This window comes from Saccoglossus kowalevskii, chromosome 3, assembly GCF_978046115.1.
Source record: "Saccoglossus kowalevskii chromosome 3, keSacKowa6.1, whole genome shotgun sequence".
Classification (NCBI taxonomy): domain Eukaryota; kingdom Metazoa; phylum Hemichordata; class Enteropneusta; family Harrimaniidae; genus Saccoglossus; species Saccoglossus kowalevskii.
Genome location: NC_140643.1, coordinates 46,896,683 through 46,965,040, shown reverse-complemented (window position 1 = coordinate 46,965,040; position 68,358 = coordinate 46,896,683). Strand labels below are relative to the sequence as shown.

General features: G+C 36.2%; 2 protein-coding genes across 5 annotated transcripts in view; one reads left to right on the top strand and one right to left on the bottom strand.

The window, feature by feature from the left end:
* Nucleotides 1–23,214: 23,214 nt before the first annotated feature.
* LOC146748026 (uncharacterized) lies at nt 23,215–28,497 on the bottom strand. The gene has a single exon (XM_085497536.1). It carries the CDS (start codon nt 28,495–28,497, stop codon nt 23,215–23,217), a length of 5,283 nt encoding a protein of 1,760 aa, XP_085353662.1.
* A 27,128-nt stretch (nt 28,498–55,625) lies between these two features.
* Nucleotides 55,626–68,358, top strand: part of LOC102804719 (ER degradation-enhancing alpha-mannosidase-like protein 1) — a 388,700-nt gene continuing 375,967 nt past the window's right edge. For all 4 annotated transcript variants that reach the window (XM_085497277.1, XM_085497278.1, XM_085497275.1 and 1 more), the window contains exons 1-2: nt 55,626–55,930; nt 60,572–60,644. In XM_085497277.1, the coding sequence (XP_085353403.1) occupies nt 55,635–55,930; nt 60,572–60,644 (369 nt within the window). In that variant the 5' untranslated portion in view covers nt 55,626–55,634. The remainder of the gene's footprint in view (nt 55,931–60,571; nt 60,645–68,358) is intronic.

Below are 68,358 nucleotides of genomic sequence, written 5' to 3'. Positions count from 1 at the left end.
GTCTGATGATATTGATCAGTATACTAATGTGGAGTATGTGTCTCTAGTTGACAATGTACAGTTAGAAAGTGGCATTGCTCGATCCACCAGTGTTTCTAGGCACAACAGTGTTCAGTATGGTGGTAACAAAAATCAAGACCAAATTAGTAAATCAATTTCAGTTCATAAAGTTGATAGTAACCGCTGTTTTCATACAAGTATATCCGTTAAACCACTGAGAAAATGTTCAGTCAATTCAGATTTCTTTTCTGTGAAACCATTAAGATATAATCATCATTAAACAGTTAACTCACTTTGTATAGATTGAAAAGAGTGATGTATCTGGCAGTTGTTGGAAAGCTCAAGACTTTTTTTTTTCAAAGTTGTAGCATTACCATAATGTAATAGTATTTTTTTGGGGTGGGGAGGGACTTGGTTTGAGCGAAATTAAATCAAGTTTTCACTACCAATTTATGTACTGCCAGTCATCATTTGTACACCATATTTACAGGTCATGCTAGGTATCAATGGTGCCATATTTATTTTTATTTGATATTACGGTCCTACTATTACTACTACTACTAATAATAATAATAACTTTATTGCATCCTTAGAAATACAATGTTTCTATCAGTTAATAGCAATAAAGATTAGTTGTGATAACTACTACTACAAAAAGAAAGTTAGTTGTTAAAAAAAGTTAAAGCAAGTGTTACATATCAAATGGCATTTTTATTTCTTGATTGAAATGCATTATGAATATAGTTGCCAATCTTTTTTATTATTACATCATCTTTTGAAGTCATCAAGAAATTAAATTTCTGGAGATCATCCTGGGTTTCTTGTGGAAATATAATGTCTTGTATGATTTGTTGGCGTATTACTTTATATTGTGGACATTTCATAACAAAGTGCAGTTCATCTTCTATTTCATTCTGTGAACATTGTTTGCAAATTCTATTTTCAATAGGTATTTTTGGTGGCATATGTCTCCCTTTTTCTATTGCTAAATTGTGATTACTAGTTAGAAATTTTGTCATTGAAATTCTTTGTTTCAAATTTAGCACATCCAAGTATTTTTCAAATTTATAAGAGTCTTTGAATTTTTCATAAGTTCCCAGCTTTGTTTTTTCAGTTATATTTTTTCTCCGGAAATTTATGTATTTTTGTTTGACAACTTTGCCAATTTGCTGTATATGTTTTGTTAACCAATCATTCTGTTGTTCTCGTGAAAAGTTCATGTTGTTCATCATTTTTTGTATTGAAGAGTACCATTGTAAATTGGATTTCTTTTGTTCAAGGTATGCTTGTTTTGCGACATTATTGTCTGGTAATTTACTGATACAAGTCCAGTATTTTATTAAATTGATCCGAATGTCTACTAAGAGTGGGAATTCTCCTACTTCAGCTCTGCATGCAATGTTTGTCACAAATTTGTTCAGTCCTAGTAGTTGTTTGTAAAAATTCAATTTGTGTTTGTCCCATTTTGTTATTGTTTTGTCCCATTTGTTGTAATCTTGAATTTCATGACCCCAGATTTCAGACCCGTACAATAATATTGGTTGAATACACCTTTTAAAAAGATGGATGAAAGTTCTACAATTTGTTTCTGGTGGTAGGAACTGTTTCAATGCATACATTGCTCTGGCTGCTTTATCTGCTAAATTTTGTTTGGCTTCAATGTAGCAGCCATTTGACTTTATATTTATACCCAGGTAGTTGTACATATCTATACAGGTAATATTTTGTTCATTATAATAGAATTTTTTTGTCTTTTTCAGTGTTTCTCGTCTGAAAATAACAACTTTTGTTTTTGTCAGATTTACCTGAAGTTTCCATTTATGACAATAAACTTCTAAACTATTTAGTGCATTTTGTAGACCGTTTTTTTGTTTCAGACATTAACACTAAATCATCTGCATAGAGTAGGGAACTAATTTTACAGTTATTCAATGTAACTGGATCTAATGATTCATCTTCTAGTGAATTATTTAAGTCATTAATAAACAAATTAAAAAGCATTGGGCTAATGACACAACCCTGCCTAACACCCTTGGTCGTTTCAAATATGGGTGTAATTTTATTTTTGAAACGAATGCATGATTTTGTATTTAGATACATATTTTTGACTCCCGTGTGCGAAGCACAAAAAGGGAGTCTTTGCAGTTAGTGTGTCTGTATGTATGTGTGTATTTGGATTGCTATATGTTGCGAGGACAAAAATACAGATATATAGCTACTTCCGAGGACATACACACCTTCCGAGGACCTTTTTCATAGTCCTCGGAAAACATAATTTATATTAATAGTTAATTCGATTATTAATACGTTTTGCGTAGCTTAGGTTTAGTATCGGGGGAAGGTATGGTTCAGGTTATATTAATATTAATATAATTGTACCATACCTTACCCCGATACTAAACCTAAGCTTCGAGTTCATATCGCAACTATATTAAAAGTTAATTCAACTATATTAAAAGTTAATCCAATGAAGTCCTCGGAACATATAGCAATACAAGTGTGTGTGTGTGTGTGCGTGTGCGTGTGCGTGTGCGTGTGCGTGTGCGTGTGCGTGCGTGCGCGTGCGTGCGTGTGCGCGTGCGCGTGTGTGTGTGTGTGTTCCACTGATATCTCAAGAACCATACATCAGTTTTTGATGAAACTTTGTGCATAGATGCTCTGGGCCAATGCGCAGATTTGATTAGGTTTTGGTAAAAATCCATGCATATTAATTACCTAATTTGCATGATAATTAGCTGATTTTTAGCTGTTTCATGACTGTTCCACTGATATCTAAAGAACCACTCATTAGATTTTGATGAAACTTGGCACACAGGTGCTCCAAACTAATGTGCAGATTTGATTAGTTTTGGGTAAAAATCTGTGCAATATTAATTACCTAATTTGCATAATGATTAATCAATTTTCGGCTTTTCCACTGATATCTCAAGTACTAATCATCACATTTCAATAAAACTTGGTACATAGATGTCATAGAACACTGCACAAACCTGAAAGTTTTTAGGGTAATATCAGTAGGTATTAATTACTTAATTAGCATAATTAATTAATTTTCAGCTTTTGATATATCAAGTAGTAATTATCACATTTCAATGAAATTTGGTACATAGATGTCATAGGACACTGCACAGACCTGATAGTTTTTAGGGTAATACGAGTACATATTAATTACCTAATTTGCATAATTAATTTATTTTCAGCTTCTGATATTTCAAGTAGTAATCATATTTCAATGAGACTTGCTACATAGATTTTCTAGGATTATGCAGAGACCTAATTAGTTTTAATTGGATATTAATTACCTAATTTGCACAATGTTCCACTGATATATAAAGAAGCACAAATTGGATTTTAATGAAACTTTTAAAGAGAACTATGCAGAAACTCAATTAGTTTTTGGTAAATATTTATGCTTATTAATCACCTAATTAACATAATTAATTAACACTGATATCTCAATTACTGATCATCACATTTGAATAAAATTTGGTACATAAATGCTCTAGGACAATAGACAGGCCTGATTAATTTTGGGTTAAAATTTGTTCATATTAATTCTCTAATTAGCATAATAATTCGTAATTTTTTTGTTCTGTTCTGTTCATATTAGTTACCTGATGTACATAATTAGTTTTCAGCTTTTCTATCAATACCGATATCTTATGTACAGGTAATTTTTAATTAATTTTTAATGTGTCTTCAATACTCTCAGCACACGGGAGTTCTTTCTAAGCTTTCTTTGATTAATGATGTTATAGATTTTACCATTTATACCATTATTAAGTAATTTATAGAAAAGCCCTTGTCTCCAGATTTTATCGAATGCTTTTCGAAAGTCTATGAAACACGAGTACAATTTTCCCTTTGATTTCAAGTATTTTCAATAGTTTTCAATACAAATATCTGATCTGTAGTACGATATCCCTTACGGAATCCTGCCTGGTTATTGTTTATAATGTTATTATCTTCGGTATATTGACTAATTCTAGTGTTAATTATACTACAAAAGATTTTACCTACACAACTAGAAACAGCTATTCCTCTATAATTTTCTGGGTCAGTTTTGTCTCCTTTTTTGAAGATATGAGAGATAATACTGATGTTCCAAAGATCTGGATAAATACCTGGGTCCAGGATTATATTAAATAATTTACGTAGTGGCTGAATTAGGAAGTCTGAACTGTATTTAAGTAATTCTGGGCAATAACCATCATATCCTGATGATTTTTTACTCTTTAGTTTTTTAATGGCTAGACTAATTTCTTTTTCAGATATCTCATTATTTAAATTATAATTGTAAAAATGTTCTTTTACTTCCATAGCTGAGATGTTAGAGATGATCTGTTTTTGAAAAAGAGTATTATTATTATCAGTAGCATTATTATTTAATTCTTCATAGAATTCTTGCCATTTTCCTGGTGAAATTGGATTAGATTGATCATTTCTTGAGCCTTTTAGTTCATTGATTATTTTCCAATATTGTTGGGGATTATTTTCTTTTTGACGCGCGGACACGCGTGGGAGTGTCCGGGCACGCGCGGAAGCGAACAGAGGGGAATGCCTAACGCGCGGGGCAGCGGCAGCAATCCTTGTACTGTATAATATTCGTTTATGCTCAAAATTTGAAACAGAGTGGCGAATTCGAGCAGCTATCCACATTTTTTTATGATCGACGCCCGGGCATTCCGGCGAGTCAAGTCCGCCATGTTGTTTACTAATTTTGGTTGGCGTTTAAAGGGGCACCTTCCAGTTAAGATTAATTTCACAACAAATTTACTTTCTGGATTAAAATAACAATGGATAACAAAAGATAGATTAACATTGTAAACAACATAAACAATAGTGTCCCATGATTCTTTGGTGCAATCCATGGGATTGAGCGGTTCCCCTTTAACAATAGGACAATACCATTCGATCCATGGGGGTGACAAGCTACGAATGTGCCGACATTGTCCAAGGACAAGGACTGAACAAGTTTGTGCAAGTGTGGCGAGACTCCCGTAGTATTGTTTAGTAAGATTCATTTAAAAATTACCATGTAAGACGTCTGTTACGCAGAAATTATTCACCTCATGTAAAAATAAAACATCGTTTTCTCATTGTTAAGTGTCCCCGTAAACACAGCACTGTAAGCAGGTGACAATGCTACGTACTCGTGCAATGAAATCGGTATCCTCAGAATATCGTAACGTCTTTGTGTTTCCTGTTACAGTGCAAGTTTGTATACTGTGAATATCGTGAACGGTACAGAATTGGGTAAATCTCGTGTACGGTACAGAGGGGATATTTTCGTAGGCTGTGATATAATGTTTTTATTCTTTGTAATGTACATGTAATTCAAACAAATAAAAAACGTATATTCGTAGCCATGGACAAGATTTAAAATGTGATTAACCGTTTTATTCATCCATGATTTGTACAAAGATCGTATATTTTGTAAGTGTATAAAGCATTTTCCACATTAAGCTTCCAATATAGATTCTTAAACACAAAATATCAAATATATCTTTAAGTGTAAAACTCGAATTTTTTACTGTAAATGGTAACTTCCTGTAAAAACGTAAGATGCCTTTTTTATTTCCTGCATTCTGCACCAGTTACCCACCCCCTGTCCCCGCTCTTACAACATGCGGTAAATTTTTTATTGTACACGCAGTTTACGGTAAACCTAGTTTATACCTCTTGTCGAAAGCACAGAGTTTGGTCAATCTCGTGCTCAATATAGCGTACGGTATATTACGTTTCGTCCACATATTTCAAAGTGTTTTAAATAAACATGACATGACATACCAAATATGATGAACTTGTGTAATTCAGAAAAAATGTTGTCATTTGTTCTGGCTTGGAGCCTGATGGTAAGGGGAAAACATTTACATAACCAGGGCGAGTTGCGTCTAGAGACGAAGCATTTGTTGTTTCTGTTTGGAGCTGTATCATGATTTATATTTCAGTCAGTTTGACAGTGGTTGCCATGACATATACTGATAAAGGTTAATGACAAGACCAGATGGCGAGCTGGTCGAAATCAACCAAAAACATCTTATGACTCTGCAGTTTTTAAGATACAAGACAGTAGCTGTAATTCTAAACCAATGTTGTTTGCGAGTTTAAAAAAGGTAGTATCTTGGTGGAATGTTAGTGCGAGATTATTACCCCATCAATATTAGTTAGTGTTGACAATGTATAGAAATGTTTTCTCTAGACAGCTTGACGAGTAATTAATTGATTATGATGTGTAAAACTTTCATGTGATTGGTTGTTTGTTGGAAGGCAAGGCCTTGGAGTCTCTTATACTGATTGTAATTGGTTAAGGGGTGACAAGAAATAAAGATGGATTTAATGCTGTCTCGGGTGAAAACCAGGGACTTGGCAGAGAATCGTTTTGGGAACATGAACGAAGCTTGTGTGTGTCTTTTGTTAGCCTAGCGTGGAAACGACCGAATCCCGGTTACCTAAGTGAAAGGTTTTTAACCATCAAATATACCTATCACAGCTGTAGCAGGTAACAAAAGATCTTGAATAAATTAATGGCGTGATAAACGCCACCTTGTATTTCTATATTATGGAACCTCTTGTAGTTTGTTTGTGTGGTGTATAGTTAGACACCGTCCCTGAGTTAGAGTAGATTATTTACAAGCTGATCCCAGACCAATTTGTAACGGCCGGGCTCGTAACACGGATCACATGATCCCCAAGCATGGACATACGCTACATTGTGTGTGAGTCCGGTATTACGAACAATTTATTAACTCATAACAACCTACTGAAGGAGGTTAAAGGTTACAACAACAACAAAAATTACAGATAAAAATTAATCAAATTACAATGGCTAATAGTTTAAAGACAACCAGAAACAGACTAAATTGAAGTTAGTAACGGAAATATATAATAAAGTAAAATGAAACACCAACAAAAAACAATAAACTGAATATAAAAACCCAAACCCAATGAATAGGTTTAAAAAAAAAGTCAATGACTAAGTAGGTGCTGCTGTCTAATAGCAAAGCTGTATTTCAGATATTGTGCCAGTGGAATTGTTAAGTTATTATTTGACATTATTTTTATGAATTTATTTTCAGGTGTGAGATTAGTAAAGCCAGGAATAATCTTTTCAGCTTCATTGTATAAAATGACCCTCTCTTTACTAGTATACTGGGCATATTATGAGGAAGTGATGTTCATCTTCAATATCATTTTTATTACACAATTTGCAGATTCTGTCGCTACTTTTGATGCTGTTGTGTCTTCCTTTTTCAATTTCTAAACTGTGATTGCTCAGTCTGAATTTAGTTAGGGTACTACTATAAAATCGCGATGTGACTTAGACATATTACGAAACTACCCAAAAACGAGCCAAACGACCCCAAAACGAGCCAAACGACCCCAAAACGACCCAAACGACCCAAACGACCAATAAACAAGCCAAAACGACTGTCCAATTACCGCGATATTATTGCGCCAGCCATTTTAAGGAGCACATCGACCGATGGGGGCGCTGTTATCATCTGGATTGCCGCTGTCCCGAAAACCAAACATAAATATTACATAAATATCTGAATAAACAATGATTAATAATAAACACATACATAATATTGATGAACAATAATAGTAAATAATGATAAATAAGCAAATAAATAAATATTTACTAGAAATAAATATTATTATAAAAAATAACCCATAATTTATAAATAATAAATAATAAATAAATAAATAACAACAACAAACATGCAAAGTTTGACAACTATATTGCTAGTCAATAAATTTATTCATTTGTTCGTTTATCTTTAAGATACCACAGTAAGACTAATTGTTGGTCTTAATTTTAATAAGGTATTTTTACTGATTTACATGTTAAACAAATCATCTGTCCTTGTCAGCCTAAATGCGTGTAATATGAATTTCGCATCATGCCCACTCTAAAACCAAGAACCTGTCTCATGATTTTCATTTTAAGTATTGATTCGGATGACATTTTGTGCAGACAGCATGGGACAAATGCAAGTTCTGATAATATTGTTGTGCCACTAAATCATACTAATTGTCAAATTTGCATAATAATTTACCATTTTCCCCGCAAATAATTTTATATTTTGAGAACCACTTATTTGATTTGAACTTATACAAACATTTGAGAGAAATTTTCTCTCCCCTTACTATTACAAATACCCATAAAAAATAACAGTCATTTCACTTTTAAACTCTCGTGACTCGTTTGTACCTCTGAGTTCATCAAAGTATGTATCCGACGGTTTCAAATTAAGAGACAATATTATTTCCAATGTTGATTAAGATGGCATGAATGATCACACCTTTTGTGAACTTTTTGTTGTATATAAGGTCAACGCTTACAGATAATCGGACAATTTTCGGCAAATGTTTTATGTCGTTATATGCACGACTGAAAGGTGCTATACTGGTCGGATTTCGTCCGACAGTTGTGAATATTGTACGTGTAGAACCCTTGTTTCCCTGATTACAGAATTCCGTAATTAAGCGATTATGTAAGCGACACGAACCATTTGCTGCTTAAAATGTTGTTATTTTCGGCAAACTATATTTTGTAAATATTTTGCATTTAAAATCCATATTCTCTGATTAGAGATTAATTGTCTCTATGTGTATCATTCCGTTTCGTTTCGTTTCTTTTCTTCAATTACAACGAGCAATGTTACCCTACCATTATGTCATTCTTGTTGACGTTCCTTTATGCGTTTTGTCTTGTTCGGTCCTCGGCGACAATACAAGTAAGTAAGCATATGGCCGGACATGGGATTATGAACACAGCGTATATTCATTTGATATAGGGTTTACCGCGATTACGAAATCGTATTAGTAGCACTAGCGGAGTTAGGGAGAGTCACGCAAGGCGCATTCCCACCTTCAGCCCGCAAAAAAAAAAATGACAAATGAATTGACAAACCCAGTCCACCTTCGGCCACGTCAATAGGAGCGCCCTCCCTTCTCACCGAATTTCTGGATCCGCCAGTGAGTAGAAATAACGGAATCACAGAACGTCGAGGAATACCGGGTTGATAATTTCAGATAATTCCAGAAGCATATTAATTACTTACTTTGCATAATAATTTTGCAGGCTTTTCCGTGCATAACTTCTAAACCCAGAGATGGATTTTTTTCAGTTGATTTTTTGTTCTTATTTATAATATTATTTGCCATTCATAATACCAAATTGTTATCTAGATCTGTCGTGCCCATTATCATAGTGAATATACTACCAGTACCCTCACACGGAAGGGTGGTTGATTGACTTTGGGGTTGAATGACCATATGGCTTCACTAAATCTAAATATATATTCCTTGACATTATGCGAATTCTGGGATACTCTGATACCAGAGATAAGAAAGAAATACATTATCAGTAGAACAATAATCAATAGATGATTTTGTTCAGTTTATTATGTCATACGATATAATTTCATTCTCAGAAACTTGGTCAGAGTACGATGAGCAATTCTCTGACAATTTCCCAAGTTTTATTGTTTTTAATTATTGTCGCCCTAAAATTAAATCACGTGGACGTTTTGCTGGTGGAGTATTTGGTAAATTATGTAAAACATATTAAAAATGACTTGCCAGATTGTTTATTTGTTCTCAAAAAGGAATTATTCAATATTGGAAAAGGTATTTTATATTGTAATGCGTATATTCCACCACAAAATGCTACGATATATGACAGAATTGACGCTTATAATGGGATTGAATTATTAGAAAACAGTTTGTTAGATATTGTTTCCAATTTGGAGGATGTGGAATTAATTTCAAGCGGGGACTTCAATGCCTGCCTGTACCGTATTTTAATACTCCCCGCTTTGCAAAAGATAATATTGTAAACAACTTTGGGCGATGACTTTTGTCCCTGTGCTGTTTATTTAATGTACATATTCTAAATGGGAGGGTGGGGAATGATGCTCGTATTGGTGAGTTTACATGTATTACCACAAATGGAACCAGTACTGTCGATTATGTAATATTATCCTCTAATTTATTTCCCAAAGTTGCCAACTTTTCAATTATGCCCCCAAAACACAGGCACCTTGGTTTGACGCGGATTGTAGAGGATGTAAAAAACAGGTGTACAAAGCATTGAGAAAATTCCGCAATACAAACGACATCACTGACTTGCAAGACTATCGAGCAAAACGTAACAGTTATAAGATTAAATGCCGTACAAAGAAATCTGAATATATAAATTGTCTAAGATCAGATATTGAATGTATCACTTTCAAGTCATTTTGGTCTTCTCTAAAACGCATTAATTATTCCACTGGTCGGGTTAGATTGACCTTGTCAATTTCATCCGACCAGTGGGCTGAATACTTCAGTACTTTCTTCCCCTGTTCAAATGTAGAAGATTTCCCTTTAGCAAATGATATAGAAAACATGATCGATGTAGCATATGTTTTTCTGCTCGACACAAATATGGAAATAGACTGGGACCTTTTAAATGGGGTTAATACGGAGGAAGAGATTCGCCAAAGCATAAATTCCTTAAAAAACGGAAAAACAGCAGGACCGGACGGTCTTATTGGGGAGTATTTCAAGGCATCAATAAATATTCTAACCCCTTACCTAAACATTATTTTTAATAATATCTTTGACTCTGATAATTTTCCACATGATTGGGCTAGGGCAATTGTTGTACCCATTCACACGAAAGGAGATTCAGACGACCCAGGAAACTACAGGCCGATTTCGTTACTCAATGTTTTGGGAATTTTTTTTACATTCATCTTAAATAAACGGCTCTATTTCTGGGCGGAGGCCTTTCGAAAGGTAGACGAGGCACATGCGGAATTTAAACGGGGTTATTCCACTTTTTACAATGTGTTTGTTCTTCAGTCTATTGTCCAGAAACAAAAAAAAACGGGATAAATTCTACTGTGCTTTTGTAGACTTTTCGAAGGCCTTCGACAGAGTAGAGAGACAAAGACTATAGGTATACCTTATTAAAAGGGGGAATAAGTGGTAAAATGTTCAACATTTTGACAAGTATGTATTATAATGTTTTACAGATTATTTTGAGTGCCCAATCGGTGTTCGCCAAGGCTGTATATTGAGCCCCTTTTTATTCTCCTTTTTTATCAACGAGTTGGTAACTGAACTGGAAACAACGGAACAACATGGGACTCAACTTTCCCCGCATGATACGGAATTATTTTGCTTATTATTCGCGGATGATGTAACAATGTTCTCTGATTCAATAGTAGGGTTGCAACGTTTATTTAATAAACTGAATTTATATTGCGAAAAGTGGAAAATAGTAGTAAACATGGAAAAGACAAAGGTTATAGCTTTTAAAAAATCATGATGGCGGTCATCTAACGAGAAGTGGTACTATGGGGACCACCCGTAGAAGTGGTGTCATACTACAAATATCTAGGTATTGTATTTTCCTGCAGGTTGCAGTGGTCTTCGGCAACTAACGTTTTGGCCCAACAAGCAAAAAAAAAAACAATTTATTGCCATCTCAAAAAATACAAGACAAATAGATCCCCTGCCCTATAAAACTTTTTTCAAAATTTTCGATTTAATGGTCTTGCCAATATTATTAACATACGCGGCAGAGATATGGGGTTTTAGGAAATATGACACTTTAGAGCGAGTCCAGTATTATGCATGCAGACGATTTCTAGGCATTTCAAACAGAGCTCCGAATAATAGTGTTTTGGGTGAATGTGGGAGATATCCCATTTACTTTTATACAGCAAAGCGGTGTGTGAAATACTGGGCGAAATTGGTCAATATGCCACCTTCCAGGTATCCACGCAAATGTTACAATATGTTGTATAACATAGAAGAGTCTGGGTTCAGCTCAAAGAAAACATGGGTAGCTGAAGTGAAAAACTTGTTATTTCTTTGTAACTTAGATGAAACGTGGCATGCCCAGGAGGTTAAAAATATCAATATATTTATGGATGTTTTTTGCGAACGATTCAAATATTTCTTGCATTGTGAATGGGTTGGGGACATATGTACAATGAATAAATTAGAAACTTACAGAGAATTCAAAACTACAATTACACCCGAGCATTATATATTTTCAGTTAATATCTTTAAACATAGAAGCTATTTATCAAGATTCCGTTGCTCAGCCCATTGTTTGCTTATTAAAGCTAGCCGAGAATAAACGGAAAGAGATTAAAGGGTTTGTACTCTCTGTGACTTGAACCAAATTGAAAATGAATATCATTTTCTTTTAGTCTGTACATTTTTTGCAAATTTCAGAGACAAGTACTTACCGTATTTCTTTTATAATCCACCTAATTTTACTAAGTTCATTGACTTAATGAAATCAGAAGATACAAATATTTTGATGCGGCTTGATGCGAACAGCGCCCTCATCGGCCGATGTGCTCATTAAAATGGCTGTCGCAATAACATCGCGGTAATTGGACAGTTTGACGATTTGTTGTTGTCATTTTGGCTCGTTTTTTGGATCGTTTGGCTCGTTTGGTTCGTTTTTGGATCGTTTGGTTCGTTTTTGGATCGTTTGGGTCGTTTCGTAATATGTCTAAGCCCGCCGTGGGCGTGTGACGGCTATGACCTCTATTCGCACACATGCTTCCGGTGCGCTAGTACACGGTTACTAAAAAACCGTAACCGTGGCTAGTATAACCTGCCGTTAACAATGAAACTGAAACTGAATGACGTTCCCACTTTTTACCAAACGCTTCAGCGTGGTATTAAGAGTTTGTTTTCAGGGGTGGGTGATACCAAGGTGGGAAATGGATGCACATATGGGATTAATTCCTTGAATTGCAATATAGAGGGTTCAGGCTGAAATACAATATATAGTGTTTTCATGTTTCGTCTGATATTTCTGTGGTATTCCGCTGCTGTAAGTAATGCACGATTTGTTCCGAAATTCAGTATTTTGTGTGTATTCCAGGGTTATTCGTTTTTTGCTGAAAACACCCCTATTTTTTAGTGGCAGAGTCGAATAGTCTCACTCCCACTGGGAAATCTGCATTGTTGCTTGAATGTGAGTTAATTAAACACATTTTCCAGACCGGCGAAAGAGTATGCAACAGCCAATTTTAACAGCCTGTCACATGATTTTAGTCTGAATGTCAACATGAAAGAGGCTAGTCCATTTTACGCAGGAGTAATTGGGAGTAGAATATGTGAGGGATAGTATCAACAGAGATGTGTATAGTGAAAAGTAATATCTATCCTTCATTTGCATCTCTGAGCATTTCTGTTTTAGTATATTGGTTTGAAAATGTTGAACTTGCATGATTTGCAATGTGTTTTTTTAATTGGACTCCCCTATTGATCGAATCCCGGGTTTGAACGAGAACGGCACACCACGTGATTCGTTTGAATACAATGCTGATGGCAAACATGCCGTGTTACTGCAGTACTGCACTGACGGGATGACTTACTGGTACTGCATGCTACAACTTCGCTTGTGATGTTGCTTGTTAGCCATGGATTACATGAATCTTGATTACCAGTCAAATGTTGCTCATTTGACGTTGGTAATCTTTATTTGGAACTGAGTAACTTCCTGGTACTTCGTACTATGATAAAAATCAGTCAACATACATCAAGTTCTCTCAATCGTAGTATTCCATGTGATGTACACCTAATATGCCAAAAATGTTGCTGAACGATTTGAACTGAATAAAAATAGCAGACGAAAATTTGTTTACAAAATAAAAATACTTCGGTTGCCAATGAAAACCGGTAAAAAACAAGCAATATGTTTTCGGCTGTTATCATGGAAGGACATGAACGTGAAGCTAACGTCTGTTTATAACTAAAACCGGGCACCTTATACGAGGTTCGCAAAATAACATGGCAGTCATTAGAAGTCACTTTATTTTATTGTTAGGACGTATTCAGCCGTTAAATGTATTATTTCCAACCGTTTTGCGATAGTATTTTCTAGATTGGAGGCAGCATTTACATTTTATTCAAAGTTCAAAGCTGCGTTGGGATTCCGTTGACAGTGGTAACAATGTCGGCGCCGGTGATCTCTTACCAGTGCGCAACGTAGCCACGATAAAAGGCATGATCATTTGGGCACTGCTATTACAAGACTTTGGCTGTTGCCATGGTAGCGGTGGGTCAGGATTGTTTTTCCAATTAGTGATGGTACGACCTGCCTGTCAAGTATGAACCGTGACAAAATCAGCCAAGCCCAAAAAAATCACAGAAGAGTTAAAAAGCCATTCCTGCTGAACAGTTACTCTAACTTCGGGGTCAACTTTCTCATTAATGAAAACAGATATCAAAAATTCAAATAGTAACTTTTTGCCCACACTCAAGCCGAATACAATGAGCTATGTCTGAGGTGTTGTATCACAAGGAGTTGGACAAACTTATGTATTTTAATAAATTATTGAATAATAAAATGTTATATAACTTTTCTTTTACCCCCCTCCCCTTCCTGGTATCTATTTCAAGTATTTTTGTCAGGTTCAAATCGTTCACCAGCGTTTTTGGCATGTTAGATGTACATCACATAGAATACTAGGATTGGGAGAACTTAATGTTTGTTGACCACCTGGAATCTGAGTTTTATAAATCTTGAAGGGCTCTCGGAAGATCCACCCGCTGCCTGGACCCGCAGTGAAATCTCCGATTAATATGGAGCCGCAACCATCAACATCGATATACCATGAGGTTTCTGTTGGCGACGTTGCGGCGTTACTCAGTTCCAAATAAAGATTACCAACGCCAAATTAGCAAAATTTAACCGGTAACCAAGACTCAGTCCATCCACGACAAGCAAGCAACATCACAAACGAGGTTGTAGTGTGCAGCTCACGAGTCAGCGACGACCGATTTCAACGAAAGTCATTCCGTCAGTGGAGTGTTGCAGTTGCACGGCATGTTTGCCAATGCACAGATCTGTGGAGGAACTTTTAACTTCAACATCAACCGTGTATCGTAGTCGCCCAGTTTAAGTTCTGGTTCTGTCGTGGTCCCAACTAAAGGGCGACAGTCGTCGTGTCGCGTTCTGTTCGATATGGGACTCATAGCGACGTATACAACGCGTGTAAAATACATTGTTTATTTACATGAAATTCGAACACGCGCTGCGCTACGACCACCGCGCTTAAACATCCACGAGTTATTTATTCGGACAATGACTTAAATTAGACGTCTGATTATTTTATTTTCACACGTACAGCGACACGCGTTCTACACTGACAAGCGTTGCTAGGTCGCAGCACTGTCTTGGAGCATATTAATGGGCAATTGGGTTCCCCGATCTAAATTTCTATCCCGGTTTGTTGCACGTTCTTTTTTTAATATGAAATAATCAAATATGGGACATGTGTATAATAACAGAACCCCACACCCTCCCCGTGGCTTCGCTCGTGAAAGTACGGCAGCAGGATACACCGCATCACTCGTGAAAATAACTTCCATACGCAATGAAAGCCACGGGGAGGGTATATTTTTTTTTTTTTTTTTATTATTATACAATTAACAGAGGGTATCTGTCATAATACTTCATTATCACTGAAAACATTTTTCCCCTGAAATAAATTCCAGTGAATATGCCATTTCCCTCATACTCTATTGAGACACAGCGCAGTGAAAATTGGATTCACATGTAATGCTTGAAAACATGTCAGAAAAAATAAATTAAGTGAAATTCTACGTGACTTCATAATAGTTGGAAATGAACACATTACACCCGACCCTACCACTCTATATACAATGTAAACTACACCCCAAAACATCCTTTCACACACAGTTACTACCGTGTTTCACCAGTGTATTCTATTTGACGTCAGGAGAAATTGAAATAAACAAATTAATTATAATTTCAGCCTCTAGTTGACCACTGATTAAATAAACTACCTCGTCTTTATGTCAACTTGCAGTTATTCGTTGCCTACACCAGTGACTTCAAAATATATGTTTCAATCCCAGGAATTTCACTCGCTGTTAATTGCATGGGAGTGGCAGTCTTTAATGAATTTTTATTGTCATGTCAATTTCTTGCGATTACTCGAACATTAAGCTGTAACCACATACCGCCTAGGTGCTGTAATTAAATCCTGGTGTAAGCACCATATGAACTATGAACAATGCATGTGAAGCCAGCTGTGGGGTATATTCAATCCTATAGATTTCTCATTGTTTGGTAACTATTTGCTGCAAATGCAACAAAAATCAATATAAAAAATATTACCCACACAGTATTCTACAGGTTACTTGTATTAAATATAGGTAGTAATAAAGAGAGTATCACAACGCCTTGGAAGCGACACATCAAAAGGTCAAGTTCAGTTCATCGCCCGCTGTACGAATTCACGTTTGCGAATGAATGACCTCTTGACGCGATGGAGAGATCCCAAGCCCAGTTGGCGAGCTACAGTAGTTTTCTGTATACATGCCCCGTGATCGATCTTTCCCACCCGTGTGCTATCGGCGTTTTTTTTTTTTTAAATCAGTGTATGACGTTGCTTTTAGTTTGAGCATGGACGTACTAGAGACGTCCATGGTTTGAGCAATTTAACCTGTCGACATGATAACGTCTTCTTTTCAGAACTATTACAGAGTTATGCCATTGTCTTCGGTGTGGACGATTGAACTTGCCGACACGTTAATGTTTTTTTCCAGAACTATTACAGAGTTATGCCATTGTCTTAGATGTGGACGATTGAACTTGCCGACGTGATAATGTATTTTTTCAAAACTATTAGTGTTATGCCATTGTATTCAGTGTGGACCATTGAACATACCGACGTGATAATGCCGTTCTTTGGAACTAATGGGAGGCATGCGCAATTGTACTGCCCCGTTAATATTTTAACTCGGAGTTCTGATACTGCATTATAGCGACAACGAAAAACACATTTATCATAGCATTGTCAATTTCGTTAGCCAGGATTTATTTTGTTTATAATCAAAACGCGCAAGTCATGCAGACTTTACCGTGGACGTAGAATACAATTTTATTGCTGTTGTATCATGTATTTGAGGTTTTGATGAAAAGTTCAATAAAGTGATACTTTCTAAAAACATGTAAAAAATAACTAACAATACAGTACAGTACAGAACAAGGCGCTCAAATTTCCAAACATAGAAAAAAAGGTTGATTTGTATTTTCTGAAGCAGCTGGTTTAAGCATTTTGTCGGAAAATCTGTGTAGTTGTTGTATTATCTCAAACGCTGCCGCCATCAAACAGACTCTTACCGTATATTGTTCATGGTATTATGGCTGAGTGGTTGTCTGTTTTCACATTGTAACATTATTTTGACTACACAACCACGAAGCTCTTGGATGCTAGCCCTGCATACAGTGCTGTGTGTGTACGGGGACGCGTTTGGTTGATAGACGACTCCACCACAGCCCGGCGTACCTCCATAGACTGTACGCAGGACTACCTAGATCCATGATACGATACAATATAGTACAACAATGAGATGCTTTTATTTACATGAGGTAAATAATTTCCGCGTAACTACGGGAGTCTCGCCACACTTGCACAAACTTGTCCTGTCCTTGTCCTTCGACAATGTCGGCACATTCGTAGCCTGTCACCCCCATGGATCGAATGGTATTGTCCTATTGTTAAACACTAACCAAAACAAGTAACCTGTAGAATGCTGTGTGGGTAATATTTTTATATTGATTTTTGCTGCATTTGCAGCAAATAGTTACCAAACAATGAGAAATCTATTGGATTGAATATACCTCTCAGGTGGCTTCACATGCATAGTTCAAGCCTGCCTAACCGGTGCTTATACCAGGATTTAGTTACAGCTTCATGTTCCCAGTAATCGCAAGAAATTGACATGACAATAGAAATTCATGAAAGACTGGCACTCCCATGCAATTAACAGCGAGTTAAATTCTTGGGATTGAAACATATATTTTGAAGTCACTGATGTAGGCAATGAATAACTTAAAGTTGACATAAAGACGATGTAGTTTATGATTTAATCAGTGCTCAACTAGAGGCTGAAATTATAATTTGTTTATTTCAATTTCTCCTGACGTCAAATAGAATACACTGGTGAAACACGATAGTACCCATGGGCGAAAGGATGTTTTGGGGTGTAGTTTACATTGTGTATGGAGTGGTAGGGTCGGGTGTAATGTGTTCATTTCCAACTATTATGAAGTCACGTAGAATTTCACTTAATTTACTGTTGCTGACATGTTTTCAAGCATTACATGTGAATCCAATTTCCACTGTGCTGTGTCTCAATAGAGTATGAGGGAAATGGCATTTTCACTGGAATTTATTTCAGGGGGAAAATGTTTTCAGTGATAATGAAGTATTATGACAGAACCCCATACCCTCCCCGTGGCTTTCATTGCGTATGGAAGTTATTTTCACGAGTGATGCGGTGTATCCTGCTGCCGTACTTTCACGAGCGAAGCCACTGGGAGGGTATGGGGTTCTGTTATTATTACATATGTCCCATATTTGATTATTTCATATTAAAGAAAGAACGTGCAACAAATCGGGATAGAAATTTAGGTCGGGGAACCCAATTGCCCATTAATATGCTCCAAGACAGTGCTGCGACCCAGTGTAAAACGCGTGTCACTGTACGTGTGAAAATAAAATAATCAGACGTCTAAACTTGAGTCATTGTCCGAATAAATACTGCTCAAATTGACTAAGTGTTCAAAACGTCATAAAAAAGACGCCGCCGACGATGCGCGTCGCACAATCTTTTTGCTAGCTGTCAAACAACTTGTCAAGTCAAAACATCTACGCGCCAAAGTGAAAAGGCTGATTTTACTGCGGGTTCAGGCTGCGGGTGGATGTTCAGAGAGCCCTTCAAGATTGATAAAACTCAGTTTCCAGGTGGTCAACATACATTAAGTTCTCCCAAGCCAAGTATTATATGTGATGTACATCTAACATGCCAAAAATGAACGATTGGTGAACGATTTGAACCTGATAAAAATAGCAGACGGAAATGTGTTTACAAAATAAAAATAGTGATTACTTGATTTAGATACCAGGAAGGGGAGGGGGTAAAAGAAAAGTTATATAACATTTTATTATTCAATAATTTATTAAAATACATAAGTTTGTCCAATTCCCTGTGATACAACACCTCAGACATAGCTCATTGTACTCGGTTTGAGTGTGGGTACAAAGTTACTATTTGAATTTTTTATATCTTTTTTCATTAATGAAAAATTTGACCCCAAAGTTAGAGTAACTGTTCACCAGGAATGGCTTTTTAACTCTTCTGTGATTTTTTTTGGCTTGGCTGATTTTGTTCAAACTTGATAGGCAGATCGTACCATCACTAATTGGAAAAACAATCCTGACCCACCGCTACCATGGCAACAGCCAAAATCTGTTTTTTGAATACTTTCGCCCCAAATTTATTACCTCCTACCAGTCTTGTAATAGCAGTGGCCAAATGATCATGCTTTTTATTCTGGCTACGTTGCGCACTGGTAAGAGATCACTGGCGCCGACATTGTTACACTGTCAACGTAATCCCAATTGAACTTTGAATAAAATCTAAATGCTGCCTCCAATCTAGAAAATACTATCGCAAAACGGTTGGAAATAATACATTTAACGGCTGAATACGTCCTAGCAATAAAATAAAGTGACTTCTAAAGACTGAATGTTATTTTGCGAACCTCGTATAAGGTGCCTGGTTTTAGTTATAAACCGACGTTAGCTTCACGTTCATGTCCTACCATGGTAACAGCCGAAAACATATTGCTTGTTTTTTACCGGCTTGTTTTCATTGGCAACCGAAGTATTTTTATTTTGTAAATAAATGTTCGTCTGCTATTTTTATCCAGTTTAGCAACATTTTTTGCATATTAGGTGTACATCACATGGAATACTACGATTGACAGAACTTGGTATATGTTGACTGAGTTTTATCATAGTACGAAGTACCAGGAGGTTTCTGCTGGCGACGTAGCGGCGTTACCCAGTTCCAAATAAAGATTACCAACGCCAAATGAGCAACATTTTAACCGGTAATCAAGATTCATTCAATCCACGGCTAGCAAGCAACATCAGAAGCGAAGTTGTAGCATGCAGTACTAGTAAGTCATCCCGTCAGTGGAGTACCACAGTAGCACGGCATGCTTGCCTTCAGCATTGTATTCAAATGAATCACGTGGTGTGTCGTTCTCGTTCAAACCCGGAATTCGATCAATAGGGGAGTTTCAGTAAAAAAAAAACACATTGCAAATCATGCAAGTTCAACATTTTCAAACCAATATACTAAAACAGGAATGCTCAGAGTGCAAAAGTATGATAGTTATTACTTTCCAGTATACACATCTCTGTTAATACTATCCCTCACATATTCTACTCCCAATTACTCCTGCGTATAATGGACGAGCCTCTTTTCATGTTGACATTCAGACTAAAATCATGTGACAGGCTGTTAAAATTGGCTGTTGCATACTCTTTCGCCGGTCTGGGAAATGTGTTTAATTAGCTCTCATTCAAGCAACAATGCAGATTTCCCAGTGGGAGTGAAACTATTCGACTCTGCCATTAAAAAATAGGGGTGTTTTCAGCAAAAAACGAATAACCCTGGAATGCACACAAAATACTGAATTTCGGAACAAATCGTGCATTACTTACAGCAGCGGAATACCACAGAAATATCAGACGAAACATGAAAACACTATATATTGTATTTCGGCCTGAACCCTCTATATTGCAATTCAAGGAATTAATCCCTTATGTGCATCCATTTCCCACCTTGGTATCACCCACCCCTGAAAACAAACTCTTAATACCACGCTGAAGCGTTTGGTAATTAGTAAGTAAGTAATTCTTTATTGCTATCGTATCCCATTTGAGATCTTGACATAAAATACAATAAAGTGAAAAACATGTAATAGTAAACAACATGGCGGACTCGACACGCCGGAATGCCCGGGCGTCGATCATAAAAAGTGTGGATAGCTGCTCGAATTCGCCACTCTGTTTCAAATTTTGAGCATAAACGAATATTATACAGTACAAGGATTGCTGCCGCTGCCCGGCGCGTTAGGTATTCCCCCTGTTCGCTTCCACGCGTGTCCGCGCGTTAAGTAGTAGGACCCAGATCTGCTTAGTCATTGAATTGACATTTAATTAAGTTAAGTAATTTTGATTCATAGGATTTGTGATGCTACAATTAATTTCATCACTAAATTTGTTCCCCATTGGAAGTCTCGTGCAACTGATGAATAATTGTTAAGAAGAATTAATTATAAACTTTTGCCATTTGAGTTGTATAATCATAATATACCTCTAGCTAGCATTTACTGGCCAATATATACACCATCAATGGTTAATGGGAAATTAACTACATTGTACAAATTTTAAGTGGGTCTCCTAAATTTACAGGATAATGCGAACTCATAAGAATGCATTTGATGTACTGAGCAGTTTGCCCTCTTAGCCAATATGGTGTTCCACTGACTAAAGTGTTGTTGTGACGCAACTAGTTGACCTAATTCTCGGGAACGTCATTGAAGCAACAGAAAAATCATTGATATAGTGATCCTGAAAAACACAATAGTTGTGGAATTTGATGAAATTCACATTTTATAAACAAAATTAGTAAATGGATTATCAGAGGAATAGAAATTAGAGGGCACACCAATTTGTTTTGTGCCTCAAGATGTGTACAGTCACATACGACAAGACCTACCTCTCCAGCAGTTGACTCAACTTGATTTTGTTGTATTCCATCTTGATTCAGGTTTTCTACAGGACATAATGGTACTGAGAAATGTTTTAAAACAGGCTGATGACGCCAACAACGGTGAAAAGAAGAAAGTATGAACGCAGGAGAAATGGTCACTTTCACCGTAGCTATTAAATACAATTGGTCGATAAACAAAAAAAAAACATAACATAAATCATAAGAAAATATAAAAAAAACTACAGTATTACTCCTATATTATGAAAAATCTTCAAACGCATTAGTAGAATATCGAGTTGGATAATTATGGATGTCGCCTGATTTTGTTTTCCTCAAAAAACAGTAACCACTGACTGCGCATGACGCAAATACGTATTTACACACTTTGGGGAATTGGGTGTGGTAAAATATACCTGAAAAATATAGACCATCCAATCGTATGAACAAATATGGTGCCTTTGCATGAGCGGATTTAGAGGGGGCCGCCCCCTATTTTTAACATCCAAATCGATATATGACAATAAACGAAAATAAATACAATACAAACATTAATACAATTAACTACAAAAGAGGGGAAAAAAACTTTAAGAAAAATATTTTGTGAATTAAGCTATTACACTTGTACATTATTAATAGTGGCCCAATTATGTAATAGAGTTATGATGGTGTTGAGCAAGAGGCATTGCCATTTTTTTTTGGCAACTTAATAAGAAATTGAACTTTTCTTTCAGATTCAAATTTATGAAAGTGTTTTCATGCTGTTCATTTTTTGTGAATAGTTGGTTGCTATAAATGGGGCACGACATAACAAAGTGTTGCTCATCTTAGATTTCATTGATGGTACAGTAATTACATATTTGTTCTGAAGACACTCCATTGTGACGTCCAGTTTCAATTATAGTATAAACGGGCATAAAGCTGTGGTCGTTATTATCGTTTTATACTTGTACTCTTACTGTTATGACCGCGTCACACATCACAGTTTAGTGTTATAGTTTGTTAACAGTTGATGTATTCAAATCGAAAGCTTGCAAATTTCGAAATGTCACATGCAGCTTGGCTTTCAAAAGCTGGTGGTGGGAGAAATACTACTGTAGTATGCAAAATACTAGAAAGCTTTACACGTTTCTCATTTTACTAACTGTGCGCATGGGCACGTGAGTTGAGTCAGTTGTGGGTAGAAACCCGGAGAGAGATCGAGAAGACAAGTTCACCGTGCGGTAACAATAACTCCACTGTTTATTCGCTTCACTCGATTACATGTAAGTTACAATGAAACAACAAACAAACTACTAATAATAACACCGGGATGTGATTGGTTGAAATAACTGTGGGTGTGGCAACAGCAGTGGGTGTCTAATTAGGTCAGACTAACAGTCTCCACATTACTCCCGGCGGCAGAAATAAATACTACATGTACATGCATTGTAGTAACTAACAAATCACTAGAAAATCGAATAAAACATAAAAAATATAAGCGAATAATAGAATAACAACGTTGATGTTCACAAAAAGAATACGAACTAAACAATTTAAAATTAAACGGTAACTAGCACAAATCAAGTCATAAAAATGTTCGATTTAAGAAGTAGAACCTGACCAGTCATTAATCCAATCCCTAATTCTTTGTCGGGCTCTGATGTTCGCCTCACGCCGTGGAGGCCGATTAGAAATAACATTAGCAGTACGTGTGTCATTAGAATCGTTAATATGTCTATTGTTGTCAGTGTCCAAGATTTGTATATTATCAGTGTCCAAGCATTGCATATTATCCGTAGAGACTTCAATAGGATATAGTTTCACAATAGGACGATTTGTTTTACCGTTACGCGTTCTGATATTTGCAGCGCGAGTTATACCGTCGTTTCCTGTTATAAGAGACTCGACCACGGCTAAATCCCATAACGTACGTTTCTTGTTGTCTGAATGTACAAGTACAACGTCTCCAGACTTGATCGCGTTTGTTAATTTCCCGGTTTTTTGTCGTTCATGTCGTTCTCGGAGTGCTGATAAATATTCTAACTCCCATTTTTTCCAAAGTCGATCCATAGTTTCACTGAGCTTCGTGGCACGTTTATGGAGAGTTTCCTTTGTTTCGTACGTCGGATCGATGAGTTCCTCCATGTCGATAGTTACATGTGGTAATGTGTTCAACGTACGGCCATGGAGTAAGTGAGCTGGGGTGAGGGGAGTCGCCTCTGCGTCGTCACCATAAACATAAGTTATCGGACGGTTGTTTATTGTTGTTTCTATTTCGCACAATATAGTATTCATTTCATCCATTGTGACGAATGCGCGACGAAGTACTTTCTTTAACTGAATGTGATGGTTTGCAAGGAAGGCTTTTACTTGCGGGTCGTTGAACAGATCGTTGATTTCCTTAGCGGCGGATAAGTAGGTCGTGGCGTTGTCGGAAACGATTCGTGTAGGCAGAGATCTGCGCGCCGCAAAACGTCGAAAAGCGCGGAGAAAACTATCGGTTGATAAATCTTGAACCAATTCCAAGTGTATTGCTCTGGTATTAGCACACGTGAAGAGACATATGTAACATTTTCTCTCGCCGCCATTTTCCCGTTTAACGTATAGTTCACCAGTGAAATCAATGCCACAAACCTGAAAGGGTTCAGATTTCTGGGTGCGATAGTTAGGCAGAGGGGCGGTGATTGGTTTCATGTAAGAACGTCCGGTAACACGTTTGCATATTACACATTTCCGTAGTAACGCCTTGACGGTAACTCTAATCCTTGTAATCCAGTATGTTTGACGTAATAACGTGACAGTACTTTGTAGTCCGGAATGTAGTGATCTTTCATGGGCATCACGAACTAGTAAATTCGTAAACTGGTGATCAGGAGGTATTAAAATTGGAAACTTAGCATTGTCTCCAATGGGCGCATTGTGTAGATGACCACCACAGCGGATGACGTGTTGTTTATCAATAAATAAACGAAGTTGTCGAATTAAAGGCGAGGCTTTGTTATTTTCAACTTGTAGGAATTCACGTTCTTTTTGATAACGCGTCTTCTGTACATATACTACCCATTTTGATTGTGCCTGCGTGATTTCGTTCGCTGCTAACTCATTCAGATTTCGAGATTGTGCAGGTTTTTTGATGTTATCGACGAACCTTAAAACAAGCGCGGTAATACGATTTAACTTTTGTAAAGAGTTGTATCGATTTATATCAACAATTTGACCAATGCCGGTAGTACTGACAGTATCCAAACCAGCATTGGTTTGACCGATGATGTCAGTGTTGACTTTGTCAGCGTTTTCAGTAGAATCGTGAAGCTCGATCTGTTCATCAGTTGTACATGTTGGGGTTTCCTTATTCAGAACGTTGTTATGTACGCATTTCGGGCCATGCCACCAAAGTTTAGAATTGTTGAGCTGCTCTGTAGTTATTCCTCTTGTCAAGAGATCGGCGGGGTTTTGAGTTGTTGGAATGTATCGATAGTCCCTGAATGAAAACGATTTAATTTCCTCGATGCGATGTCTGACGAATGCCGGTAATTTAGCTTTGCTGTTAATCCAGCTTAATACAATTTGACTGTCCGAGAAGAGAATTTTCTCCTCAATATGAAGGCGTGCAGATAGTTGGTTTTCAACGAATTTTGTAAGTCTTGTTCCTAACACAGCTGCCATAAGTTCCAGTCGTGGTAGGGTGATGTCTTTCACTGGTGCAACTCGGGATTTGGCCATGACTAGATTTGCCGATGTGTTTGATACAAGATAGACAGATGCACCATACGCTTTAGTGCTGCTGTCCACAAAGCATACGAGTTTATAAGAGTTCGTTTCCTCGGCGTTAGTGTACAGGCGTGGAACGGTGATATTAGATGCATTTCGTAAGTCCGTTTCAATTTTCGACCAAGTGTTCGTTAAATGTGTCGGCAGTTCTTTATCCCATTCAAGATTCTCCTTCCATAATGCCTGTATAAATATTTTGGCTTTTACATGAACCGGATTTAATAGTCCGAGTGGATCAAACAAACCATTCGTACGTCTAACAATTTCTCGTTTAGTTATCTTCTTGGTAGGTTGGTGTTCGTACGATTTGTAGCCAATAGTATCTGTATTTGTATTCCACTTCATACCAAGTAATGATGGGTTATTGTCATCGAGTAAAACTCCGTCCTTCCTAGCGATGTCTTGCAATAGAGAACTGTTTGTTGACCACGAACGGAGATTGAACCCAGCGGAAGTAGTCAAATCGTTGGCGTCATTGTAGTACGAAATAGCATCGACGTCATTCTTTGCACCACTTAGAACGTTGTCGACATATATATTTTCGCGTAGATCCCTGGCGGTGTTAGTGTCAAACATTTGTAGGTGTTTTCGAATAACAGCATTTAAAATGGCGGGGCTGGCGACTGATCCAAAAAGAACAGATGAGAAACGGAAGACAATAAAGTCACTTTCTGTGTCGGTCGGATCCGAAAGCCATAGAAACTTTGTAAATTCTCTGTCCTCTTCATGAAGAGCCACGTGTAAAAATGCTTTCTCCAAATCACTGACCAAGGCTATCGGATGCATACGGAATCTTAGCAATATACCTGCTAAATCATTAAGTAACATGGGACCCTTATCGAGACAGTCGTTAAGACTCGGAGTTTGACAAGTATTGCAGCTGCAATCATAGACAATCCTAATTGGTGTAGTGGGGGAGTCCTTTTTGACGGCATGGTGAGGAAGGTAGTGCCCTTGATTCGGATTATCGGAATCCAGTCGTTCAATAAACCCACGGTGTTCTTGCTCCTTTATAATACGGTCGTAAACAGGAAGTAAATCGGATGGAAGCTTACGTACCATATGATGTGTTCGTTTTTCGACGATCCGCCTATTTGTTGGTAATACCGGGTGATTTTCTTTCCAGGGAAGTCGGGCAAAGTATTGTTTGTCGCGTTGTTCGATATTCTGTTCGCAAAACGTTTCGAATTCGTCTGCCTTGTCATCAGTAGAGTCCGTGTTGGCAGGTTCACGAATGCCAATGGTGTCAAAATCCCAGAGTTTAGTTACGGGATCGTCAGTTGGTGAATATGCGTTCACGTGAAAGCTGGTGACGTCAGTTGGGAATGACGCATCACGTGACGTTGGTCCAGAGAGTAGGTAACCCAAACGAGATGAAACAGCGGTCGGCCCGTTGCCTTTGATGGTTTTGTCGCCCACGAATGACCAATAATGATCGGCACCAATCAAAAGAGATATGTTCAAATATTTATGGTTTACAGCAGGATGCGCTAGCTGGAGTCCTTTGATGTGCGGTAAATTCAGTACAGCTGGACAAATATGATTGTTAATTGGATTGCAGATTTCAGGAACAATTAACGTAGATATTGATATATCGGGCCCCCATGTTGTTTTTACCGTCAACGTTACGTAATTGAGCCTTTTCGGCGCAGATTTCTTATTGCCAAAGGTGGAGATTTGGACCGATGTTTGTCCGTCTGGCGTCAGGTGTAAATGTTCGGCTAATTTCTCAGAGATAAACGATCTTGTAGCTCCTTCGTCAAATAGGATTGTTGCGTCGGCCGATGCTTTATCCGAGTAGACTTGAGTAATCGCCGTTTTGAGAAGTACGTTGCCGCTAGTTGATTGAAGGTCGGTTGACACAGAATTAGCGTGGATTTTCTGGCTGTTGGTATTGCTTGAAGTGTCTGGTTTCGATAGTTTTGGCGATTGTTTGAACGCATGATGAATCGTAGTGTGGTGTTTGCTGTCGCATTTCCGACATTTAAAGACAGATTGACAAGATCGCGAAGAGTGTCCTTTGCTTAAACAATTAAAACATAGTCCTTTCGTTTTGATGATCTCGAAGCGTTGCATATGGTCGGTTACGTTCGTGCAATCGAAGGGACGATGTGAATTACTGCAGAAAACACAATCTGGTTTGCGAGTTTTTGTGTTGGTGTGAAGTGCTTGAGCAGAGAACTGTACATTACGCATATGCGATTCGTTGTAGGCGAAAGACGATTCGGAATTGTTAGAGATTTCGCCAGCCTCCATTGCTTTGATCTCCTTACACACAGATTCACGTAGATTTTTAAATGACCAATCGTCGGTTCCATGGTCGCGAGTGATGATTCGACGGAAATTTCCTGGAAGTTTTTCTAGGATGATAGGTATGAGGAAATCTCCGTACGAGTCTTCGCTCTTCCCAAGTGCTTCTAAGCCTCTTCTGTAACTCTCCATGTTGTCGTAGAAAAACTTTAGTGAGGATAAGTCATTAGACGGTTTTGACAATTCCCAAAGTGCTTTCATATATGCATTTCGTATTTTATGTTTCAGTCCGTAACGTCGTTTTAGTAATTCTAAGGCGTGTTTGTAGTTCTCGTTTGTCAGTTGCAATCCCTCGATTACTTTAGCCGCTTCTCCCTTTACATGTGCTCGTAGGTATTGAAACTTATTTACCTCATCCAACATGTCGTCCTTGTCTATAGCTGCTTCAAACGTGTCTATAAAACTTTGCCAAGAAAGAATATCACCTGAAAATTCTTCGAGATCTAGTTTAGGTAGATTTACAGTTCGTCTTCTGGACGCTGAGTTGTTACTTGTGAACGACGTGCTTGACATTTCAGATGATGTCTGTGTTGTTGGCGTTGTTGGTGTATCGGTGCGTTGGATGAAGTTCCTTATCTCCACGATTCTTTCTTTGATATCAATGACGTAGTTGTCTGCATCAAGAAATAGATTGTCGAACTCTATTTCGTCGGCTCTTTTGAGAATTTCTTCATCCAATGCTCTGATCTGCTCCAATCTTGATGTAATATCTTCATGCGTTGCGATGAGAACGTCTTTTTCATGTTGCGTCAATGGGTCATCTTTGGACATGATGTCAGTGGCTTTTTGTAACTGTCTCGTCATTTAAGCACGGTGTCCTCTTCTACTTGCAGAATGTTTAACTCGTTCTGCCATGTTTCTATGCGTTGTAGAATTTCCTCCAAAGTACGTTGATCCTGGTCTCGGCACCAAATGTGCGCATGGGCACGTGAGTTGAGTCGGTTGTGGGTAGAAACCCGGAGAGAGATCGAGAAGACAAGTTCACCGTGCGGTAACAATAACTCCACTGTTTATTCGCTTCACTCGATTACATGTAAGTTACAATGAAACAACAAACAAACTACTAATAATAACACCGGGATGTGATTGGTTGAAATAACTGTGGGTGTGGCAACAGCAGTGGGTGTCTAATTAGGTCAGACTAACAGTCTCCACACTAACATTCTGCATTTTGGCAACCAATATCTTTGCAATAAACGCGATTTCGGAAATAAAGTATATAGCTGAAATATGTGTTAGGACTTCAAAAGTGTCCCAGTGCGGAAATGCAGTAAGATAGGGGGTTATGCTCGTTATGTATCCCACGTGACGATGTAATAAGCCAGTACAGAGAAATGACAACAATGCTAGCAGACACCAAACACTAAGTCGATGTATATAGTTTGATACATCATTGTTAGGTTATAATATATACAGGTCGTATAATTAATACCTTATACGGCTTAGTCTTTTCCACAAAACGAAATAAAACTATATCAAATTTTGTAATGACATCGAAAATTGCCACGTCATAGAAATAAAATTCTCTAGAATATTTAGTTTGCAGCTCAATAAATACGAGTAACTAACATGACAGCTTAATAAATACGAGTAACCAACATGGAAGCTTAATAAATACGAGTAACTATAACATGGCATGACAGCCATTTCGATTTACAAAACATAGAACGACCAAAACGAGCCAAACAGACTAAAAACTGCCCAAACCAACCAACATTAGGAACAAAATAAAAAAGGGTGAGCAATCAGCCATTTTTGAAAGGATACTTCGAACTGGCAGTTGGAGGCGCTATCCCCAAACGACACAATGAATTAATAAAAATCTTTTGATACTATGAGCAAGTAAATACTAAATAATTATAACACAATAAACAAACTAATGCATAATGATTTTAAGTAATAAATAATTATTAACAAAATAAACACTATACTACATAATTATTAAGAAGTAACCAGTAAATTAAATAAGGCATCGCAATAATTAATTAATACATAAATAAAGTCTGAACCTACTATTTCCAAGCTGTGCTGGAAATCAAAAGGCATAAAAAAACTGTCTAGTAAGAATAAAAATACTGTAAAATTACATTAAAAATAAAAGGCGCTATTTATTATGTTGCTCGGTATTGCCCGGCCTGTACCTTAAAGATGGGGGATATTACAACGCGTTTTTCACAAAGAAGAGTCTCGCGCGTAGTAAAATTGCGATGTAACTTGCAACGAAATTTGAGGGGATTGTTGTATTTAGATCGCAAAACGGACTTTGATTGTCTGAATCACTGTGGATGACGCTATAAAAATATAGATTATCGATCCGTCATCCTCGATCATTATGAGATGACCGCGATTGGTCAAGTGTCACATTGGCCCCGCAATCATCCACCCATGCGACATGATACATTGAGTGATATGATGCCAAGTATGCCAACTGATCCCAACTCAATACGATACACAAACTATTTACCACATTATGTCTGCAGACTCCGTACTTAATTAAAACGGTATATATATTATTAGTTGGCTCATGAGCTCGCCTGGCTTCTGCTAAAAGATGAGAAGATGTGTTACAATGTATGTTACTCTCTCACCAAGTATCGCTCTTGGTAAACTATTGTTTGGGAGTGAAAGTGACTTTCGTGTCGCTCAAACTGTTATGGCTGCCATAATAAGTCACATGACACGTAGAGCAGTTTCAGTCTACGAAACTCCAGTGGTAATGTTACTCTTGAAACTGGTAATAATTTAATTTGCATTGATTAATTTCCACGTCGTGGTGAATTATATAGGTCAAATGTCACAGTGATCATTCCAGTCAAGCAGCACAACTACGATGAACTAGCCACTAAGTCCGCGAGACAAAACAGCTGTGATCGAAGTAAAGAAAATAACTATAAAACAACGATTGTAGCATTTAGCATCAACACAATCAATTCGGATCGTAGGTATTATGCTATTTAACATAAACCACAGTACTTGAGGGTGCGACTGACTGACGTGTGGCATAATGTGAATTTCGTATCTGATGTGTACTCTGTTTTGATTCCTAAGATCTGGAGGAAAAGCAAATGGGTAACCTCACCTTGAAAATACGTTGTATCTGTATCCTATATCGCGTTTCCCTGAAAGTAAATTGTATGACGTACTCGGTGCGTGCTTAAATTAGATCACTCAACAAATATTGTGATTTTTTCTATGCAATGCAGCAGCTACAAACTTTAACCAAACGTTTTTCCAATAGGGCAGTGACATAGTTACCGGGGTAGGTGTGACGTCACAAATAATACAATAACACCCATTATTTTTGTAAGGAACCTGAGTTAAATGTGTCTGTTGGTAACATACATACGTAACTTTATCCACATTGCATTAACTGGAGATAAATTAATATGCTATAGCCAAAGTTGTAAACATACACTGTGTATTGTACAACTATCAATTGTATTAATCAGTCCTGCACAATAATGTTGCTTATATATGAAGATAGAACAAAGGTGTTTCAGGCATTAAAGTTCATACTGTATTATCCCGTGTTTTGTATATATTCATAAAATATATCAAGATGATTTTATTGTTAACAAGTCATTGTTAATGACACAGTCCCCGTCCAAAATTTTGTGATCAATTTGATGCTGATGAAGTTATTAGATTGAAACCATTAATAGGAGATGGATTTGTAAAAAAATATGATTTAGTGCTTTTACACGAGAATTTGACAGTCATATTGAATCAAATTACAAATATAATGTTTATGTTGATGTATCTATTGGTATACTGTCTTTGTACAAAATTTAAACAGAAATGTTCATTGCATTCATGGGAAAGTAGGCATGCGTATCATGAAAAACAAAATGGCCACCAGTCAGCCATATTAGTTTAAATCACAGAAAAAAATATGACATGCAACTATAACCCAATATGTATGATCATCATACCAACTTTGATACAAATCGGCCCAGTCATCTCTGAGAAACAGCTCTGGACATGTAAAAAAGACGATTTAGCGCTTTTACTTGAAAATTGGGCGTCAGACAGCCATATTGAATTGAATCACAAAAATCATGTTGGTGCAGATGTATCTCTTGGTATACTATCTTTGTACAAAATTTAAATAGAAACATTCATTGCATTCACGATAAAGTAGCAGGGGTACCATGAAAAACAAAATGGCCGCCAGTCGGCCATATTTGTTCGAATCATGAAAAAAAAATAATTACACTTTCAACCCAATATGTATGATCATCATATCAACTTTGATCCAAATCGGCCCAGTCATCTCCGAGAAAATGCTGAGGACACGTTTAGGTATCAGAAATAGCAAATTTTACATCCAAAATTACTGCCAGTCGGCCATTTTTCTCCGATCATAAAGTAACTTGACGCGCATATGTGTGACATTATGTATTGTCTTCATATAAAGTTTGAATGAAATTCGTCAATGGGTGTCCGAGATATAGCTCCGGGCGTACGGACGGACGGAACGAACCCAAATTAATAGTCGCGGTTTTCGGACTTCGATTTTGGTTTCATTTCATTTCGTTTTTTTTTCACGATTCGTTTCGTTTCGTGGAAAAGACTAAGCCGTGCGGAGAGTGTATGCACCGAAGTCACCGGACGCGACGAGGAGCTCCCATTTGAACCCGGGATTTGAACCAACTTGAACATTCTGACCGGGATTGGTTTCAACCGGCAACGGCGATCGTGACACTGTTTCAGCATCGACCACTGGAACAGCTTGCTGTAACAACAAACTTGCATCGCACAAAGCTTGACCTGCTTCCTGAATTTTGGTCACTTTTGCCGAGGGAGACAACACAATATACCTGGTGCAGACGACATTTTCCCCGTCTCGTGTGTGTATAATACCCCCTAACGTATCTATTATAATTAGCTTCGACTAGTATGGTAAATTCGCTATAAATAATAGTCAGCAGTAAAAACAAAGGTTCTGTTTATACTGTATTAGTACACTGGGATATAAATACAAGATATACTTATGCCACAAACACGTAGTTTCAAACCCATGACAACTACTCGCATGTACTCGCGCCTATGCTGATCTAGGGAGTTTGTTCACCATGCATAAATTATCATAATTAGACAGATAAACATGTCAAATAATGCTAACATAATGCTAACATAATGACAAAATAATAAATGTGAACAAAATGATGAAATAAAACGAAAACATAATGATACAATAAGGATACAATAAGGATACAATAAGGATAAAATAACATGACAATGCTAACATATTAACATGAAATAAAGGTAAAATGAAAACATAATGATACAGATTTGAACATAATGATGAAATAATGCAAAAATGCAAACAAAATTAAAAAAGTAATGTGAACATAATGATAAAATAATATAAAAATGTGAATATGATGATGAAATAATGTAAAAATGCAAACAAAATTAAAAAATAACGTGAATATAATGATAAAATAATATAAAAATGTGAACCAAATGATGAAATAACGTAAAAATGCAAACCAAATTTAAAAATAATGTGAACACAATGATAAAATAATAAAAAGTGTGGACATAATGATGTAATAAGTATAAAAAGCTAACAAAATGAAAACAAGAATGTGAACATAATGGTAAAATGCTAAGAGAAATGTTTTCGGCACTTATCTCACCCCATAAAAGCGTGGTCCATTAGAACTATGAGGGGTGGCAGAATTAGGAAAATTGGAAAACAAACCCTGCAAAAAATACACAAATTCATCATGAAACGGACAATTAACACAAAACTAAGCAACGGAAAAATAGTTTGCGCAGTTTTTCTATCATCGCCCGGCCTCCCAGAGTTTCTAATGTTACACTCGTATTTAGAGGTTAATATTTTAGTTTATCGTGCTGCGTGTTCTTCTCATTTATTGCGTCCAACAAATAAATTGGTAATATTGTTCACATAACCGTTGTTTAGGGCATATTTCTCGATACTAGTGAGTTAAAATAGTATTTTTTCACAAGCAACAAAACGTTTTAAGGGTGAACAATTCAAGGTTTGGCCAAGTGCCCTTGGGACTTTTTCCAAGGTATATTCGACGAGTGAAAATGAAAACAGCGATGACATCACAAGGCAGTTCCATAACAAAACATGTAATAATAATAATAATCTTTATTATAACCGTAAAGAAGTTACAATTCATTTTTTTGTTTGTATTAAGTATTTTTTGTTTTGATATGGTATATATAAACACCAACTTAACTACTAGTTAGTACTAGTCTTTACGTAACAGCATTGTTTAAGTATCTGATAACATGTCTAAGCAGAGATGGCTCTGTTGTGTTTAAAATAATTTTGAATTTGTCCATGTAATTCTGTGTTGAGAAATTATTGTATATTCTGTTAAATTGTTCATAAAGTTCTTGTCTTATGAATCAGGTTATATATATATATTCTATGCGTTTTTTCGGCTTTTCTGGCTTTGTCGGTTAGAAGTTCCATTGTTCCATAGTTTAATTTGAGTTAAATATGATTCCTAGATATGTGAATTGATTGGTCTTGTTCAGTGTTATGTTTCCATAGAAGAATAGTGTATCTTCAGGTTTGCACTCATTTTTGGTGAAAATCATAACTTTTGCTTTCTTTGTTTGCGTGTATTGCTGTAAAATATTAATACTGTCTTGTAGTCCTGATTTGGATGTTGATGTGAGCACTATGTCATCTGCATATAGTAGGCTAGATAGCAGTAAACCTTGACACGGTGACATTAGACAAGAAGCTGAAATTTAATATTGGTATGTTAATGCCTTTATCGACAAAGGTAAATAATATCAATCGTTGTTAGAACATAACGAATGTATTCAGAAAGTAGAAGACTATAGATGGGGAACTTATTTTATCTGAGATACGAGATTTGAAGGTGAATGTGGACTCTTTGTCTAATAGGCTTAGAAGAAACAATGTGGTTATATATAATATTCCAGAAGGAATGGAGGAAAGCTTGCGTAACATGGTCGAGTTCATAATTAGTCTGCTGGTAAACGATCTTAGGATTACTGAAGCCAAAGGTTGAGTAGTTGAACTGTGTCACAGAACTCCAGCCGGTCCTCCCAAGGTAATGGGTAAAACTAGACCCATACATATTAAGTTTTTGAGACTCCAGGATAAAGTGGCAATGTTGAAGTTGGTTCCACGTAATTTAATATCAAAAACAATAATTGGAAGGGTCAAAAAGTCAAGATGGCGGTCTCCGATGACGTGACAGAAACAGTCCGTCGTGAATGGAAAGTACTTCTTGCGCAAAAAATGAAATTTCCTGAGAGAAAAGTTGTTGTTCCACCTCAAGTACCAGCAGTGCTATTATTTGAAAATGTCGAAGGCAAGCTAACACGTCTGAGATGTGGAAATAAACCACCATTGTGATTACATGTACGAGTATGGGTTAGTTACATATTGACTGTTACTTGTTCCCAGTGAACTTTTATGTTATATTTATACGGTATTTTTCGCGGGAAAAATGTAAATTTAAAAGTAACTTCCGGATAGGAAAGTTTCTGTTTTACTGTGAGTACCATCAATGGCACTATTTGAGAATAATGAAATGAAAGTTGAAACGTTGTAATATGCGTATAGGACAGCTTCATACTGACTGTTACTTATTCCCAGTCACCTTTTCATTTATCTCTTTGTGGTTAAGTCATATGCAGTATTTTTGTTATTTATTTATTTGTTCTTTATCTTTTTTATTTTTTTTTTATTTTTTGTACTTTGTGCCGGCATGCTTTTTCACCATGCACTTTGGTGCTGGTTGTACTGGTCTTTTTTTGGTCTGTCTGGGTACTGTGATGTAATTTGTTGTTTGTTGAGTAATGGATAGTTTTTCTTTTAAGCTCCTGTCTTTGAACGTACGGGGCATTAGGAATTATTTGAAAAGGAAAAAAAATATTCACTTGGTTAAAACAAAATGGTAGTGATGTTATCATGCTACAGGAATTGTACAGTATACAAGAGATTGAGCAGAGATGGGCAAATGATTGGAAGGGTAATATTGTTTATTCTCATGGAACCAGTCATGGTAGGGGGGTTGGTATTATGATCAAAAGATCATTGGATATCATGGTTCATGGTATGGTAGGCTAATTTGTATGGATGTTACAATTCAGGGTATTAACGTAATTCTTTGTAATATTTATGCACCCAATTGTCCAGTTGATTAAGTACCTTTTTTCAATCAAGTTTGTTCTAAGATTGAGGACTTTAACCCTGAGGGCGATAAAGCAGTTATTTTTTTGGGGAGGGGGTGATTTTAATCTGTGTTTAAACCCACTTTTGGATAGACAAGGAGGAAGTCTGAGATTCAACAAAAATATTTTGAATATTGTGAATGAAAAGCTAGCAGTATTGGTTTTGATTGATATATGGAGGGTTAAAAATCTCAATTTAAAACGATCTACTTGGCGCCAGAGATCACCAGTCATTCAAAGTTGTCTGGATTATCGGTTTATTTCAGACTTCCTACAGGATAATGTAAGATCGGTTGATATTGTGCCATCAATTGCCTCTGATCATTCTGCACTTTTTATATTTAAGTAACGACTCTATGGATAAACACGGTACATCATACTGGAAGTTTAATAATAGTTTGTGTCTCGATCAGGACTTTGTTAACCAAATGAATCAGAATATTAACACTTGGGGACAGGATACCCTAGATGGGGATGCCATTGGGACATGGAAGTTCATGAAATATAAGATTATGAGATTTACATTTTCCTATACAAAGAGTAAAGCCCAAAATAAACGAAAGAGATTACTTGAATTGGAGAAATCAACTATAGATTTGGAATCAAATTTAGATGATGAGAATGATGTGGCACTTTATTCTGATTTGAAACTACAGTTGGAAAATATTTTAGAAGAAGAAACTCGTGGGTTAATAATCAGGTCCAGATGTAACTATTATGAGATGGAGGAAAAAGTAATAGGTATTTTTTTAGGTTTAGAAAGAAAACACGGTCAACAGTGAGGCGTCTGAATGTTGATGGTAGTGAAATTAGTGACCAATATAAGATAAATAAATGTATTAAAGAATTCTACTCTAAACTTTATGCTGTTAAGCCAACTGATCTATATAGCAGTAATGCTGACCTGTTTTTGAAAAGTGATAACATTCCCCGTTTAGATGCAGAGGCAAAAAAGAAGTGTGAGGGAGAATTAACAATGTCAGAATGTTATTCAGCACTCCAGTCATTGCCTAACAATAAAACACCAGGGAACGATGGTCTCTCTGCTGATTTTTATAAGACATTTTGGCCAGTAATAGGAAGGAATTTGCTTAATAGTATTAATTATTCATATCATAAAGGTCTATTGGGGTGTCACAAAGACAGGGTGTCATCACATTAATTGCCAAAAAAGGTAAAGATAAAACATATATTTCAAATTATCGGCCAATATCTTTAATCAATGTAGATGTTAAAATTGCATCCAAAGCTATTGCAAAGCGTATGCTTAATGTCTTGCCTTCCATAATTTATCCAGACCAATGTGCATTTGTAAAAGGCCGCTACATCGGGGACGCTATACGAACAGTTCTTGATCTTATGTGGTACTCTAAACAGAATGATATGTCAGGTGTTCTAGTGTCTCTAGATTTCCACAAGGCATTTGATTCGGTCGACCATGGGTTTATTATTGAAGCCTTAAAAGGTTTTAACTTTGGTGAATCATGTATAAATTGGGTGAAAATGTGTTATAAAGATGTTACTGCTTGTGTATCTCAACTGGTTATTTTGAAGTGGGTAGAGGAGTTCGACAAGGAGACCCCCTATCTCCTTATCTATTCATTGTAGCTTTTGAATTATTAGCAATTGCAATTAGAAACAACAAGTCTATTGAAGGTTTTATTATTTTTCAGAAATGTATTAAACTGGCAATGTATGCAGATGACATTACATGTTTTATCAAACCAACATCAATTAAAATTTTGTTTCAAATAACTAATAATTTTAAATGTTGTTCAGGTGTGAGGTTAAACCAAGATAAAACAGAATTATTGTTGCTGGGTTATGGGCACAAGCCAAAGAAAAAACCTGAATTTGTGTAACTCTGGTCTAATGGTATAAAAATACTGGGCATTTATGTAACCTATGATGAAAACAAGTTCTTTGAAGAAAAATTCAAAAATACATTAACAAAACTAAAACAAATATGTAATATGTGGTCTCAAAGATCACTCTCAATTATTGGTAAGATTCAAATTTTGAAAACATTCGGCGTTTCTTTTTATGGCAACAATGATTCATACACCAAAAATAGTTATTAAAGAGATAAAACAGATTATATTTAAGTTTATTTGGAGCGGAAGAGACAAAGTTAGAGGGAATACATTGATCTCCAGTATTGAAAATGGGGGGTCTTAATATGATTGAAGTTGACTCTTTCATAAAGGCACAAAAAATAAAATGGGTTAACAAATTTATCTCGGATGGTCTTGCTGGATGGCAAACGATTATGAATTGGGTTTTAAGGGGTTTTGGGAGTAATATTATTTTTTGTGTAACATTGAGATTAAAGAGTTGATAAACAAGGTTCCACTTTTCTATTATGATATTTTACAAGATTGGTCAAAAATTACCCATATAATTCCTGAAACGGTACAGCAAATTGATAGCCAGATACTCTGGAATAATAAATTTTTAAAGATTGCTAACCACTCAGTGTATTTTCGGGGATTGGCAAACAAAAATATTAATAGAATCGGGGATTTAATCGACACCAATGGAAACTTTTACAATTGGGGTTTTTGGAATACTAAAGGTATTTCTCAAGTAGAATTTTTCCAAATTCAGGGTATAATAGATGCTATTCCAAGGGAATGGAAAAGTATAATTCATAGAAACAGACAAACAAAGGTTGATTATGGTGAAAGGAATTATTGCAAGTCCTCCTATATAGATATTAATTCAACTACAAGTAAACTAATTTATAAATTGTTATGCAGAGATATTGTTGAGACTCTAACCATTGTCAGCCGATTTCAAGAACTGTATGGTGTATCCTCGGAAATGAGTAATGTGATATTTTCACTTCCTTTTCAGACAACTATAGCGTCAGCCATGAGAGCTTTTCAGTTTCAAATTTTAGATAGATACTTAGTACCTGTTAATGCAAAATTATTTGAATGGAGCCTTGTAAATTCTCCTTTGTGTTCACTCTGCCAATTGTATAATGAAACAATTGAACATCTTATAGTTGACTGTCACCATGTTCAAAAATTATGGAACGCATTGAAGACAGGGTGTAGTATTATTCAACAAATAGAGTGTAATAAAGTAAATATAATTTTAGGTATTTTAAATGATGACAATCTAATTTTGAACCATTTTATTTTACTGTTCAAACAGTATATTTATTGCTGTAGAAGAAATGCTACAATCCCTTCTGCAATTGCGTTTAAATCACTAGTCCGTAAAAATAGAAAAATAGAGTTGAAAATAGCCCTATATAAAGGAAAGGAACAATATCACTATCGTAAATGGGGGCTCTTAAATAATTGGTTGGCTTAATACAAGTAAATTGATCTTGTTTTTGTTTTTGTCTCACCACTGTATACCAGACAGCGTTTGTCATGTACATTTTTTTCCAGGGGGGATTTTGTCATCTGCTCTGTATCTTTTTCTTTATTGCGGAATAAAAACATTTTTTATTAACACACACACACAAAAATAATAGGCTAGATATAGGCTGGTTGTTGAGTTTAGGAATGTCAGTTGAGTTTTTATTAAGTTCTGTTGATATGTCGTTGATGAAGATGTTGAAAAATGTTGGGCTCAATGGACAACCTTGTTTTACACCATTTTCTATTTCAAAAGTTGGTGATAATCTTTCATCCAGCTTAACTTAACTTGAAATGAAATGTTTCTGTACATGTCTTTTATCACATTGTATAGCGATCCATATAGGTTGTAATTCTGTAGTTTGTATAATAGTCCATCTCTCCACACAGTGTCAGGTTTACGAAGCAGATGTAAAGTTTCTTTTTTGTCATTTGATATTTTTTAATCATAGTGTTCAGTGTCAAAATGTGGTCCCTAGTTCGCTGATTTTTTCTGAAACCAGTTTGGTTTTTGTGTATAGTAATATTAGTTTCTAGATATTTAACAATTCTGTTGTTTATAATCATTGCAAAGATTTTTCCTATATTGCTGCTTGTAGCAATGTCACGGTAGTTTGATGGCTTTAATGTATTGCCTTTTTTATGTATTGGAGTGATTATGTTCCTATTCCATAATTCTGGGTAGTGTTCTTTAGAGATCATAAGCTTATATAGTTTTTGAAGTGCTTGTATTAAGAGTGGGCTTCCATATTTGAACATTTCTGAGGGTATTCCATCAATGCCGTTAGCTTTCCTCGTCTTCAGTTTTCTTAATACAGCGTTTATTTCTTGTATTGTAATTTGGTTGTTCAGCCATTCATTTCTATTCATAGCATCTTCAATGATTCTTAGTTCTGTATTTATGTCCTCTTTTCTACTGGTCGATGCAGTTGAGTTTTTGCTAATTGATTGGAAATGTTTCATTTATATCATTGACTTTATCTTGTAAGGTGTTCCATTTCTGTTGTCTCAGATGTTTCACATACCTTTTGAATAATTCCTTCTTTGTATGATATTGGATCCTAATTTGTTGGTTATATGGTTGTTTCTTCATTACCTTTGTTAAACCAATTAATTTCTTTTTCATTGAGTTACTTTGCGCATCGCTGAATTGTTTGTTTCCTTCTTCTGTTTGTTGAAATAGTTGATAGATATGTTTGTTTTCCACTGACCATTTATAGCATCCTGGTAATGATGGTAGGGAAGAATTAATGTTGTTGTGAATTTCTTTAAACGTTGGGAGTTCAATGATAGTAGTTATGTGACAGTGATCGAGTCCAGGGGTAAGTGAGTGTACTTTAAAGTTTACTATATTTGGTACAAAGAATGGTCTGTTATATAATAGTCAACAGAACTGGTACCATTCCATTCATAGCAGGTTAAAAGGCCTCTGTTGTCTCCAGGTATTCGTCCATTTAAAACGAGTAACTGAATTGCTTTACAGATATTTATTAGTTTTTCGCATCAAATAAGTTTTTTCTTTTGTCCATGTTATTTGTATGTTTGGGTTGTATGTCGCATATATAATTATACGGTAGATGGTTTTCATCATGACCATCTTCTATGTGGTCTAACATCCCTGAGATTCTGGCTTTGAAGTCACCTTACAATATTATCAGTCCCCTTTGTTTGTAACATCTTATTTCTTGTTGCATTACAGTGTAAGGGTCATGTTTTATATAATAAGACGATCCAGATGGTGGTATGTATACATTGCACAAGTAGATATCTTGTTTTAAATGAAAAATATCTTTGTTGAATTTACACTATACAGTGTAGTCACTTCATTTCTGTAATATTGAGACACCGGGTTTAATAGTCTGTCTGATGTACATGCTTAATACCACCAGAATTCTTCCATGCTTTATCATGTTTTTTTCTCAGTTTATGGTATACGTAATAGTTATTTGGTGTTAGTAGTAATCCAACACTGGTAGTGTCCAGCCAACAGTATATGTTGTATTCTTTAATGCATTTTTCTATGTTGATGAGTTCCTTTGTTTTTCTATCTCCATTGGGGATTATTGTTGTGTAGTTGTATCGTAGACCCTGTGAGTTGAGATGTCCAATTTGTAGTAACTTTTGTGTGATGCTCTTTCTTTTTAACAAACCCATAATTATTTAGTACTTATATCGTTGTTTCTGCAATTGCTCTATTCGTGAACATCAACGTTAAATGAACTATGAACAATTAACAGATTGTCATTTTCGTGCAGCTTGTTGTACATTCGCACTACTCACTCGCCTTCATACAAAACACATGACACTGTCATTAGACATGAATATATTGGCGATCCGCTCCGCTAGGATTGCCCTTATAATCACTTTTGTTGGCGATCCGCTCCGCTAGGATTGCCCTTATAATCACTTTTGTTGGCGATCCGCTCCGCTAGGATTGCCCTTATAATCACTTTTGTTGGCGATCCGCTCCGCTAGGATTGCCCTTATAATCACTTTTGTCGTTTTGTGTGTGTGTGTGTGTCTGTGTGTGTACATTTTCAGTGTTTTCACGTATTATTTCTTTTGTGATTTTTTTGGCTTGGCCGATTTCGTTAAAACTTGGCAGGTAGGTCACACCTTCACCCTAGTTATTAGGAAAAATCTGGAAAATTTTTTTGGCCCACTATTGCCATAGCAACAGCAAAAAAACTGGTTTTTTTGGATAGCTTCGCGCCAAATGTATCTCCTCCTACAAATTTAGGATAAAACACTTCAGACATAGCTCATTCTACTCAGCTTGAGTGTGGGCACAAAGTTACTATTTGAATTTTTGATATCTGTTTTCATTACCGAGAAATTTGACCCCAAAGTTGGGGTAACTTTTCACCAGCAGTGGCTCCGCTGGATTTGTTCATACTTCACAGGTAGGTCGTGCCGTCACTAATTGGAAAAAATCCTGGCCCACCACTGCCATTGCAACATCCAAAAACTGATTTTTGAATACTTTCGCCCCAAATGTATTACCTCCTACCAGTTTTGTACACAGTCAGCTGGCACCGGTGTCGCTGGGTGTATATGATAAAGGAAAATTGTGCAACCAAATTTGCCGAGTTCGCAGTTTTTCGCCAATAAAAAAATAACTAAGGCAACAACTCACGGTTTTTCAGCATTTTTGTAATAAAGACATTATTCTCTATCAATAATCCGCCCAAAACAGGAACATTTCTACTAATTCTTGTGTTTTTTCGACGTTTTTCGAAAAACCTGCGAAAGTAGAACATTCCGGAGGGGGCGAAATGGAAGAGCCATATTTAACGCCTAAAAATAGAACGCGTATTTTGACCTCTATGCGGTCGTCGCCAAAGAGCCCCGCGTCCATCGCCTGGCAATGCTCTTCCGTTTCACCAGTTGCGTTTTTTTGACTAAAATTTGGGCAGTACTGTCAATCACGAAAATTGATGAATAAATTAATACACATAAAATATGAATCACAGGCTAATTCAATGGTCACCTAACACTCCACTACTAAACAATCTGTGGCAAGATAGTAGCGTACTGTATATTTGACCCAGATTTGACAAGTGGTACAGTTTTTTGCGCGTGTCCGTAATAACGCGCACACAGGATTGTGGGACAGAGTTCTTTATTTGCTGGCATTCTTGACTTTTGACTACAGTTCTTTTTTATTTTTTAGAGTAAATGCTTCTGGTATGCTCTTACATTGCTTAATATCCGTCTAAAATTCTGGACTGTGGTCATATTTTTCGATTAGGAGTTGTATATTTAAATAACTCACCGTGACTAGTGTTTTGCATTATGAAGTATATTATTATGAAGGTCAACACACGGCAATTTAGGTAAATATTTACCATTTCGTTATTTCGCTTTCCAGCATTTACAGGAAATGCTTCATTCTAGAAAATGCTATCGCAAAACGGTTGGAGATAATAAATGTAACAGCAGAATACGTCCTAACACAGTCTCTTGACTAGGAGAGTGATTGTGGTCCTAGTAATAAACTAAGTGACTTCTAAAGACTGAATGGTGTTTGCGAAATTCGTATTAGTTATAAACCGACGTTAGCTTCACGTTTATGTCACACCATGGAAACAGCCAAAAACATGTTGCTTGTTTTTGATCAGAGCGGATCGCCAACCAGCCTACCGGCTTGTGTAGAGATATTGATCGCTTTATTGCGCATGTAGTCGCATATAATAAACAATTTTTTTGGCACAAATGTTACCAATCCGATACGCTCCCTTTTAATATACGATATCTATTGGCACAGTCTCACGACATATATTACCAACTCAGCTAAGTTGTATTGAGTCTCTCACGGTAAAGTTTCGTGAAAGTGCACGCATCCCCGGGACGCATCTGCCCGTGACCCGGTGGTCAAACTTTCAGAACAAAGTAGTACACACGTACCTGCGGTCCCTTATTAGCAGCTTATTTGCAAAAAAACAAAAAAAAAACAATAAATAAAATATGAATATCGGTTTTACACATATATTAGCAACAAATGTTGTGGATGCGTACCTTTGCACAATTTTGCTCACCCTAGACCAGTTTGCTGTACTCAGCCAATCTGATTTCGCATGGCACGCGTATTGTTTGGGTGGGCGGTCAACTGGTGCGTGTATTGACTGTCAATCAAGTTTTACTGATTTGTAAAAAAAAAAACCTCTCAATTCACTTGATTCAGTCACTCTAACTGACGGTTGTGACCGGTCACTGACGACCAGACGATTATCTCTATCGCTATAATTTCTGCTATAACGGGGCAGTAATAAAACGCATAATCATCGTTTCGTAACACCTAAAAATAAAATCCGCGGGGTTTTCAGGAGGATACTACATGTCTGGATAATGGGATACGCAGGGGTACACAGCGCTGCGAAAATAAATAGTTGAATTAATTGGGAGTAAAGTTTGCATTGTGGTTATAAGTAAAAATAATACTTTTTATTTCAACACATATAACGGTATACAACATATCATAGTAATGGTCAACTAACACCGAGAGCTAATACTACTCCCGGATCGAATAACCCTCTGAATATAGATGGACTCTTCCAAGAACTAATTTTGATACAAGTTTGCTAAATTTTGACCGCCTCAGTCATGTGCCATCAACCACAATCATATTCACTAGCCGGGCAGCCAACACGCGCACATGTTTTGTCTGACTGGCCACTGAAATCGTGTATTCGGAGTGATTTATTTTAACGATGACATCAACTCCCAGTAATAATAGTAATAATTATCAGTCTTGGTGTTATCCGATCACAGCTAACGTGGGACCTAACGTTGACAGCGACTGGATAAGACACCCTGGCCCCGTGTCTCGTCCGCCACCGTTGATACCACTGAGACCTGCTGACTCTGGTTCTCAAATTGGCGCTGGTGACCAGCGAAATAGATCGGTTGCTTTTCGTATCGATTATGTTCCCGACCAGACCAACAACTCGAATTTCCAAAAAAAATCGTTCTTAGGCTCCACATCAGCTCCATCCGTTATATCTGACTCATCCCCTACGTATGAAGAATTGAAAACGACTTCAAGTTGTTCGCAAACTTTCCAACAACCAGGTAAAGTCAAAAAATAGTATTCATATTGAAGACCAGGTCTTATATTTCGCGAAATAGGAAACCCGTAAACTAGTATAACATATACAAGCCACTGGTGTTTACTAGAGTTTACTGGCGAAATCTATCGATAGCCACCAGGTCGGACGCGATTTCCGACGCAAAAATAAAAATATTTCTTTTTTAAACTTTACAGATAAGCAAATTCCTAATTACATTTTACATTTAATTTGTTATTAAGAATACAAATTGGAAATTGTGTACAAATTGCGACATTTAATGTTGAAAATGTTTTATACGCTCACAAAAAAATAAGATCTTTGTACAAATTACTGACGAATAAAATAGGTCATTTTACCCCTTGTCCATGTCTACGAATTTACGTTTTTTATTTATTTAAATTAAATTATTACGAAAATAAAAACAATTGATTACAGCTTATGAAAATACCCCTCTTATTACCCAATCTGGGTAATAATAGGGGTATTTTTTTTTATATAGAATCATAGACCCTCTAACAGAGAGTAGAGGGTCTATGATAGAATGCAGTCGATACAAGTTTATTGGCGATCCGCTCCGCTAGGATTGCCCTTATAATCACTTTTGTCGTTTTGTGTGTGTGTGTGTGTGTCTGTGTGTGTACATTTCCAGTGTTCCAGTGTTCACGTATTATTTCTTCTGTGATTTTTTTGGCTTGGCCGATTTCGTTCAAACTTGGCAGGTAGGTCACACCTTAACCCTAGTTATAAGGAAAAATCTGGAAAATTTTTTTGGCCCACCATTGCCATAGCAACAGCCAAAAAACTGATTTTTGGATAGCTTCGCGCCAAATGTATTTCCTCCTACAAATTTGGGATAAAATACTTCAAACATAGCTCATTCTACTCAGCTTGAGTGTGGGCACAAAGTTACCATTTGAATTTTTGATATCTGTTTTCATTACCGAGAAATTTGACCCTAAAGTTGAGGTAACTTTTCACCAGCAACGGCTTTTAACTCCTCTGTGATTGTTTCCGCTCGGCCGGTTTTGTTCATACTTCACAGGTAGGTCGTGCCGTCACTAATTGGAAAACAATCCTGGCCCACCATTGCCATTGCAACATCCAAAAACTGATTTTTGAATACTTTCGCCCCAAATGTATTACCTCCTACCAGTTTTATCGGTGTCGCTGGGTGTATATGATAAAGGGAAGTTGTGCAACCAAATTTGCCGAGTTCGCAGTTTTTCGCAATAAAAAAATAACTAAGGCAACAACTCACGGTTTTTCAGCATTTTTGTAATAAAGACATTATTCTCTATCAATAATCCGCCCAAAACAGGAACATTTCTACTAATTCTTGTGTTTTTTCGACGTTTTTCGAAAAACCTGTGAAAGTAGAACATTCCGGAGGGGGCAAAATGGAAGAGCCATATTTAACGCCTAAAAATAGAACGCGTATTTTGACCTCTATGCGGTCGTCGCCAAAGAGCCCTGCGTCCATCGCCTGGCAATGCTCTTCCGTTTCACCAGTTGCGTTTTTTTGACTAAAATTTGGGCAGTACTGTCAATCACGAAAATTGATGAATAAATTAATACACATAAAATATGAATCACAGGCTAATTCAATGGTCACCGAACACTCCACTGTGGCAAGATAGTAGCGTACTGTATATTTGACCCAGATTTGACAAGCGTGGTACAGTTTTTTGCGCGTGTCCATAATAACGCGCACAAAGGATTGTGGGGCAGAGTCCTTTATTTGCTGGCATTCTTGACTTTTGACTGCAGTTCTTTTTTATATTTTAGAGTAAATGCTTTTGATATGCTCTTAGGTTTCTTAATATCCGTCTGAAATTCTGGACTGTGGTCCTTTTTTTCGATTAGGAGTCGTATATTTAAATAACTCACCGTGACTAATGTTTTGCATTATGAAGTATATTATTATGAAGGTCAACACACTGTACTTTAGGTAAATATTTACTATCTCGTTATTTCGCTTTCCAGCATTTACAGGAAATGCTTCATTCTAGAAAATGCTATCGCAAAACGGTTGGAAATAATAAATGTAACAGCAGAATACGTCCTAGCACAGTCACTCGACTAGGAGAGTGATTGTGGTCCTTGTAATAAACTAAGTGACTTCCAAAAACTGAATGGTGTTTGCGAACTTCGTATTAGTTATAAACCGACGTTAGCTTCGCGTTTATGTCACACCATGGAAACAGCCAAAAACATGGTGCTTGTTTTTGAGCGGAGCGGATCGCCAACCAGCCTACCGGCTTGTCACAATTGTTTATTTCAAAATTGTTTTATATTATTATTCTGGGCATAAGTCATCATCAGGTTTTGCTTTGTACTTGGCACAAACACTCTGAGAATATTCTAGGGGTGAAACAATTCATACCTCCTAATGTATTTCTTGCAGATAACATTTTAGGGGGTATTGGGCTCATATAAATTCCTTAAATTTATTTTTCACAAAGAGATGAGCCAACTGAAGTGTTGATTACAACAAGTTGTGATAACAAATGTTCATACTGTTGGCGTTGTAACTTGCACCAGGAAATAATCAGATCATGCAGCAGTGTCTGGTTGTGGGGTCTTCTAAGTGTGCTCAAATCACAAACAACATTATCATGACTTTGCTGTGACAGTGACTTCTGGTTTAGTGACTGACACTGTGTACTCAAACTTTGAAATTTTCATGTGTTCATGTTTTTTTATATTTAGTAACTATTTTGGCTTAAATTTCACTTTTTGGTCTACATGCACAAGCTGAAAAGCAACATGTGCAGTGTACATGTATCCAAGTATTTCAAACAATGACCCACCTCTGTATTAATAATTTGCAAGTATAGTTCCTTTTCATTGTACAATTTTTCGAAAATCTTTAAGTACTGCAATTATTTTATTTCAGTGGATTACAGCTATAACCAAGATGATCCTAGTCAGTTTCAATCCACTGTTTTTCGGCCCATTGCTGTGCACGCATGTAGTTATTCTTCACTACCTAGCTACATACCGCCACCTCTGTATGAGCCTCCAAATGTTTTTCAACCGGTGTATAATGGAAACCAGTCTCAATCAAGAGTAACAGAAAATCCATGCATGGCACATATTAGATCCACCACATTTGTAGGTATGTAAACATATGTTTGAATATCAGTGGTGTTGCCAAAATATTGTCACTACCTCAGAGAAAACGAATTAGCACATTGACTTAATTTGTATCTGTCTTTGATAGACATGCTTCACCCAAAATACTGCTCTTTGTGATCAGTTTTTCACTTTCACTGAAGAAATTTTGCCCTTAAAAACAGAAGGCCCTCCAAGAACATCAGAGAGGGCACTATCCATAAAGTCTTTATTTATCTAAACTTATTATTGTGTCTGGATAATTATGGTGAAACAGTACAAGAAACCCCTCTTGCTACACAAAATAATATCGTACAGTAAACTGTTTTTCATTTGCTGTTAGGAAAAACTGTCACTCCAGTTTCTCAATTATCTGGAACAATTGGCAGCAATTCTATATCACCCATTGATCTGTCTCCATCGGCTTGCAAGCTTGATAACAACAGTACACCATCACCAAGTAATATAACGTCTAGAGATAAACGAAAAAGAGCCACTTTTTCCAACATTCAGTTGGACAGACTAAATGCCAGGTATCAAGAGAAAAAGTATCTGAAGACTAGTGATAGGAAAGTCCTTGCCACTCAGTTGGATTTGACAGAGAAGCAAGTAAAAAACTGGTTTCAAAATCGGAGGATGAAGGACAAAACTTGTGAGTGTCAAACGCAACCTTTGGAACACCATATTTTGTGTAATTAAAAACCAAATGGACATAATTTATATGTTCTAAAATATTTGAATAATATGAAAAAAATTCTGCTGAATTTTATGAAAAATGTTTGATGTTCAAAGATGAACATATTAATTTGAAATTATTCCAATTGCCTACAAAACATGTATACATATTTTTCCTTTATAAAGATGATTATTTGTGTTTATAATGTTGAATCTTCTTGAACATCCACTCTGTTCTGTGATGGCATTGCTTAGAAATAGATGCACTCCTGGAAAATATGTGGAATCTCAATTGTAAACCCTTATCACATTAAGAAAACTATTATTTATAAAAATATTATTTATATAAATCAATAGTAATTGTCTGACTGTCCCATGGCTTCTTGACCCTCATATATACCTATGATTTTTACACCATTTGTAACCAAACACAATTTTGAGATAAGGTGACAACTTTTTACCATCAATATCTAATCTGTTTTGTGTAAAAATTAGTTTGGTGACCACATATAGATATATTTGTCTTTGTTAGATGAGCAGTAGCGTAAAATAAAATCATAGTAGGAATTTATTTTAATGGTACCCAACTACCTTAAGTACAATTACCTTTTATGCTTGCACTTTGCATTAGAACAAGTTTTCTTGAACCCACCTGGCACTAAAAAGGATTTTTAAAAAAAATTGTACAATTTGAGAAAATTCAAAAGTCCAATTAATTACAACATTTCCCCTTGTTTATTTCAGTCAAGAAGAACATAAAGGCAGATGATGGTGATGAGAAAAAAGATGAAAAATCACTGAATCAACTTGAAGTAGAAGAGTCAGTTAAATTGAAGAAGGCTGATGAAAAAGAGCAAAATGATGAATGTGTTTGACAATGGTTATCAGTGCAAAGTCACTAAACTTTTATAGTCTGAAACAAGGGTTTATACTTTGGTTTCCAACCATCTAGTTGCTTACCCATTCAACATAATTTCTTGGCCATGTCTGGACAAATTTTGTTCAAAGTTGGAACAAAGCAGATTCTATTTAAAAATGTGATTGACATCACTCATGATGGTGGATTACTGATGCACATCATTTTGTTTGTGATTTCATTCAAATTGACAGGAGGCTATTATGTTCTCTAAGTTAAGTTTTTTACCCATTTCTCAGATGCACTTTCATAGATTCTGTTTAAATCTTGTACAAACTGGCAGTCATTTTCATCAAAAACAAAATAAATTTACAAAATTTAAGCATGTCATCAATTGATCAGTTTTGCTGTGATTTATATATGCCGGTACATGTAAACAAAATAAGTAAATTCTGTGGAAATCAGGGGCCTCAACTTTTTTGTTTTTACCTCAAGTCACATACAATTTTATTTTGTTCTTGGAATGGCTGACCATTTTGACATTTGTGATTTCTACAAAATTAGTCTTGTTAGATGACACACTGTTCTTAGGCATGCCTGGGAAGATTATTTTCAATCTTGACATGAACGTCACTCATGATGGGTTACTGATGACATGAACGTCATTCATGATGGGTTACTGATGACATGATCGTCACTCATGATGGGTTACTGATGACATGAATGTCACTCATGATGGGTTACTGATGACATGAACATCACTCATGATGGGTTACTGATGACATGAACATCACTCATGATGGGTTACTGATGACATGAATGTCACTCATGATGGGTTACTGATGACATGAACATCACTCTTGATGGGTTACTGATGAAATGAATGTCACTCATGATGGGTTACTGATGACATGAACGTCACTCATGATGGGTTACTGATGACATGAACGTCACTCATGATGGGTTACTGATGACATGAATGTCACTCATGATGGGTTACTGATGACATGAACATCACTCATGATGGGTTACTGATGACATGAATGTCACTCATGATGGGTTACTGATGACATGAACATCACTCATGATGGGTTACTGATGACATGAATGTCACTCATGATGGGTTACTGATGACATGAACATCACTCATGATGGGTTACTGATGACATGAATGTCACTCATGATGGGTTACTGATGACATGAACATCACTCTTGATGGGTTACTGATGAAATGAATGTCACTCATGATGGGTTACTGATGACATGAACGTCACTCATGATGGGTTACTGATGACATGAACATCACTCATGATGGGTTACTGATGACATGAACATCTCAATGGGTTACTGATGACATGAACGTCACTCATGATGGGTTACTAATGACATGAACGTCTCTCATGATGGGTTACTAATGACATGAACGTCTCTCATGATGGGTTACTGATGACATGAACATCACTCATGATGGGTTACTGATGACATGAACATCACTCTTGATGGGTTACTGATGACATGAACATCACTCATGATGGGTTACTGATGACATGAACGTCACTCATGATGGGTTACTGATGACATGAACGTCACTCATGATGGGTTACTGATGACATGAACGTCTCTCATGATGGGTTACTGATGACGTGAACGTCACTCATGATGGGTTACTGATGACATGAACATCTCAATGGGTAACTGATGACATGAACATCACTCATGATGGGTTACTGATGACATGAACGTCACTCATGATGGGTTACTGATGACATGAACGTCACTCATGATGTGTTACTGATGACATGAACGTCACTCATGATGGGTTACTGATGACATGAACGTCACTCATGATGTGTTACTGATGACATGAACGTCACTCATGATGGGTTACTGATGACATGAACATCACTCATGATGTGTTACTGATGACATGAACGTCACTCATGATGGGTTACTGATGACATGAACGTCACTCATGATGTGTTACTGATGACATGAACGTCACTCATGATGGGTTACTGATGACATGAATGTCACTCATGATGGGTAACTGATGACATGAACGTCACTCATGATGGGTTACTGATGACATGAACGTCACTCATGATGGGTTACTGATGACATGAACGTCACTCATGATGGGTAACTGATGACATGAACGTCACTCATGATGGGTTACTGATGACATGAACGTCACTCCTGATGGGTTACTGATGACATGAACATCACTCATGATGGGTTACTGATGACATGAACGTCACTCATGATGGGTTGCTGATGACATGAACGTCACTCATGATGGGTTACTGATGACATGAACATCACTCATGATGGGTAACTGATGACATGAACGTCACTCATGATGGGTTACTGATGACATGAACGTCACTCATGATGGGTTGCTGATGACATGAACGACACTCATGATGGGTTACTGATGACATGAACGTCACTCATGATGGGTAACTGATGACATGAACGTCACTCATGATGGGTTACTGATGACATGAACGTCACTCATGATGGGTTACTGATGACATGAATGTCACTCATGATGGGTTACTGATGACATGAACGTCACTCATGATGTGTTACTGATGACATGAACGTCACTCATGGGTTAATGATGACATGAATGTCACTCATGATGGGTTACTGATGACATGAACATCACTCATGATGTGTTACTGATGACATGAATGTCACTCATGATGGGTTACTGATGACATGAATGTCACTCATGGGTTACTGATGACATGAACGTCACTCATGATGGGTTACTGATAACATGAACGTCACTCATGATGGGTTACTGATGACATGAACGTCACTCATGATGGGTAACTGATGACATGAACGTCACTCATGATGGGTTACTGATGACATGAACGTCACTCATGATGGGTTACTGATGACATGAACATCACTCATGATGTGTTACTGATGACATGAACGTCACTCATGATGGGTTACTGATGACATGAACGTCACTCATGATGTGTTACTGATGACATGAAGGTCACTCATGATGGATTAATGATGACATGAACATTACTCATGATGGGTTACCGATGACATGAACGTCACTCATGATGTGTTACTGATGACATGAACGTCACTCATGATGGGTTACTGATGACATGAATGTCACTCATGATGGGTTACTGATGACATGAACGTCACTCATGATGGGTTACTGATGACATGAACGTCACTCATGATGTGTTACTGATGACATGAATGTCACTCATGATGGGTTACTGATGACATGAATGTCACTCATGATGGGTTACTGATGACATGAACGTCACTCATGATGGGTTACTGATGACATGAACATCACTCATGATGGGTTACTGATGACATGAATGTCACTCATGATGGGTTACTGATGACATGAACGTCACTCATGATGTGTTACTGATGACATGATCGTCACTCATGATGGGTTACTGATGACATGAATGTCACTCATGATGGGTTACTGATGACATGAACGTCACTCATGATGGGTTACTGATAACATGAACGTCACTCATGATGGGTTACTGATGACATGAATGTCACTCATGATGGGTTACTGATGACATGAACGTCACTCATGATGGGTTACTGATGACATGAACGTCACTCATGATGGGTTACTGATGACATGAACGTCACTCATGATGGGTTACTGATAACATGAATGTCACTCATGATGGGTTACTGATGACATGAATGTCACTCATGATGGGTTACTGATGACATGAACGTCACTCATGATGGGTTACTGATGACATGAACGTCACTCATGATGGGTTACTGATAACATGAACGTCACTCATGATGGGTTACTGATGACATGAACGTCACTCATGATGGGTAACTGATGACATGAACGTCACTCATGATGTGTTACGGATGACATGAATGTCACTCATGATGGGTTACTGATGACATGAACATCTCAATGGGTTACTGATGACATGAACGTCACTCATGATGGGTTACTGATGACATGAACGTCACTCATGATGTGTTACTGATGACATGAATGTCACTCATGATGGGTTACTGATGACATGAACGTCACTCATGATGTGTTACTGATGACATGAATGTCACTCATGATGGGTTACTGATGACATGAACGTCACATAATGGGTTACTGATGACATGGACGTCACTCATGATGGGTTACTGATGACATGAATGTCACTCATGATGGGTTACTGATGACATGAACGTCACTCATGATGGGTTACGGATGACATGAATGTCACTCATGATGGGTTACTAATGACATGAATGTCACTCATGATGGGTTACTGATGACATGAACGTCACTTATGATGGGTTACTGATGACATGAACGTCACTCATGATGGGTTACTGATGACATGAATGTCACTCATGATGGGTTACTGATGACATGAACGTCACTCATGATGGGTTACTGATGACATGAACGTCACTCATGATGGGTTACTGATGACATGAACGTCTCTCATGATGGGTTACTGATGCTCATTTTTGAATGTGATTTGATTCAAAATGGCCAACTGGTGGATATTTTGGTTATATTTTTCATGTGTCCTTAATCATTTGTCTGGTGTGGTTTTGTCTGTGCACATAGAGGTTATTGATGCATCCTACCTGTCAGAAATGCAACTCAAGATGGCGCGAGTATTTCTTGTGGTCAAATTCAATGTTGATATAGGTTTTAATGCACTGCATTCACAATCAGTCCTATGTGGTCTTGGCAAATTCTATATGAATGAATCTTATTTTTCGTGTGAAACAATCACTTTAGTTATCCATGATATCTGAGACCATGTATTTATTTTTTCTTGTTGTCAGAAGATTATGTGAGTAATTTTGCAGAAAGTTGAATAAACATAATGTTTACTTTTGATAAATCAGTGTTTTAGTGATTTTACAATAAAATGAACTTTATGTTATTATTTATTTTCATAATAAAATTTACATAATTTCCAATAGCACCTTCCAATATCTAGCTATTAGTACCTGCTGTTGCATACCCCTTATTCAGACAGCCCTAATGGATAATTAATATATAGCCCCTTCTCTGGCAATGGTTCTTTTTAGTCCTTTCCAGATTTTTTATAGTCTCACGATAATAGATGGCATCTACTCTAAATGCAGCACTATAACGTGAGAAGAAAACAAGATCATCTGCATATATCAAGTGATTAAAACGTTACCATTTACACAACCAGTGAATAAATCATCCATATAGTTATAGAGATGTCACACCCCATTGCTTACAAGAATGGGCTCAGACAAGACATTATCCCATATCATCTGGTGCACATACTGGCAAATTACTAGTCTAATTAGATGTCTCTGGGGTATCTATAAAACAGAAAAACATAGTTACATTAAGGCTTACTATTTGTGAACAATCACTTTCAGTGCATAAATACACAAATGAGTTCAAGGTTTCTTCATGTAGCCAAATTAGTTGGCATTAGAAGAGGTATACACCTAAAGCAAAATACATAGAGAATTGTTTCAAAAACAAAGAAAAAATGAAAACAACAAAGTCAACTGTCCCTAGATAATACATGCATTAGTAAACTAATTATTTCAGTAACACAAATATTATGAACAATTATATTTTTTTTATTTGTACTTTATTTTGGCAGTTTTGTTGTTTTTTGTTTCTCTCTTTGCATGTGTATTGCATTTTAATCAAAATCCTAATAAGGATACACACACAATAAAGATTATTATTATTACATCTAATCTTGACAGCAAAACATTTCACTCTCGCAAATAATTGTCTGCCCAGAAGAGGACTCTTCTCTTCGCAGAAAATCAAACATTTGCTGGCTGACCTTTAGAATCCACGTTCATTTCATTCATTGGATATGAAGTTTTGCCAACCTCTGACATTTTGACCTTTGCACCCGATATTTGTGTACACAAATAAAAATGAAAAACCAATGCGCCAAATAATGTACTTGCTAAACCAGCTTTAAATAATGGCAATTTTGAATTATTGAACCTCATGAAGATTCAGAAATTGATATTCTGGACGCTTTTGTCGAAATAAATCAGTGTTTGCCATGCTGTTGTCTGTGTTATGTTTTTGTAGTGCGCAGTAATAGTACGTGAAAAGGAACTAGGAAGTCCTCGCATGCTGATATGAGGCTACGTCGGATAACGATGGCAAAGTTGTGTTATTTATGTTGGTTTTTTGGTCTGGTGCTTTACCTGTCAACACTGCTGCTGTCCTCGGGGAGACTAAACTTCTTCAAGAATAGATCTGGTGTTTACGACCGCAAATATAGCTCATTCCCAGAGTCAGAGCGTCTAAAACGTCTGGAAGACGTCAAACGGATGTTTTATTTCGGTTACGATAACTACATGAAATATGCTTTCCCGCAGGATGAACTTGATCCCATACACTGCAAGGGAAGAGGACCTGATCGGGAGAAACCGTGAGTTCACTACAATATTTAGTCGTGACTGTCTTATCATTAAATAACTCGTGCTGTCGCTATTGGTGTCACGTCGCACGTATCTATTACCATTCTGTTATTGGCTGCCAGATTAGGGGTCTGCTACTTCATTCACGTGTGTTGTGTCATGATCATGAAATTTCATTCGCCGAGATAAATAAACTGGGTTATGTTAGGTTAGGACATTTAATGTTTAGTGTAACCTTGATGTTGCAGCTATTGTCCATTTTCCCAGCTGATTCATAATAATAATAATAATAATAATAATAATAATAATAATAATAATAATAATAATAATAACTTTATTGACTTATTTATGTATCCGTTAGTTATACCTTCCATGTTTACACATAATTTTATATTTGGTATAGCAAAAAGTAATATTTTATGAAATGTGCTAGTTAAAGAGGTATATAAATGTACTAAAATGAGCCAAGTACGGGTGAAAAGTATGGGTCGTACTGTTCAGAAAATAGCGAGTACGGGTGATATTTGAAGCAAGTACGGGTGATATTTGTAGCGAGTACGGGTGATATTTGTAGCGAGTACGGGTGATATTTGTAGCGAGTATGGGTGACATTTGTAGCTAGTACGGGTGACATTTGTAGCTAGTACGGGTGACATTTGTAGCGAGTACTGGTGATATTTGTAGCGAGTATGGGTGGTATTTTTAGCGAGTGCATGGAGGTAATTTAGCGAGTACGAGTGATAAAATGTAGCGAGTAGGGGTGGGGGTATTGCGGGGTAAAATGTACGGGATTTATACAACAATTACAGGTGCAACAAAACACTCCAGTGAGAAAGAAAATATCAGTGGTACGAACTGAAACTAGTTCAATCTAACGATCCGAAACTAGTTCCACCTTACGAAAACTAAATGGGGACGTGAAGCAGCCATGTTCAATTAATTTTTTCTCACTTTAATTGTCTGTTTGTCTTTATTTACATCTGTATTGCATTTTAGTCAAAATTCTAATAGGGATACGAACGCAATAAAGATTATTATTATTATATATTCACGCAATTTGATCCCTATGACGTAGCAAAGCGGACGCCTCGTAAAAAAAGGTGCTGCGTAACTGACCAGGCAAGTGTAATCTTGAAACTACAATAATAAATAAATAAATAAGACTCATTCCCCTTGGCCCGACATCAGTGTTTGTAATGACACTTTATTATTCTGTTATACATATATAGTCAGCTAAATTCATAATAATGTCTGTATCTCTACTTGAAAGTGAATATGTGAATAGATTTTTACTGTCTTTCATCTTTGATGAAATTTTGATTTTATTAAGGAATTTTTTTCTTTCAGTGTCATATTTCTGACAAGTCAATATAAAGTGTTCCTCACTTTTAATTACATTTGCATTGTATCTTTGGCATATGCTGTCTTTTACTAGACTTTTTTCTGATTGTCGCAGTTCAAATTCATATGATGTATTATCAACATTTACTGTGGCTTTGTTGGAAGGGTAGACTGTTTTTTATAAAGTTAACAATCATTGGTTTGACATAATTTAACTCTGCTAGTACTAGTGCAAAGTACAATTCATGACTTTTACTGTTCATGGTTTTTACTGTATGCACGAGTCAATGGAAAACTTGACACCCCTCCTTTCTTGGGGAATGTGGGGCACCTATGGGGCTAATCTTGGGATAGCGATGTTCAGAGAAGCTTGAAGGAGTCAGGCATTTTTTCATGAAATCTCATAAAAACCTGGGGATATGTAGATATAGGATAGGGTGGGGATAACAAAGTGTTATCAGAGAGGGTGGGCATAATATATTCATAATATAATTTATTTTAACACCTTTATTGCATTTCATAAACCAAAATAGATATGTAATTCATTCTATAAGGTTGTAATAAAGAATTATCTTATTTTATCTTATCTTATTCAGCAAGTATAGTGATTTTCTTGTTCCCACATACTAGAACACTTGTGTCAATATTTCACTACAGAAAGTCAATATACTAGGGTTACAGTTATTAGTCCCTGTTCAGATGCAGTTCGAAAACAGGGACTTATGAATTGACCTCTGTGCGCCATGTGTCTGTGCGTCCGTGCGAGCTTGTATCTTAGACATACCTGGACCAATTACAAGCTGTAAACCATTTCTTATCATTTCTCTGTATAGAATTACAACTATAAAAACCTGTCTAAACTGAACCATATACAAGCTGTAAACCATTTTTTATTATTTCTCTGTATAGAATTACAACTATAAAAACCTGTCTAAACTGAACCATATACAAGCTGTAAACCATTTCTTATTATTTCTCTGTATAGAATTACAACTATAAAAAACCTGTCTAAACTGAACCATGTCCAAGCTGTAAACCATTTCTTATCATTTCTCTGTATAGAATTACAACTATAAAAAACCTGTCTAAACTGAACCATATCCAAGCTGTAAACCATTTCTTATCATTTCTCTGTATAGAATTACAACTATAAAAAACCTGTCTAAACTGAACCATATACAAGCTGTAAACCATTTCTTATCATTTCTCTGTATAGAATTACAACTATAAAAAACCTGTCTAAACTGAACCATATACAAGCTGTAAACCATTTCTTATCATTTCTCTGTATAGAATTACAACTATAAAAAACCTGTCTAAACTGAACCATGTACAAGCTGTAAACCATTTCTTATCATTTCTCTGTATAGAATTACAACTGTAAAAACCTGTCTATACTGAACCATTTACAAGCTGTAAACCATTTCTTATCATTTCTCTGTATAGAATTACAACTATAAAAAACCTGTCTAAACTGAACCATGTACAAGCTGTAAACCATTTCTTATCATTTCTCTGTATAGAATTACAACTGTAAAAACCTGTCTATACTGAACCATTTACAAGCTGTAAACCATTTCTTATCATTTCTCTGTATAGAATTACAACTATAAAAAACCTGTCTAAACTGAACCATATACAAGCTGTAAACCATTTCTTATCATTTCTCTGTATAGAATTACAACTATAAAAAACCTGTCTAAACTGAACCATATACATGTACAAGGTCTAAACCATGTCTTATCATTTCTCTGTATAGAATTACAACTATAAAAAACCTGTCTAAACTGAACCATATACAATCTGTAAACCATTTCTTATCATTTCTCTGTATAGAATTACAACTATAAAAAACCTGTTTAAACTGAACCATGTACAAGCTGTAAACCATTTCTTATCATTTCTCTGTATAGAATTACAACTATAAAAAACCTGTCTAAACTGAACCATATACATGTACAAGGTCTAAACCATGTCTTATCATTTCTCTGTATAGAATTACAACTATAAAAAACCTGTCTAAACTGAACCATATACAATCTGTAAACCATTTCTTATCATTTCTCTGTATAGAATTACAACTATAAAAAACCTGTCTAAACTGAACCATATACATGTACAAGGTCTAAACCATGTCTTATCATTTCTCTGTATAGAATTACAACTATAAAAAACCTGTCTAAACTGAACCATGTCCAAGCTGTAAACCATTTCTTATCATTTCTCTGTATAGAATTACAACTACAAAAAACCTGTCTGAATTGAACCATATACATGTACAAGGTCTAAACCATGTCTTATCATTTCTCTGTATAGAATTACAACTATAAAAAACCTGTTTAAACTGAACCATGTCCAATCTGTAAACCATTTCTTATCATTTCTCTGTATAGAATTACAACTATAAAAAACCTGTCTAAACTGAACCATGTACAAGCTGTAAACCATTTCTTATCATTTCTCTGTATAGAATTACAACTATAAAAACCTGTCTATACTGAACCACATACAAGCTGTAAACCATTTCTTATCATTTCTCTGTATAGAATTACAACTACAAAAAACCTGTCTGAATTGAACCATATACATGTACAAGGTCTAAACCATGTCTTATCATTTCTCTGTATAGAATTACAACTATAAAAAACCTGTCTAAACTGAACCATATACATGTACAAGGTCTAAACCATGTCTTATCATTTCTCTGTATAGAATTACAACTATAAAAAACCTGTCTAAACTGAACCATGTCCAATCTGTAAACCATTTCTTATCATTTCTCTGTATAGAATTACAACTATAAAAAACCTGTTTAAACTGAACCATGTCCAATCTGTAAACCATTTCTTATCATTTCTCTGTATAGAATTACAACTATAAAAAACCTGTCTAAACTGAACCATATACATGTACAAGGTCTAAACCATGTCTTATCATTTCTCTGTATAGAATTACAACTATAAAAAACCTGTCTAAACTGAACCATATACAATCTGTAAACCATTTCTTATCATTTCTCTGTATAGAATTACAACTATAAAAAACCTGTTTAAACTGAACCATGTCCAATCTGTAAACCATTTCTTATCATTTCTCTGTATAGAATTACAACTATAAAAAACCTGTCTAAACTGAACCATGTCCAAGCTGTAAACCATTTCTTATCATTTCTCTGCATAGAATTACAACTATAAAAAACCTGTCCAAACTGTAACCTTTTTTTTCTCAGTATAGAATTGCTGCTATAAAAAAACCTGTATTAACCGAACACCTTGAAACTGAAAAGTTTATTTATTCTTTATTTTTTTTAGAGACAACATCAATATCAATGATGTTCTGGGTGACTATTCTCTGACCCTGGTCGATGTCTTGGATACGTTAGCTGTAAGTATACAGTTACTTGCCAATCTGATTAATTAAAATAACTAAACATCCTATTTTTTTCCCTAATTTAATTTAATTTAATTTAATTTTATATTTAATTTAATTTAATTTTAATTATTTATTTATTTTTTTCATTTATTTGTTGATAGTTTTTTAAAGTTTTGGTAATTGCGAATACCAAAGGATCTGACTCAATGCCTTTATAAATCCCGTTCAAATCTTGTATAAGCTACAGCCAATCACAGCTAGCCTTTTATATTGGCCGACGGCATACTCATTGAAGAAAACAATTAAAAAACACTTACAAAATATTGTGTTGCGTCGCATGGGTTTTATTTTGAAGACAATCATCTCAATCAAAAGTTGGCCAGGAATAAAATGCCCAGAAAAGGTGGTTAGATACTCCGTCAATTTTTCAATCGCCTTTGAAGGCTAAAAAATCATGTTCTGTCGTGTACTGTGATGGTCAATTTATTTAATTTTTCCTTTTACTGACATGTTTTTGACCATATTTGGTTGCCCATAACATGGCCAGACATGTACCATCTATTGTCATTGCTCCAGTGATCTAGATGTGCGGTTGACTGCCGAAGCTCTGTACAGCAGGAATTATTTGGGGGGGTGGTGGAAGTAGGCTTCTACGATTGACACAAAAATATAACTGCAAATTTTAAATTTCTTCGCAATAAAGAATTTATTTGAATGCAACTATTGCCTACTTGATTTGCAGTAACATTTCGATTGACTTCAGATTATTACTGTCACTTGCACCTCAAATTGTTAAAGTGCGAGAGTTTGGCAAGACTTCATGTTATCATCGGTGTTGGTGATAATTTGTTTCTCCCATGCATTTTCTCGCAAATTTTTGTTAACCTTTGATAATTCTCATAAATTATCAGAGGGAATTTGGATTCTTGTCATTAAACTGTTTTATTTCAAAATTCCATACCATCACCATGTCGAAAAATATCAGTGGCGAGGATAATATCAAGTGTAGATAAGGTGCGTGAAAGTTTCTAGCTCACATATCAATTTTTTTGCAATTCATACTTTTCAGTGTAGCAATACTCTACAGCCAGTCTTCCTGTACAGCTCAATAAATTAACTTGCATAAACCATTAATAGAAAATTACAAGTACTTTTTTTATGTAAGAAAGAGAGATTCCACAGCATTTTACAATTTTTGTCATTACATTGAATATTTTCAACAAATGTGTACATTTCCTGGTGCATCTTCGCCAGCCAATGTTCGTTAATTCAGTCACCTCTTCAACTTTACACCAAACACTGAGCATAATTATCTAGAATGGGAACACAAAATAAGTAAATCATAATGTTTAGAACATCGTAAACAGCTACAGTAAACAATGCAAACTGATTTTAAATTGTATAACTGTCACCGTCGCACTCACGTTCACGCAGGATATTGGAGAAAAAATATTTCCTGATCAATTGCGATGTGTTCCAAATAAAAAATATTTTATTCCAGTCCAAATCAGCTCAATTACTTTTATAAATAGTTATTGTATAAAATATTGAAGATACATTTTGATGAATATTTACAGCTACGACTTCAATATAGTAGACGATTTTGGCTTGATCGTCAACAAAGCATCACCAGTCTCGGGCAAGCGACTGGAAAAAGATACCGGTGTTCGGTAGAACAAGTGGAAGAAAAATTGTCACTCCGGGAATAACTATGCAAAACAACGATCTAAACTAGAACTATTAAGCCACAATATAAACATAAAAATCATCGTTGACTTTCGTTGCATTTGATAATGATAAATTTACCAAAAGCTGTGTTTTCCCTGATCGTTTTCATCGCTAACAACAGTACATCTTTCAAATCGCACAGTCCCGTGTCTTCGACCTATAGGCCTCTACACGATACCTTGCGGAATCGCATAAACTAATTGCGTATCTTAAGCATTGAGATCTGATTGGGTGCGCCTCGAAACATGGATGTACCAAATTATAAAACAAAATTCCACGTCCTGTTTTTGTCGCTATGAAAACATCCTTCCCACACAAAACTACGTCGATTGCCTGTACACGATGAGGCTTGAGGGCACTAACACCGAAAACTTTTGCAATTTTATCATCACAAATATCACGATTCATGGGCGCCGCCATTTTGTTTAAAATGAAACTCCAAATAGGGATTTGTAACACGCAAACTGATTGGACAATGATTAGCCGCAACTGACTTCTGGGGGCGCTGTTAGAATATGCATATTTGATGGTCGTTCTGCCAAGGTCTGTTTAGAGGCTTGGCCGAACAAACTTAGACCTTGGCTAGCGAAGATGACATCGGTATAATCCGCCATTTTTTAGTCCCCGTTCGGATGAAGTCCGAAAACGGGGACTTATAATTCGGTCTCCATGCGTCCGTGCATCCGTGCGTCCATCCGGAGTCATATCTCAGAATCCCTTGGACCGATTCCGTTCATTCTTTGCATGTGCCTAGTACTTTATGTGGGACATATGCACATGCAGTGGTTTAGCGATTCGATTCAAAATGGTCGACTGGCAGCCATCTTGTTTTTTGAAAATATTGTTTTTGAACATGCTTTGTCAGTTTTCATTCAAACTTGGTACATAGATTATACATGTTAGGATACATGTTCATGACGATTTATTTCGCAATTGGGTCAAAGATGGTCGGCATCTTGTTTTATCTTATGCGGTACCTTGGACGTGCTCTGTCAGTTTTCATTCAAATTTGGCACATACATTTTAGACATGTTAGAATGCATGTCCATGACAATTTGTTTCAAAATCTGGTGAAGGATGGCCGATTGACAGCCATCTGACTTTTTGGCCTTACTACTATATTTCTACAATTTATGTACCATTTTCATTGGTATTTGGCACATACATCATACATATCAGTGTATTTCATAATCAGATCAAAGATCGCCGAATAACGGCTGTTTTTATTTTTTGCCATATTACTACTACACGGAGCACATGTTTTGATGTAAATAAACAATCTGTTGTATACGCCTCTTGGAACTCAAGTTTCAAGGACACGCTCGCAACAACCCCTCCGCTTTAATTTGATGAGCACAAAGAGAACTTTCGAAAATTTAACGGGGACTGTGTCATTTTCAATGACTTGTTTTAGTGTAGTTGTGACCTGACCCAGTGAAGTCATCAGGTGCGCTATAGAAGGAGGTCTGTGATTTGTTGACTAAACCAGTCAGAGGTGGTCTTGTTGAAATCTCGTTACATTGGTTCAGATGTACGTTGCGATAATTAAAAATATACCGAATCACAATTACGTAACAAAAAACATAAAAGAATACAAAATAATTAAAAAAAAATAGTAAAAGTAAAATTAAAGCTGCAAGCAGCATCACAGGGGCCCAAGTATACATGCCATAAATAATGTCAAATGATACACATGATACACAATTAGTTTGAATGATTAGTACCATGAGGTCGAAATGCAGTTGGTTCCATATATTTATTTGAGATATAAAGGTTATTAATATATGGTCATCTGCTATTTTAATCAAATCTCTTGTTCAACATAGTCATGATAACACAGGATTCATCTTCCTAACTGCAACAGTGTTTGAGATACAACGATTATGCATATTAATGAGCTCACATGACCATATATGGTCATCTGTTATTTTATTCAAATCTCTTGTTTAACATCATCATAATAACACAGGTTTCATCTTCCTACCTGCAACAGTGCTTGAGATATAACAGTTATGCATATTAATGAGTTCACATGACCATATATGGTCATATGTTATTTTAATCAAATCTAAGGTTCACTGTTATGATAACACAGGAATCATCTTCCTACCTGCAACAGTGCTTGAGATATAACAGTTATGCATATTAATGAGTTCACATGACCATATATGGTAATCTGTTATTTTAATGAAATTGCTTGTTCACTGTTGTCATGATAACACAGGAATCATCTTCCTAACTGCAACAGTGTTTGAGATATAGCAGCTATGCATATTAATGAGGTTAGAAGCCCCCCACCCCATGGGCGCGTAGCCACATGACCTAGCCATATGCCATTCAGGGGAAAGAATGTATCTAAAGAGTAGAATACACATACAAAATTTTATTCCAATCGGACTAATACAAAACATGTAGTTGCATAATTTCAATTTTCACAAAATGCAAGATGGCGGCCAAACCACGTGACTTATCGAAAATATATTATTTTTTTCATATGCAGTTGAGGCCAGGCATGGTAAATATAAAAACATCTAGTAGATTCGTTGAATCACCTCTGAGAAACAAATGCCCAAACTTTTGATCAATTTTGTTTAAAATCCAAGATGGCGGCAAAACCATGTGACTGATCTGAAATTTTTTTTAGGTTTCTGAAAGGGTTAGATAGGGACATGCCATGATGCAATATTTGAGATTAACGCTCAAGTGTGGCATGAGTAAAAAATTACTTCCTGTTGAGAACAAACCCAAAATGGCGGCCAAACCACGTGACCAATCATAATGAATTTCTCAAATCTAAATCTGCTCCATATGTAGAAGCTAAGTACTGAATATGAGAACATTTTACTTGGCGGTTCTGAAGAAGAAGATTTTTAAGTGTTTTTTGCCGTTTTTAGGAAAAACAAAATGGCGGGAAAAGTCACATGACCGCTAAAGTTTTTATTTCTGATATTTATTACACATGAGTTGTACTATATACCATAAAAAAATCTAGACGCCTAGACCCTCAGAAAGTGGTCAAACAGCCACTTCCGGTTTTATTTCAATCCAATATGGCTGCCAAACTAATTGGCCAATCAAAATTCTAAAAGCATGTTGCACTAGGTCACATTAGGGACTATAAGTATAGAGCTTTTTCAGACTATTCAGTTTAGCAGTTTTCTCAAACGGCTTGACGAAAGAAGTTGTGGAAGAAAGAAGAAGAAGAAGAAAGAAGAAGAATTAAAGCCGCAAGCGGCGTCACCGGGGCCCAAGCTGACAAGATTCTGTTTCATAATTAATGTGGTCACATGTTAGACAATCAGGTAGCTTGAATTATCAGTAACATGAGGTCGAAATGAAGTTGGTACCATGTATTTACCTGGTTTGGTTATCGAAATATAGTTTTCAGGATATATAATGAGCCATGTTCATATGCACAATAATGAGATTACATAATCATATATAGCCATTTCTAATGTCAGTTACATCTTTCATTCAATGTCTTCATAATGACACTAGTTACATGTCCTGCTCTGCAACAGTGTTTCAGATATGACTCCTATGCATATTAATGAGTTTACATGACCATATATGGTCATCTGTTATTTTAATCAAATCTCTTGTTCACTGTTGTCATAATAACACAGGATTCATCTTCCTAACTGCAACAGTGTTTAAGATATAATGGTTATGCATATTAATGAGTTCACATGACCATATATGGTCATCTGTTATTTTAATCAAATCTCTTGTTCACTGTTGTCATAATAACACAGGATTCATCTTCCTAACTGCAGCAGTGTTTAAGATATAATGGTTATGCATATTATTGAGTTCACATGACCATATATGGTCATCTGTTATTTTAATCAAATCTCTTGTTCACTGTTGTCATAATAACACAGGATTCCACTTCCTAACTGCAACAGTGTTTGAGATATGACAGTTATGCATATTAATGAGCTCACATGACCATATATGGTCATTTGTTATTTTAATCAAATCTCTTGTTCAACGTTGTCATAATAACGCAGGAATCATCTCCCTAACTACAACAGTGATTGAGTTATAACAGTTATGCATATTAATGAGGTTGGAAGCCCCCACCCCATGGGTGCCCAGCCACGAGGCCTAACAGTGTGCTATTGGGGCAAAATGATGCATCTGATGACACAAATGCACATACAAAATTTGAAAGAAATCAGACTAATACAAAACATGTAGTTGCATAATTTCTATTTTCACAAAATCCAAGATGGCGGCCAAACCACGTGACTGATCAAAATAATATTATTTTTCTCGTATGCAGCTAAGGCCAGGCATGGTAAATATAAAAACATCTCGTAGATTCGTTGAATCGTCTCTGAGAAACAAATACCCAAACTTTTGGTCAATTTTGCTTAAAATCCAAAATGGCGGCCAAACCATGTGACTGATCTGAATTTTTTTTTAGGTTTCTGAAAGGGCTTGATACACAGATGCCATGAAGCAAAAGTGAAAATATTCCCTCAAGTGTTGCCAGAGTAAAAAACTACTTCCTGTTTAGAAGAAATCCAAAATGGTGGCCAAACCACGTGACCAATCTTAAACATTTTTTCAAACATAAATGGGATTCATACATAGAAGCTAAATACTACATATGATAGCATTCTGCTTGGTGGTTCTGTAGAAGAAGATTTTTTAGTGTTTTTTGCCGTTTTTAGGAAAAACAAAATGGCGGGAAAAGTCACATGACCGCTAAAGTTTTTATTGCTGATATCTATTACACATGAGTTGCACTATATACCATAAAAAAATCTAGACGCCTAGACCCTCAGAAAGTGGTCAAACAGCCACTTCCGGTTTTATTTCATTTCAACATGGCTGCCAAACTAATTGACCAATCGAAATTCTGAAAGCATGTTGCACCAGTTCACATTAGGGACTATCAGTATAGAGCATTTTCAGACTATTCAGTTCAGCAGTTTTCTCAAACGGCTTGACGAAAGAAGTTGTGGAAGAAAGAAGAAGAAGAAGAAAGAAGAAGAAAAAACCGAACAATAAGAATAGGGGCCTCGCCCTTTGGGCTTGGGCCCCTAATTAAAGCCGCAAGCGGCGTCACCGGGGCCCAAGCTGATAAGATTCTGTTTCATAATTAATGAGGTCACATGTTAGACAATCAGGTAGCTTGAATTATCAGTAACATGAGGTCGAAATGAAGTTGGTACCATGTATTTACCTGGTTTGGTTATCGAAATATGGTTTTCAGGATATATAATGAGCCATGTTCTTATGCACAATAATGAGATTACATAATCATATATAGCCATTTCTAATGTCAGTTACATCTTTCATTCAATGTCTTCATAATGACACTAGTTACATGTCCTGCTCTGCGACAGTGTTTCAGATATGACTGCTATGCATATTAATGAGTTCACATGACCATATATGGTCATCTGTTATTTTAATCAAATCTCTTGTTCACTGTTGTCATAATAAGACAGGATTCATCTTCCTAACTGCAACAGTGTTTAAGATATAATGGTTATGCATATTAATGAGTTCACATGACCATATATGGTCATCTGTTATTTTAATCAAATCTCTTGTTCACTGTTGTCATAATAACACAGGATTCATCTTCCTAACTGCATCAGTGTTTAAGATATAATGGTTATGCATATTAATGAGCTCACATGACCATAAATGGTCAGTTGTTATTTTAATCAAATCTCTTGTTCAACATTGTCATAATAACACAGGATTCATCTTCCTAACTGCAACAGTGTTTGAGATATAATGATTACGCATGTTAATGAGCTCACACGACTATATATGGTCATCTGTTATTTTAATCAAATCTTTTGTTCAATGTTGTCATAATAACACAGGATTCCACCTCCTAACTGCAACAGTGTTTGAGATATGACAGTTATGCATATTAATGAGCTCACATGACCATATATGGTCATTTGTTATTTTAATCGAACCTCTTGTTCAACGTTGTCATAATAACACAGGATTCATCATCCTAACT

Bases quoted from the DNA above. Each gene is read 5' to 3' on its own strand.
- LOC146748026 (XM_085497536.1), bottom strand. From the start codon at position 28,497: ATGACGAGACAGTTACAAAAAGCCACTGACATCATGTCCAAAGATGAC.